The sequence below is a fragment of the Nestor notabilis genome, unplaced genomic scaffold (assembly GCF_000696875.1).
Source record: "Nestor notabilis isolate BGI_N333 unplaced genomic scaffold, ASM69687v1 scaffold7140, whole genome shotgun sequence".
In the NCBI taxonomy this organism is placed as follows: domain Eukaryota; kingdom Metazoa; phylum Chordata; class Aves; order Psittaciformes; family Psittacidae; genus Nestor; species Nestor notabilis.
The window spans coordinates 1-50,698 of NW_009911492.1; the positions used below are offsets into that span (position 1 = coordinate 1).

General features: G+C 38.8%; 1 protein-coding gene across 1 annotated transcript; it reads left to right on the forward strand.

Moving 5' to 3' along the window:
• Positions 1 to 1,111: 1,111 nt before the first annotated feature.
• On the forward strand, positions 1,112 to 38,168 carry CD109 (CD109 molecule; the record flags this gene model as incomplete). Its single annotated transcript, XM_010015051.1, has 20 exons — positions 1,112 to 1,288; positions 4,069 to 4,221; positions 4,959 to 5,033; positions 5,459 to 5,519; positions 6,077 to 6,212; positions 6,967 to 7,084; positions 9,748 to 9,861; positions 10,068 to 10,286; positions 12,247 to 12,391; positions 13,182 to 13,358; positions 17,863 to 17,944; positions 19,253 to 19,481; positions 20,011 to 20,176; positions 21,282 to 21,472; positions 23,479 to 23,634; positions 23,719 to 23,784; positions 30,629 to 30,765; positions 34,892 to 35,048; positions 35,461 to 35,563; positions 37,978 to 38,168. Coding segments are annotated over 20 exons (2,853 nt in total), but the record flags the coding sequence as incomplete, so codon positions are not given.
• Positions 38,169 to 50,698: the final 12,530 nt, after the last annotated feature.

A 50,698-nucleotide genomic window follows, 5' to 3' on the forward strand; every position in this document is an offset into this window, starting at 1 on the left:
TTCACCTGACTGCCATGAGCTCTCAAATATGTTGGACAGTGGCCGAGCAACGTCATTTGCCACCTCCTTCAGGACCCATGCATGGATTTCATCAGGTCCCATGGACTTGTGCACGTTCAGGTTCTTAAGGTGGTCTTGAACCTGATCCTCTCCTGCAGTGGGCCTAAGGTCTTCATTCTCACAGTCCCTGTGTTTGCCTTCCAAGACTTGGGTGGTGTGGTGTGAGCATTTGCTAGTGAAGACAGAGGCAAAGAAGTCATCGAGAACCACAGCCTTCTCCAAATCCAGGGTAGCCAGTTCTCCCGATAGCTTCCGGAGAGGGTCCACCTTGTCCCTAGTCTGTCTTTTATTTGATCATGATAACTACAGTTCTTTTTCTTTCAGAGACTTTTTAATAGAAAACTGAATAAGGAAAACTGTGTGACAGTATACATGTGGGCATTCAGGTGTATTTTCTAAAATAGAAACACTCTCTAGAAAATTTAAAAAGAATCAGGTCCATGCAGTCAAGGGCAGGGAACTGCCGTTCATAGCTCTGTCTTCACTGGTAAGTGGAATGGCCCAGTAGGAACAGATTTAGCGTTAAAAAAGTTGATGCTGTGGGCCTGAACTCCAGGTGTTTTGAGGTTCCTTCAGACTAGCTCTAATCTGATAAATGCCTGTTTTTAACTGGAACACGTTAGTGGGCCCTAGTTCACACTCTCCTTGGTGTAAAGTATAGGAAGTGTGGGAGTTCGGGAGATTTTCTTTTACTATGTCTTCCTGATCCAAATTCAAATCTATTATAGATGACCCAGATGACCCAGTCCTATTACTGTTGTATTTTTATGCTCTCATAGCATATGTTATACTGTGCACTCATCGTTGTAGTTCTTTACTTGTCCATAGTGATACAAAATTAAAGCACAGAAAAAAGCTATGTCTAATATTTAAATATTACATTACTAGCCTGTTCCATACCCAGTCTCACAGAACTGGTCAACAATTTAATAAAAAAAATAAAAATTACAGCTATATGCTGCTTCTTTTAACAGCTATTTGTATAAGGAATTGCAAAGTTTACTACATATTGAGATATCAACAGATTGTGTGTTTAATTTTTCCCTTTAAGGTGTTATCTAAGGAACAAATTATGGCTTTTGGCACAAAGGCTGCAAACACATTCACTTTAACAGCAGAGAATTCCTGGGCTCCTTCGGCATGTATACTTGTATTCTACGTTGATGAGCTTGGAGTGGTTGTAAATGATGCACTCACTGTCCCCATTCAGCCTGTGTTGGATGACAAGGTAACTATGTGGAACTTGAGTCTAAGACCATGTTTTTGTCTATCTGTTGCATGATAAATGGTATTTTAGATCATAGGCTTGTAAATGTAAAAACTTCCTCATAGAGGATCTAATCTGAGGTTTGTGTAAGTCCTTGGAAAGACTTGATAATTTCTGAAAGAAATATCTACTAGCCCTGTGTTTTCCACATAAACAGATGCACAGCATCTCCTTTTATTTTAATAGTTTGGTCAGTTACTGAGCTGTAGGTTGCTCTGGCAGATAATACTGGAAAGGTACTTGTAAGTCTTCTAAGTGTGGAACTATGAACGCTGATGAAGACTTTGTTTTCTAGCCAGGCAGTGGTCACACTGTATGTGGTGTGTCATCAGTGGATGTGATCAGTGTTTGTGTTTCATGTGACTGTGCGTACTTTAACTCAAAAATGCATGAAGAAGAGTGGGAAAACAGCAATGAATTGATTTTTTGAGCTTACATACCAGGGTGAGATTTGGTCCTTTGTGCAAATAGAAGCCTCACTGTGACATTTTACAGGTGAGACCACCGAAAGGCTCTTCATGGGTTCAAATTCTTCCTCCCCATTGAAACTTTAATGCTTCTAAGCAGACATTGGAAGGGAGGCTGTTTGTCTTACTCCTGCATGAAAAATTTATCCATTCACTTCATGATTTATCCAAACTCAGGTTATGAGCATTGGTATCACAGGATAAGGAAGTGGAAAGGCAGGATGGTGAGAGTGCTGCAGGCATACTTTTGTTGATTATGGTTATTATGTACCACTGTCTGAAGAATCTGAACAAACAGAAAACAAATAAGAATTCAGTTGAGACTTGGGAGTTTTAGGGTAGCTATAGGAAGGTACTGCTAATGAGGAAGGTGTAACAATTTGGTTCAGCCTTCTGGACACAAATTGAAATCTCTCCACTAATTGCGGTGTCCACAGGTAAGATTGCATTATGTTTTTAGAAATGAGGTAAGGTCTGATACCAGTTTGTTTAAATGTAGTTTTTGGATGAAAAACATGATCCTACTGTATATACAGAGAAGATGAACAATTGAGACAATAAATCATGAGAATTTAATGTTAACCCTACTGTATTTTCTGTATTTCACTGAATAGAGAAAAAAAGTAAGATAAAGCTACTTTCTCAAAGGCTTTCCAATTTTAAGCTATCTACATTTTGCCATTTCGACACTGAAATAAACTCAGGACTGTGGAAAACTACTTTCTCTGTAATTTGTAGCCTTGCCAAGCATTTAATTTCTGCAAATGAGTTGGTAAAATCAAATATACAGATCTGCAGTGCCACAGTTTACCTAGAAACAAACCATTTTTTCTGTGTGAATCAGTCTGTTGACCATTTACACTGAAGCACATGGAGCGAATCTCATTTATGTTGGCAACATTAGCGTGTTTGCTGTTGCTCTGTGATTTTGATACTGAATGTGCTTGGAAGATACCGCAGATTTATCAGAGGAAGGGTATGATGGGGCTGTAGATTCAGACATCTAAATTCATGTATTTACATGTAGAGGCAGGATTCAATTGCTTAAGCACAGAAATCTAGTGTCCTCCAAAGAGGCCACTGGGTATTCAAGATGTCATCATGGGATAAGCGGGTATTACAAAGGTCCTGTCGCAGACCTATCCCTTTCTGGAATGGGAGCTTAGGGTCAGACAGTGTGCTGTGGGACATCCCAACTGTACCTTGAAGTGACTGAGTCTTTTGTCTCTGTATCTGAGTTGGGTGTCTGAACTCAGTTTACAGAAATTCAGTTGCCCAAAAAGAGTGTGGTTTTAAGTTACTCTTCCTGGACTCCTGATGCCTGCTCCAGAAGGGTAAGTTGTGTGTCCTGTCTGGCAGCACCACTGGACATGTCTTGGATACCTTTGAACGTCTCAAATGGCACTAAGTGTCATTGTTTATGTAACTGAATCCCACCCACGACCAGTAGAGTCAGTGGAGCCTGCAGGACTGTTTTTTTCACCACTGCTTGGATTTATGCTTTGTGATGAGCCAAAGTGCTCTCTAGTCTTCATTATTTCTTTTAACTGTGTGATGGGAGCTTAAACACTGAAATGAAACGTGGACAGCTAAATGTAAGTAACTTAAGTGTGGAGTTGAATTCCACCTCAAGACTTTGTAGTAGGCGTGTTTTGATGAATGAAGAGAATAAAACTGTTAATTTTAAACAGAAATGCTGCATTGTCATCTGGTGCAGTGGAGAAGGGAGTACTAGAAATACTTTAAGTATATCCCTGTTCCTCTCTTGAGTACCCAGGAGAAGGCAGGTGCTGTATTATCCTATTTATTTCCTTCTTCATTACCCATTCACCTATTACTTTTACCCCTTTTCTGTTTTGATTTCACTGCGGAATGCTTAGTTGTAATCTTTGAGGCCTGAATAAGCCTCCACAAATAATCTTTCAAAAATACAGTGTTGTGCACTGGTAAGCTGCGATTGTGTTTCTTTTACTGCCCTCAACTGTAGAAACTGGTGTATTCTTGTGCCTCAAGAGATTGCTGCTTGTATTCTAAAAGCTGGTTGAAATGATGATTGCTCCTGATGCTAATTTCCCACCAGTCTAAGGAACTGATGAGTTAAGAGAGCAAGAGAGCAAAATGAATGCTGTAGTGTTTTCCTAAAGGTCCTAGGAAAAGCAAATCCAAAGTCTTAATTGTAGCGAATTAAGCTAAGAAAATGCTTCCTCAGAGTTGTTAGTGGCTGTAAATATCAGTGTATAACTTAAACCAGTGCTGTTTTTTACTTTTTTCTAGATTAAAATCTCTTGGAGCAAGCATAAGGTCAAGCCATCTGAGAAAGTCTCCCTTAAAATCAGTATGAAAGAACCAGGATCAGTAATTGGACTTGCAGTTGTTGATAAAAGTACAAAGCTTCTAGGAGAAACTAGTGACATAACGGAAGATTCTGTAAGTGAATGAAAGAAAAGGTTTTCATTATTGTGTGTATGAAAGATGTATGTTTATGGAAGAGTTTCAGTTTATATGATGAATGAGTAATATTCTTTGGGCAGTATTTTTAGCAAGTATTTTTTACTTTTGCAAGTAGTTTACCAACACAAGTGGAAAAGACAGTAAGGCATACAAAGTAATAGCACCAGCATTTCTAATTCCAATTAATACTTCATTGTTCTTATGTTGAGAAACTGCTCTGTTAACACTTGGCAGTTTCTTCATTCAGGAAAGGCAAAAAAGCCAGAAAAACTCCCTAATGATTTGTTCTTTGTGCTCTTTAAAATCAGCAATAAAAAATAAAGAACGAACTTTATTTTTTGAAGAGCAGAATAAATTATTCATCTTTTTGAGTTCCCTTTACTTGCAGAAGCTCTAGTGCATCAACCATTTGGGAGAGCTTGCAATATACATCATTCCTAAAGTGCTCAAATGACATGGCCTAGGTGCCATAGAATATCAGTGGGCTGTAGGCTCCTATTTTAGGCTTAGTCTTGGTCACTCTTCCATTAATCATGAAACCTTTGCAGGCAAATCCCCTTCATCCTGTCACGGATTCTTTTCTATTTGCCAAAGAGAGCTAAGCAAGCTGCTGCTTGAGGCATAGGTCTGTGAATTAGCATCTACAACAGTAAAAGTACTGAAAAATGTGAGTTTACATTCAGTCTGGATGATTTTGGGTTTTTTTGTCTTAGGTGTTCCATGAGCTCAATTTATACAGCACAGTGCAATATTTCCCCCTGGTCAGAGGTTCTTTTGGTGTCTTTCAGGTACTTTTTTGAATTGATTTTTTTTTTTTTTTAATTCTAAGCTGGGGGGTTTTACTGCTTAGTAATTTGCTTCCTAGAAGAAAATGCCCTTTTTAAAGTTTGAGACTGTAGACAATATACTGTTTTCATGGCTTATATGGGTTTTAAATTGAGAAATTTATCAATATATAAATACTCTGAATGCAAAGAAATATGTTTATACTTTCATAAATATGGATTGCTTTATGCTTGATATTGCCTTCCCTTTGAAAAGTTTTCAGTTATTAAGGCAATATTCAGATGATCTCAGTTTTGTTGGTTCCTTGCTTTAGTTCTGTGATTGCTTTATGACTTTATTTTCTTAAAAAGAAAGAAAAGAAAGTAGATAAGAACTGTTGATGTCCTGGATGTCCTGTATTGAGATATACCATATAAATTTTATCCAGAAATGCAGCCTTTGGGTATCAACTGATGCAATTCTTGAAGAGGATAAAGAGCATTTTCTTTGTAAGTAATAAAAATAAATGTAGCCAAATCTAATTTACTGAGGGGGGAAGGAGGGCCCCTATTAGGTCTTCTTGCAGTACTGCGTACAGGCTGCATCCAGCCTTACAAACTATTACCATTTCCAAGGCTCAAGACATACAAAATGCATATGACTACTATTTTAAAAACTTCCTTTCTAGTCCTGTCCTGAGCAACACTACTCCTTAAAGGCCTGAGGGTGAATGGAGTTTTTATTTGCAGTTCCAGTTGATATACGCTGCAGTGGTTTGTCATGTATAGGCATATTACACCAGTTCCATAAGAACTCCAGGGAGGCCATGTAAAAATTTAAGCTTGTGTGAAACTTTTTCTTTTCTTCAAAAAAACCAACCAAGCAAGAAAAGATAAGTAGTTCCTAACGTGACGGGAATAGTGTTACGATGTGTAACAAAGGTATAGATTATACTCCGAACACTGTATTAATTTGACTTTTCTTAACTCTACCGATTTGTTTGTTTGTTTGTTTGTTTTTTTAACCTAGATACTTGTTGGTAGGACAATAATTTTTTATTTTGCAGATGGTGGAATGATACCTATAGAGGATGGTTTTGGTGATGATATGCCAGTATCTAAAAATGGACCTCCTGGTTTCAGCAATCTGTATGTGAGGACTCATTTTCCAGAGACTTGGCTTTGGATCGACACTAAAACTAGGTGAGATTGGAAGCAAATGGAAACTGCTTTACGTTTGTTGTTACTTTGTAGGTTCTAGTAGCGTTCTGCGCTAGTGCTGAAGAACACCGCTTTAAAATGTAGTATTACTTATATTCTGCTACCACCTAGAGGCCACAAGTGAGATTGGAGACCCACCAAATCAGGCGTTATACAACTGCACGAAATAGGGCAATGCCTAACGGAAGGCCTTGTAGTTTCAATAGAAACTAGATAAAAACGCTGTCGACAAAAGAAACTCTCATCCCTTTACAGATGGGCAGATAACAGATAGGGAGACCCAGTCTTTTTCTCTTCACATGAGAAGATGGTGATTAGCCCAGAAAAGGAAACCTGTTCCTGTCTGCACCTAATTCAGTAAGCAGTTCAAATTGTCAAATGACGGTGAAATCTGACCTGTGCTGTGCAGCACAAGTCTTGTATTCTTTCACAGCTGAGACATTCAGGAAGCAACCTTCATCTGGGATTGTTTTAAAGGAAAAACGAAGTAAAAGTTGATTACATGTAATATGATTAATTACCTTCAATTCATGTAATTTAAAATAGTTTAATTTTTTTTTATCATTTTGAACCCATCACAAACTTTTTGAAATGATTAGAAAAACAAGAACCGTTAATCAGCAGCTTTTCCTGCCAAGAGTTTGTACTTATTTTTTGATGCATTTTAAACATTTGTGTCCACTTACTGATGTCTGTAAATGGATGCTTTTGAAAGTCTCTACCCTTCTGCCATCAGATCTGACACGGACACCACAATGGAAGTCACTGTACCTGATACCATCACATCCTGGGTAGCCAGTGCTTTTGTGATGTCTGAAAACAGCGGGCTTGGAGTGACGACTGCTCCAGTGGAGGTACCATGGCACTAGACAGTTCTCCTTTAAATGCTGGTTACACAATAGGTTATTACTGGATGCTCTATTTTAGTTCTAACAGCAGCTATCTCCCTATACTAGTAATGTGATTGAGAGGCCATGTGTTTCAAACTGTAAAGAAAACATCATCACTGAAGACAGTTGATACTGTGTCTGCCTCCCCTTCCTGCTCATGTAAATATCTCAGACATTACGCAGATACTTGGGTGCCTATTTCTGTTGGAGCAGCTGTTTTGTTAGAGCACTCTCAGGATATGCCATTTGCATATGTAGAAGCAGGGATGACTGCCTGAGGATAGCGTGTTTCCATGTTTTCTTGGCTCTGCCAAGAGGGCTTTCCATGAGTTGATAGTGCATGCAGGGGGGTTTGCACAGACTAGCTGGGAGGAGGTGGCTGGGATGGGAGAGGCATGTTGTCTGCTGGAAAGATCATGCCACTGCGCTGCTCTGCTAACACTTAGGAGGGAGGATGGGAGAACTGCTTGATTCTGCTAGATTCTGCTCTTGCTTTCATTTATCTGCCAAAACCAGTCTTGGACTAAACACAAGTGTTATTTTTTTGGGTGACTTAACTTGAGGATCACAGTGGACACTGAGAGCCAGTGGTGGGATGAGATGCTTCTTGCTGCCAAGTTCCTGTCTCCCGAGGCTCTTGTGTTTCCAAGTGTCAAGGAGTTTAGTGATTTAAGCTAAATTCAACACTCATCAGGTTAGATCTCTAACCTGAGATTCCCAATGTACATGTGCAGTTGTCCTAGAATCACTCTATATTTATGGAAACAGCTACTTAAGAGTTATTTAGCCTGTTCAAAATGGGAATTACTTATTAAAGTCTCATTTAGCTAGTATTTTATATATGTTGCATGATTGTCTGAAGGTGATCTCCTTCTATTCATTACGTAAAGATCCTAGAGAAACTATATTCCTGAGACAACTCCCCTTGAGTGCCTAATGTTAGAAAGGTTGAAACTGTGCAGTACCAGGTCATAGATTACCAACTTGATACCAGGACTAGTGCAGGCATAGCCTGGAGACAGCCATTTACCCATTTAAGTTCTCATACCCTCAAATTCTAGGGGAGAGGCAACTTTTGGGATCCAAACTGAGATCTAGATCCAGATTTCAGAGTTGGCTCATACACCAGACATAGAACATACGCTTTGAACATCCTGATCATAACTCCACCACAGAATTTGGAGCCTGACCTGGATTTTGCGGCTAAGGCTCCTTTGAGACTGGAATCATGATTCTCATTTCTTTCACTCGGCTTGGCAGAGATGGGACAGAAAGAGGAATAGTTTTCTGATTCAAACTGTATGAAAATGTATCCTTGGCATCTCATCCTCAAACTTGAGAAGACTGAAAGTAGAACAGATGTTGAGATTTTAAACTAGAATCACACACATGCACTGTTCAGTAATTCACCCTCATTGGGATGTTTAGATTGAGCTTGTAGTTCCATATGGCTGAAACATGTTAATCAGTACCATACAGAGAGGCAAATAAAAGAAATGCATAAAAACTGCAATAGGGAAATAAATAAGTGACATCTGCGTGCTTAATGTAATTTACCGCTTTGTGTCTTGTTTTTATTTAACTTCTACTACACAGTGTGTTAGTAATTTTACTCTATCATGTTTTGTTGTAATATACAGGAATATTCCTGAGTGTAAAACTTAAGTATTGCAAGAGTTTTAGAGATAAGCAAAACAAGCAAAAAAAAAAAAAAGGCAAAGAAAATAGCTACATAGGGAAAATCTTGACTAAGAACTAGCCAAAAATTTTCCATCAGAATTTCTCTTATGTCTTATATCTGTAGAAGTTTTTGACACTGAAAGCTTTAGCAAACAACTTTTCAAAGCTTTAAAAAGAAAACATTGGAATATTTGCTAGCTAGAAAGAAAGCTGAAGGGTTTCTGAATCTGAAACTCAAAACACTTGGAAGAATTTTTTTTAATGAAAAACAAATTAAAACCATGCTTAGTTGACATTTCAATAATAAAGGGTATCATGCTTCAGCCATTCTTATTTTACAGATGTTCATAAACAGTGAAACTCTGATACCATTGAGCTTGATGAGAGCTTACCACTGGCTTCTTAGAGCCAAGACTTAATCCAGAAATCTCTGTTCACAGATAAAAGTAACTGATCTCTGGTATATTTCTGCAGTTTTTCTTTTCATTAAGAAAAGATGTATTTTTAGAAATATAACTAAAGAACTAAAGAAAAATTAGTCTTACAAAATAACACATGATTCTAAAGTGTTGGTGTATTACCGAATTTAGAAGAGTTAGTGATTTTGTATTCCAGGATGTATTGACATGGAGATAGGGCAGCTGACAGATTCTTGATCATCCATTACTTTAGCAAACAAAACAGTTCACAGTAAATTTTAATGAGGTCTCAGGACAGATCACAGCTTCCAAATTTGCTAGCAGCTCTCACCTGAATGGCACCCACAGAGGTGCAAATGGCCAGAAGCATCTTCTGCTTCAGCTCTGCAGTAATACATTTTTTTAACTGTAGCATAACAGTAAACATGCTCTGTTATCTGAATTTGAAAGTGATCAGAAGACAAGCTGTCCAGTCATTTTCTTGCTAGTATCTGACTGTAGGATTTCACTGCTGATTTTGTTTTGCAGCTAGAAGCTTTTCAACCTTTCTTCGTTTTCCTGAACCTTCCATACTCTGTCATCAGAGGAGAGCAGTTCATTTTGGAAGTGAACATCTTTAATTATTTGAAAGAGGAAGCTGAGGTAAAATAACTGTCTTTTTGTACTTGAATGTTACTAGACACTGCAGGGTTTTCATCACTGGTGAAGACCATGTCTTTCTTTTGTGAGATGATATTTTCTTCACTGTGCAGATCATAAAACTATTTCTCTATACACAAAAAAAGTTGGCAGCTTATGAAAGCAGTTTTTCAAAATTAATGCTTTGTATTGCAAATATGTATTTGCAGGTTACTGTGATCCTGGATATGAATGATGCTTTTGAAATCATTCTAACATCCAATGAAATAAATGCAACAGAAAATCAACAGTTTGTATCTGTACCAAGTGAAGATGGGAAAACTGTTCAATTCCCGATCAAGCCAAAACAGCTGGGAGAGATTCCCATCAAAGTGACAGCAATATCATCTGCTGCTTCTGATGCCATTATCCAGAAAGTTTTAGTAAAGGTAAACAGTCTGCAGCTTGGCTTGTTCCTGAAATAAATTGTTTCCTAAAATAAACAACATAGTGCAGAAAAAAGGCTGCGCTTGTCTGCCTCTGCTTGTCTGCAGTTTACATGTCTGCCTCTTGCTCTGTAAGGTTGGTTTCAGGTCAGGTGGCTTTAAGTAGAAAACGCTACTTTTAAAATAATTTCTCCTTTAAATTTCTTTAGATCCCCTTCCAGGAATGAACACATAGATCAGTTCTGCAACAGAGAGTCTGTCAAATGCTTCTGAAAGCAAGGTGAAACTTATTTGTGCATCAGTGAACTCCTGGTACTACAGCTAGCTTAATAATCTATGGAGAGGGGACCAGATAACTGTGTTGTAGATAAGTGCAATCAATTTTGCCATATACCTGGCTTTAATTCGAAGCCTATTTTATATGAATGTTTTTTTATTTTTCTATTGAGGGAAATACAGTCCACAGACTTTCTCATAAACCAGAAACTGGTAAGACTTGCCTAACTTTAGACATCTGATTCGTGTTAGACTCCATTTCAGTGGAAGGTGGTAGACATTTGTATATCCCATCCTTAAAATAAATGCTTAAGACCATAGAATTGGAGAATGGTTGAGGTTGAAAGGGAGTAGACCAACCTTCCTGCTCATGGCAGGATGAGATACAGCAGAAATCTTAGAACTATGCACAGTTAGGTTTTTAATGTCCCCAAGAACAGGGCCTTCACAGCCTCCCCGGGCAGCTTGTTGTTTCAACACCCTCACAGTTAAAAAAGTGTCCCTTTATTTGTGTGTATTGCCTTCTATTCTGCTACTGGGCACCACAGGGAAGAGCCTAGCTCCATCTTCTTTACACTCTCCCTTCAGGTATTTATACACATTGATGATATTCCCCTGAGCTGTCTCTTCTCCAGGCTGAACAGGGACAGCTCTCTCAGCCTCTCCTTAGACCACTTACAACCACTAACCTGCAGGGTTGTGAGCTGTTTTCAGGTGGAGCCTGAAACCCATTTATTTTCTCTGCGTCAAGGACAATTTTTCTCAAGGGAACATCGTAGAATCACAGAATGGTCTGGGTTGGAAGGGACCTTAAAGGTCATCTAGTTCCAACCCCCCTGCCATGCGCAGGGACACCTTCCACTAGAAGGTGCTCACTCGGTTGCTCGAAGCCCTCTCCAACCAAGCTGTCCTTGTACACTTCCAGGGATAGGGCAGCCACAATTTCTCCAGGAAACCTGTTCTAGTGTGTCACCACCCTTACAGTGAAGAATTTTTTCCTATCAAATCTAAACCTACCCTATTTCAGTTAAAAGCCATTCCTCTTCGTCCTGTCACTACATGCCCTTGTAAAAAGTCCCTCTCCAGATTTCTTCTTGGCCCCTTTAGATACTGGAAGCTGCTCTGAGGTCTCCTCTGAGCCTTCTCTTCCCTAGGCTGAGCAAGCTCAACTCTTTAAGCCTGTCTTCACAGGAGAGGTGCTCCATTCCTCTGATCATCTCTGTGACCTTCCTCTGGACTTGCTCAAGCAAGTCCACATCCTTCTTATGGTAGGGACCCCACACCTGAACGCAGTACACTAGGATTTTGCATGCATGAGGAAATGAAACCTTTATGGTCATGTACCTAACTTCAGTTTTAAGTCCTCCCTTTGTATGACAGGCTGTAGAATTGCAAACAGTGTGAAAAGTACCACCTCCAGCCTTGACATGTACTTGGTCATGGAGCCAAGCATGGAGCTCACTGGAATCAGAGATGCTCTCATTGACTTTGCAGGTGCATTTTTGTTATTGACACATGGTGTCGAGAAGCAAATAGTGAAGGTAGGTCTTTAATTGTGCGGGCCAATAGCTTAGGTTCTGGATGTGTTAGCAAGCAGCACAAAATACCTGACATTGTTTTAGATCCCTCAGTATGGTAAGCACACAACTCCTGTCCTAATACAATAATCTTGTCTTTATTTTAATAGGCTGAAGGATTGGAACAGACATATTCTCAGACAGTCCTTTTGGATTTGACTGGGAATAAGCCACGATCAGTGTCAAAAACTTTGGATTTCACTTTTCCTTCTGATGTTGTAAGTGGCAGTGAGAGAGTGCAGGTCACTGCTGTTGGTAAGGATTACCTTATTCTGTTTTCATCTTTATTATTTACTGGTCAGCTATTTTTTTTAATAGTTTTTTACACACTGGGCTTTTGTTGAACTCAGTATCTAACATATATGTGTCCATAATCCAGCTGCTGGCATCTTCTGCATTGCAGGCATAGGTGGTTTTTAAAGAACAGAGCAGTTGCTAGTAGTAACTAGAAGTAAACTCTGTCAAGTATAGCAGGGAGGCTGGTGTGTAATAACCTGAGCTACCCTTGCAGGATTTGCTAGAGCTTCTAGAGACCCTTGCAAGATTTTGCTCAGCAAGGCTGTTGCTTTATAGGTTTTTAGGGAACTACATTTCTTTTTATTTAATTGATGTATTAATAGGTTGAATCATTAATTAAAAATAATTTAACATCATGCATTAGACTAAGCATCGGAAGACCTTATGGATGGAGTGTGTTATTCCTTTATTTAATCCACAATATTATGGTATTGCTATCCATTTTCAGAGTTAGAGAGGGAGTCGGAGCTTAATAAGGAAGATCCTGCAAAGCTTGCTTAGTATCCTGCTTTAATTCTGCTTGTCTTATTGGTGGCTGTTTCAAGTTACTCCGTAGTTGGAATGTGTCAGTAGGCACAAAGCTGACCAGAAGATGAAGTATCTTTTCTACCTGTTTGGTGGTGTTTAGTACAAAAGTCCTTAGTGTGTCATATTTTCTCCCAGTTTAGATGATACCACCCTTTATGTGCGAGGTATGCATTTATTTGCAATAAACTTTAATTTATTTTCATGAAATTTTATATTTCAGGTGATTTACTTGGGCCTTCTATCAACGGTTTGTCGTCATTGATTAAGATGCCTTATGGCTGTGGTGAACAGAATATGATCAATTTTGCTCCAAATGTTTATGTTTTGCAATACCTGACTAAAACCAGGCAGCTGAGAGAGGATATTAAATCAAAAGCTGTATCATTTATGAGAAAAGGTCTGTATGCTTAAAAGAAAGATGTTAGATTTTTAAGAACTTTTGCTAGGAAAAAGATATCTGTGACTCTGTATTTGGTATTTGAAATACTGCTCTGTTAGTGTCATGAGAACTAGAAGAAAAGCCCATCTTCTCTTAATTTTCCTCTTCTGAGCTGACAGAATTAAAGAGCAAATACTTTTGTTTACAAGGACAAGTCTGCTCAGAGAAAACACGTTGTTTTTGTATAGTTACATTTTTCCAGAGGAAAAATGTTTAGTACATTTCCAGAGGAAAAATGTGTATTAGAAGCTTTTGGAGTAAGTCCAGAGGAGGGCCACGAAAATGATCGGGGGGTAGAGCACCTCCCGTATGAAGACGGGCTGAGAAAATTGGGACTGTTCAGCCTGGAGGAGGCTGCGTGGAGACCTCATAGCAGCCTTCCAATATCTGAAGTAGGCCTACAAGGATGTTGGGGAGGAACTCTTCGTTAGGGACTGTAGTGGTAGGACAAGGGGTAACGGGTTCAAACTTCAACAGGGGAATTTTAGATTAGATATAAGGAAGAAGTTCTTTACAGTGAGGGTGGTGAGGCGCTGGAATGGATTGCCCAAGGAAGTTGTGAATGCTCCATCCCTTGCAGTGTTCAAGGCCAGGCTTGACAGAGCCTTGGGTGACATAGTGTAGTGTGTGGTGTCCCTGCTCATGGCAGGGGGGTTGGAACTAGATGATCTTAAGGTTCTTTCTAACCCTTACTTTTCTATGATTCTGAGGTGATTCATATGGATTTCCTAGGTGGTTGTTATTTCTCCTTTAGTAAAACCATGTGTGAGCAAACAATTGTGACCTCTGCTAGAGGCACAGAGGTTGAAAATTAGTCAGAGTGAACCGTATTCATCCTATGTGTGTATCTGCCTTCAGTGACACCATCCTATCCTGACATGGCCTTGCAGAGGTCAAGGAGTGTTGTTGGCTATTGTGGCAGGCTTTTTCCCACCCAAGTTTTAGATTTGGTCAGAAGTAAACTCAGTGTTGGAAATCAAAAGCTGGAAAATTTTAGTTGAAAATTGTTGAATCTTTTAATTGTGAAATACTCCTGGGCATCACAGAGTGTGGAGAATATAGTTGAACTATGCTTTTCTCTGCCTTTTGGATCAGTGTCTGGCTCCAGTGTAATCACTCACCCCATGTCATTCTGCATGCCAAGAGCCTGGTTCATAGAGAGGAATGAGACCATCATGTGAGCTACACCCCTACTAAGGCACCATGATGACATTTTCAAATTTTATTTATTCTCTTTAAGTCTTTGGCTTTTCTGTGTTTATTTCTTAAGTTGCTGACATTCCCCTTGGAAAAGACACAGCTCAAAAATAAGTTTTCCTTTCATCAAGATCCGAGTTTTCTGTCAAAAGCAGTTAAATGATATTTTTAAACCCTTCCTACTACATGGTCTGGTTGAAAAGTAAGGTGTTGGGGTAGAGATGTGCTGTGTAAGAAGCTACTCTGAAGTTTGCAAGCAATCTACCTGTCTTTGAAGCCTGAGTTTTGCTAACATGGAGTTCTGAAGTTTTCCCAGTAACAGATTTATTAGTTATATCAAAACAAGTGAAAATTATACAATTAAATGTCACGTATATACAAAGCATTGTGTTACTTAACTTGTTCCTGAGGCTTTGAATTTAGGTGCATGTTTTTAACACTGTAGTAGCCAAAACAGTAAGCCTTATTTGTAATCTGAAGAAAAGACCTGCAATCTAAAAAACACTGTTTGGGTTTTTTTTTTTCCTGCTTTATTTTAACAGTTGATTCCATTTGTTGCACTGATTTTTTAAAAAGGTTGAACTTTATCTGTAGTTTGAGATGTAACTTTTATAAGCTCAGTTTCTGAAAGAATTGTCATGAAGTTCAATTTAAAACAGACTTTATTTCACATGTCAGAATTCACTAAATATTTGAAAAAGGTACCTCAGAATCTGAAGTAAATATAATTAAGTTTAAGGCTAAATTCTTGTGAGAAGAAGGCATCATATAGCTAGCAGAGACTGCTGTATGTTCTTCTATCAGTTTTTATTTACCTAGAACAAAGGTAAAGCAAAAGAAAAGTTGCCTTTAAAAAAAAAACCCCTTCCATTGTGGGAATGACAGATCCCATCTTGAAATCACTTCTTTAGAAATAAAAAAAAATCCTGGTCAGTCTAAAAACTTTGGTGCTAGACCCAAAGCAAGCAATGAGTTTGAGCAGTATTTCCAAGGTGTTTGAAATGTGAGACCCTCTAGTCTTTCACATATTTCTGAAGTCCTTTCCATCCTGATGCACTCCTCTTTCAGCCTTGTTCAGCTGGGTTCCAGCCAGTCCTCTGGGACTACTAGTGTACATCTTCATAATAGGATCCTTCTTTTCCTCGCCTTTCCACTTGTATGTGTTGACATTTGAGGTATCATTTTTCATGTCTGATTGAGTGTCCACTGGAACAAACACGGTGGTTCACAGCCCCTTGGTCTCTTGTTCCAGCATTTCTACAGGCTCCCCTGTGGCAGATACATGAGTGTTTAGAGACTTTTGCATGACTGCAGTGGGGCTGGCATTGAGGAAAAGCCAACCAGACTGCAGGAAATAGCTGTGTGATCGCTCCATTCTCCCTCTGGTTCTGCTCATCTTTCTGATCTCTCCCAATCTTAATAAATTATGAGATAAATTTTTCACTATGTAAGGGCTGCTCAGCAGTCTTTGTTAAACAGGCTGATGGTCTTTGTTTAGTACTTTTACACTACCAACGGGGTGGTGATAATAATACTTATTGCTATGCATTGCACTTTCTGCTAAGAAGCAGAAAAAACTCAGTTTTCAGGCCATGCAGTCAGATATCTTTGAAGAGGAAGCAGTCCATTTGTATATATGCCTATATTCATGTTCCTCATAGCCCATTATTTTGAGGCTTAAATTTGACAGTGACTTTTGTTTTCCTTGGTGATGCCACTCATTTCTTCTTTATTCTTCCCACTCAAGAGTGCTTGATTCATCAAGATCGTTAACTGAGATGCCAGATTTGTCAGTATAGGAAAGATTCACCAGTTTTAATCATGTAATCAACAACTGTCATGATAAATACATTATAAAAAGCCTATACTTGAGTGGAAATTTTAATTTCAAACTCTTCTAAAGAGACAAAAACTAAATCTGACGCTACGGGTTAAGAGTTCTTATGAGGAGGTGCACTGCTATACTGTAGCAATTCGGATTTGTATCTTTATGTCTCTTCTATTTATAGAGAGATTCTGACTATGATTTCATCTTATGGTATAACTTAGATTGTGGGACCAAACCATTTGGTCCTCAGTTATTAAGGCTGTGGTTCACTCACTGTGTAGCTATATACAGAATAGTATGTAAGCAGGTGATTAATTCTTCATGTGTAAAAACAAGGAACATTTTGCAGGGGAACACTGCGAGTTGCATGGACCTTATGGAACATATTTGTAAATTCATTAATTTGTGTAGGACTTAATGGTTGCCTAAAGGCTTTCCTCTGCCTGGCTGATTCAGTATTGTGTCTGTATCTGCCAGGTGTTAAACTAATGAATGTACTTCCTTAATTATAAAAGGCAAAACAGCTAAGGGAAAAGACAGCGTAGGGGGAAAGAAATGCTATAAATAGATACAATTATTGTTATGGCTATACAAATGGCAAGCAAAATATAAGGGAAGGAAAGTTTTAGATTTTAGAAACTACAGGGAGTAGCATATCATAGGAAACTTTTCATTTCTAACACTAATGAACATTGGTTCTGCGCTGAAGTTGACTATTAAGGATGCTGCTGGTGGTTGTGAGCTGCTAGTGAGCCCTTGGGGCACTTTTATAGATGTTCAGCAGTCAGGAGAAAGCTGCACGTGTTCTGCATACTGAAAAATCTTTGCATACATTTTAAACAGATCCTTCTCAGGATTTCAGGATATTCAGGTCTTTTGACATTTTTCACTGGTTTCAGAGTAGCCTCTTTTAGCATGCTTGCTCAGATAACTAGTGCTTTGGTTTGGGAAAAGCAAGCTGCTGAAGGAGTCTGGTTTTGAGCAGCATTTGTAGCTTTGCTGTACACTTTGCCCTTCCAGTTGGACAATACTTCATTTTTGCTTGTCCTTCCTTCTGCTGGAAAGATAGAGCAGTTCTGTAGATGCACAGCTCCAGCTCCCCAAAGTGATGAAGCACTGAACTATAGCTGCTACTTTGTTCTGTGCTCTCTGCTGCTGTGCTCCTGGAACCACCGAGTTCTGTTGTGAGTGTGAGCTGGAGCTTCTGGTTCTGCTTTTGTAGATGGATCCTTCATGTTACTGCTGCTAGCTTTCTCATCATCTTCTGCATGGCTCTGTGTGTTCCTACATATTTAGGAGACTTTTTTATTAAATACTAGGTCAGGTTCTGCCCTTCTCAGCCTTAGAAAGTGCCTTGCTTCACGTCAGCAGGCAGTTTGTGCTGGAACCCACATGAGAGGAAAGTGTTCAATACTTGTCTCTGCTTTTCCACTTCAGGCTACCAGAGAGAGCTGCTTTTCCAGAGGGATGATGGCTCTTTTAGTGCCTTTGGAAATGACGATCCCTCTGGGAGCACATGGTAAGTAGTTCTGCCAGATTCACTGTGGAATTTAAGTATTTTAGATATTTTCCTCACAACTAAAAATTTTTTGAGAAGCTGGTAAAAATTTCCAGCTATATTAGCCTTCTGCCTGGTTTTCATTAGGGGTTTAGGCCAACTCTAAGGTCATTCTGCTGGATAACATGCTGTCAAAGATATTATTAGGGCAAGGCTCTTTAATTTTGCTGAAGAGGAATGATGAGTTATTTCAGCCAGAGAAATAGCTTGGTCTGAAAGCTTTTCTGTTGCTTTCCTCAAAGAAATGAAGAATAATAATTAAATGACTTGTTCTTCCAGTTGACTAAAACCATTTAGGGCTATGTGATCATTATTGCTTCAGATTTCAGTTCTCTCCATACTGGAGGCTAAAGACTGTCTGAGGCATTTCCTAGGGGTTGAACAGAGTTACTGGTGGTAAAAGTTTGCCCTACTTACCTCTCTCATACCTCCCTTTTTGAGACTATAAGTAGAGCTGAAAAGGCCTTTTCAGTGCTGAATTTCAGGCTGAGAAGCATAGTGAGCATGGTAGTGGGAGCGAGACAGATAGCAGAGACAAGTTCTAGCACTTCATTCAGCTAACCCATGTTCGATTAGTTTAAATATACTTACGTATATCAGTACACACTTCTGACTTTACATAGAATCATCCCAGTGACTGTGCCACTGGTTGAGTCACTCCTGGAGTCAGTGAGCATCTTGCATTGACAACAGCAGGATGTGCCTTCAAGTCAGTATTGGTGGATTGGAAAATGAATGTAATTTATCTAACCTGGCAACTCTGGTGCTTCAGTAGTACAGTGACAGGTTACATGAATGTATATTTGGCAAAGCAGGGAGTCAAAGCAGAATTTGGGATTATTAGTAAAACAACAAAGGTTGTTTCGATGATATAATTACAGGCATAATGGTCGTAATTAACATCATACTCATAACTGCAATACTTTGTAAACTATGATTTTTGCCATTTTAGCCCGGCAGCAGAAGGCAGGAGAGCAACATTTGAATAAATATATACATGTGTTGGCAGACTTGTTTCAAAAATATTTGTATTTATTTTTGAAACATAACAGCTGCAAAAAGAGGTGATCTTTAGGAACAAGGACATAGTTTCATTTTTTGGTGGCTTAAGCTTAGTCTACTTGCTTGTCTAGGTGAGGCATGTATTTTCCTCTGAGATTGGGAGGTGTGTGTAGAACACCTTATACATCAAAGTATTCATACATCTTAAACAGAAGAAGCTGTAATATGTTGCTAATTTTGTCATATTTGATTAACTTTTCCCCCAAGGTTATCAGCGTTTGTATTAAGATGTTTCCTTCAAGCTCGTCCATTCATAGATATTGACCAAGATGTACTCACGGATACAGCTAAATGGATCGTGCGGCATCAGAAGTTAAATGGAGAATTTCGTGAGCCTGGGAAAGTGTTACACAGTGATCTTCAAGGAGGCACCAATAATCCTGTCACTCTTACAGCTTACATCATGTCATCCCTGCTAGGGTTCCCAGATAAACAGGTATTGGAATTCATAAACAGAACTTACAGTTACTGGAACACTTCATAAATTGCCATAATACCTGGGCAAACACTTGTTAATTCAAGGCAATTGAGGAACATCTGATCAGAGACAAAATTTAACCTGATTTTATTGATTTCTCTTATCTACCCGAGACAATAAAAAGTTGTGCTGTTGGCTCTTCAGTTTTATGTGCCTTTGAAAAAACTGAAGGCAGTTGCTTTTAGTAAGAATATTGTCATGGTTTTAGTCCAAGAACTTGCAAAGAAATTTATGGGGGGAACTATCCTGAGAGATGTTAGGTCATTGCAATTGATTTTATTGCGATTACTCACGTTCATGAAAGACAGTGCCAGATCAAAATGCTTGCCTTTGAGGTTCGTGCCTGTGATTCTGAAAGAGATTTTTAGTGTTTTTTGGTTGTTATATGGCAATAGTAATGTTTCTGTACAAATTCTTCTTTTAAATTATAATGTTTCAATAAATATTTTACTTGCTGTACAATCTTCAATATAATCCTCATTTGCAGCATGCTTATGTCATCAAGAGTGCTACAAACTTTCTGGAAGATAAATTAGAAGAAGGCATTTCAGATAATTACACTTTGGCACTTGTGACATATGCATTGTCCTGGGCAAAAAGTATAAAAGCAAAGGAAGCGCTGAATATACTGAACCAGAGAGCCGAACACCAAGGTATTGCACAACTATCTTATACAGTTATATAGATGGACTTTTGTCAAATTTAAACATACTTATCATATATCTACAGTTGCATATGGAATAATGAAGAGAATCATTATTCCTAATTCAGATCTGTTTTGAGTATGGTATAGAGAATAAGCTAAGAACTTCCAAGACAGTCTTAGTGAAAAGCATCCAAAATAGAATGACAACTTACAACAAAGGTAGGCCTTTCAGTCTCAGTTACTATGTTCCTGATCACATGCCATGATGCTGCTGAAAAACATGAGTTGTCAGTTTTACCATGTTATTATGTGCACTTGTAAGATCAGGCTGGTTAAAGAGAGATGGATGAGGTTAGCTATTCCAAAGTGGTTTTGATCAGGAGGGTGTTGGGGGGCAATTAATTAACCTCACTATTGGATTGAAGAGTTGAGGAATTTTCTGTAACACAATGTCGAGGTCTGTTGCATTTTCTGTAGGGACCCATCATCTCATTGTGTTTAACCTCGTCCGAGTTCAGCATGACTGAATTTTATTCTTTGTTTTGTGGGAAGAACAGACCACATGGATGTAAGAAATGGAAGTTTTGGGCTTGAAATAGTAACTGTCTTCTTGAAAAATCTTAAGGAATTAATGTTGTAACCTAGCAACAGAGCCTCTGTACTTCTGTGTTTACTAGGTTAGGACTTTCTGATGGTCACTTTTGGGAAGGGAGAAAATCACTTTTTTCAAAAGCTTCACTCAGAAAGAGGCTATTTAGCAGCTGTGCTGCATAAGATGCCTTCTTCAGTCCTGATGAGAAAGGAGCACACCAGCAATGAGATGGCCTTTTCACAAAGGCTCCTTTATGTGAGCACTTTGGGCTGACAGTGAAAGCATCAATGTAAAGTTCACTGAAATCAATGGGAGTGACTATTTGGACTCTAGGGTTTTTGTGTCTAGATTCAGCCACTGCTGAGGAAGTGCTTAAGTCAGTCCTTTATGTGACACATGCCTAAACATTAGCACAATTTTAAAGAAAATGGCTAGGTGCCGTAACTAAGCATTAAGTCTTTCTGAGAAGTCCAAAGATGTCATCCTGTGGATCTGAGGTTATTATTGGTTCCTTCTGCAGGAGAATTTCGTTTCTGGGTAACACCTGCTTCTGAAATTTCTGATTCATGGCAGCCACGGTCCATTGATATTGAACTTGCAGCATATGCTCTGCTCTCGCACTTTCATCAAGACAGATTAGCAGAGGGGATCCCTATTATGAAATGGTTAAGTCAGCAAAGAAATCATCTTGGGGGATTTTCATCTACTCAGGTAATACCTTGTCTCAAGGGGCTTTGGTATACTTTCTAAGTGAGCACTGTATGTTTAAAAAAAAAAAATTAAAAAGGGACTTTTTTGTTTTTTTAAACATAATAATTACTGGATTTTGTTTTGCTGTAATAGCCTTGGCTATGTGCAGGCTTGCCTTCTTTGTGATATTGGCATCTTAAACCTGGACTACCACTTTCACTATTTTGGCAAGTGTAATAAAAAACAGAATTAGAGGGTCACCTTATTGTATAGAATATTAATAACAAAACATCTTAAATTAAGAAGTGATGCCCATGGAAAAAGAATAAATCATATTTTTCCAAATATCTGTGCTTGCTTTCTTTCCAAGGAGAGAAATCTTTCTTTCCATATGTGGCTCCTCAAGCTTCTGAAACTAAGATAAGAAATGGGAGTAGGTTTTAGAGAAACGTCCTAACCTAGTGCCTCTGTTGGCAGTTGGTCTTAATAATGTACTTTGTCCTTATTATTGCATGAATTTTTGATGGGCCATGAAATCTGGAATATCTTCATTATCTCCAGGAGGTTTCCATGTTATTGAAACCACATCTTGTATGCTGTGATGGCATCCAGAAAGTCTATATAGTAATTTGGATTGCATTAGTTTAACTAGCTTTTAAATTAATTGCAAATGCTGGTCACAGTAAAATGTCATATTTCATCATACTGCTTGGTACCAAGCTGTACAAGCTATCCTTCATTATTTTCCAATGTTTGTATTGATCTGAGAGAAATTCTACTAAACAAAATGCAACAACCAGCCTAGTTCCCCAGAGTTTATAATATTTTCCTAATGTGTTAATTCTTGCTTATTATTTGAAGAGGCTGATTGAAGCACTATATGAGTTTAAAAAAGCTTTTCTCTGTTCTCCAGAAACCATTTTTACTTGAAAGTTTGAAAGTCCATCAGTGTACCATTTACTCCTGAGTGTGAAGTTAAGAAATGTATTTAATCCTTTTGTTCTTCCATAGTCTAAACTGTTTTGTTTTCAAAATTACTGCAGTGTCTCTCAGGATGGCATTTTTATTTTGTGGAAATGACCCTATACTTTCTGTTAACTTCCAAGATTGCTTTAAAAGAATGTTGGGAATGTTGGGAATGTTTTATTACCTGAATTTATTACATTAGAAACGTAATGTATTGTTAAACAATAAGGAGGAAAGTAATCAGTTACATGTGTGATGTTTTGTAAGTTACGGTATCATAACTCTCTGCAATATGTATATGTGGTGTAGCTTACTATGAATTTGCAATCAGTAGATTTTGCTTTATAATGCTTTTAATGTTTGGACATAAAATGTGGATATTTAATACATACAGCAATACAAGTTGTACAAAAAATAGCATATATATGAAAGTAGATTTAAATCATAGGGAAGAGTAGCAAGTTCTGCAAAGCCTATGTTGCTGGGCAAGAGAGGCCTGTGACTATGGCTTGAGACCATATTTTGTAACTTTTTAGGCTGTGTATTGGGCACAGCATTGTCATGCTGAGCTGTGTAACTCATGTTTCAGCTGTGAATGTTTCCTAGTGAAAAGCCTTCTGCTTTAGAGCATAAAAATTATCTTCTCTTTAGGTGGCTCTTTGGCCTCTTGATTTTCACCTCTGTTTCTGAGAGTCATTTGAGCCTAGGATGTGGAAGAGCTCTGAAGTCACCTTCAGCAGTGGCAGATGATAGATTTTCTAGACATGTTGAACTCTTTTTGAATTCAGGGTGAGAAATACAAATGCGAGAAACGTAAACATGAGAATATAATTGTAAAGTTTTGGAAGAGGCACTTCAAATGTTCAACTTGTGTTGCCATCCCTCTTCTGTGCTGGTATCCTTTGTAGCAGTGGAATCCCAATGGAGATATGGAGGTGGCTGCCTGAAGACTCCAACATAATCAACAAATGGGACAATGCAGGGACCATGAACTCCCCAAGGCATGGCCTATACATACGTAGTTCACTGTTTATTACAGAAGGATTTGTTTCTCTAAACAGGACACAGTGGTGGCTCTGCAAGCCTTGAGTCTATTCGCAACTCTAACTACGGCAGGCAGAACAGAAATGGATTTAACAGTGACAGCACCTTCTTTGAAAATACCAGAAATATTTTCAATTGATACTCGAAACCGTTTTCTGCTTCAGACCAAGGAGGTACTGTAGAAAGTGAGGAATATTTCATAAAGTCTGCTAACTGAAAGTACTTTGAAAATACTGATTTACTCATCTTCCTTTCAGCTTGACCCTGTGCAACCAATGACAGTTACAGTGGCAGCAGACGGAACAGGATTTGCTGTCTTTCAGGTATGCAGTGCAGTTATTCTTGCTGAATTTTGAAACTTTATAAAACATGTTAGTAAGAACAGTCTTCTGAAATGTGTTAAATCAGTACCAAAGCATTTTACTAACTGATGAATGCTGTGTACCAAATATTGTCTGAATGGACGTATTAATGTGATTGTTTATGTCTGACAGCCTGGCCTTTTAAGAGCTGTTGGATGATTTTCAGTTTTGGGGCACTTCCATGGGCCAGGGCCATATCAAAGCAGCCCTGTCCTCCTATAGAAATGCAGCGTCCATTTGCAAGACGAAGGACTGCAGTGGTACGTCTGCAGGCACAAAGGTCAGAGTAAAAAAGGCATATGGATCAGGCAGAAATGCTTAATTGGAAACCTGAGGTAAACCATAATAAGGCACAGATCAATACAGAACTAGATTACACTACTAGTTATTAGACTTATTTTCGTTTTGGTGAAGCAGAATATAACCATAGTGCAAAACCTAAAACCAAGAGTATTATGGCCGGGTTCTCCAGCAATTTTTACACTGTTCTGAAATAGTGTGAAAGTCAAAGGATCCTGCAAACTGCCAACAGTAATAGATGCTTCACATCATCCAACAATGGGGCATGGCAGATAGTAGAAGGCAGTATAGTGATCCCTTCTCTGCTTGTCCTGGAGAAGACTGTGTTTCGGTAGTAGAGATTCAAACAACTTTACTTATATTTAAAGAAATTAATCTGGGATAAGCACATAGAGTATTTAGAACTAACAAAACATAAATAGCCTTTTCAGCTGCTTGCTCTTCTCCCATAAGAGATTATGTCTGAAGAAATTCCGCCTCGAAGATTTTTCATAACCCTATGAGAATTATTCTGTGTGAAGAAGACAGTATTGGAACTCATTTCATATGGCCATGAATGTTCTTTCGTCCCTGTTGTCCTGTCCATGACAGTGACTTAGAACCACACAGGTGAAAGAGAATACCTTTGAAAAGCTACAGATAATACAGAAATATTAGTCTCTGAGCATGACAGACAGATTGCTGAGTCTTACAGTAAAATCATACAGAGCTCCTACTAGAGTCCTTATAGTTGTACTTGAGAAAACTGAACTTAGGCTGACTTTAATCATCTTGACGTTTTGTGCCATGTCAAATTCCATCTCAAGTTCCTTTCAACCTGATCTTTACTTCAGTGTTCTTACACATTTGGGAAACAAGAAAGCACGGTGATGGTAAATATGCTTTTGGATAAAAGACTGTTTAAAAAGAACCTTCACAGATACCTGTCAGCAATGAACAGCAGTGAGAGATACCCCTCATTCATTCGGCATCAGTCTGGAAAACCCACAGTGCCATAAATCATGTCCCATGTTTATTAATTCCCAGAAGTGCCAACAAAGTTTACAGCAAAGTTCAAAAGTTTCAGAGGATACTGTAGATTCAGACCTGCAGGCCAAGACAGGCATGAACATCTCAGCAGGATTGCATTCACACGTCTGTGGTTTCAGTGTGTGAGCGTATGTGGAACATAACAAAGTGGGGCTCCAGAACAGTTAAACTACTTAACTTAATCACTGTTGAGAAATACTCCCTGATATTAAGTCAACCAATTTGTCAGATGAGCTGATCAAAAACTTTTCAGCAAATTGTTTCTTGCTGGAAGATGCTGATTTGTTGAAATGAATGCCTTTTGTGGAAGCGCATTGGTTCCAATTACATTTTTGCCAGCAGGAAAGTTTCACATCCAAACCAGCACACCCGATGAAGACTGAGCAGATGCCTTCCACCCGGAATAGCCAGTAGTTGACTCTGTGGGTAGAAGGCTTATTGGGGGTGTATAGCACTATAGGTTAAGTTCCTGGTTTGTTGTATGTACATGCAGATGTGCTCCCAAATAACTGGTGTTTGGGAACCAATGCCAGATTATCTTCTTCCATTGCCTTTTTTCCTGCAGCTTCCTGTGTCAGACATGCTGTGACTTGATTCAAAATGTTCTACTTAATACAGTGGAGTAGCTTCTTCAAACCTTTTCTTTGCTGGGATCAGTTCTTCTCTTTGCTTCCTTTGGGAGGTCTGGTGTTCTAAAAGACAGAGCACTGTTGCTGTTTGAATGAGATTTCTCTTTTTCCCAGATGCAAGCTAGATCTGGGCCGCATTTAGTAAATCAGATAGCATATGACAAGGCGATCACATTTCTTCAGCTGGGTTTCATTGTCTTAGGCCCGCCAAAGTACAGTGGTGAGATTCACTGTTCTGGGATTTGACTTTCTGGCCAAAGTAGCATGTCAAAACAGTAATTCATTTAAATATCACAAAACACAAGATTCGGTCCATTAATGGAAAAAGTTGCTTTCCCGACAGAATGGATTCTTAGAAAAAACACCTTATTTTTTGTGAAATCTCACTGTGTGTGCAAGTTGGCAGTGTATTCATACTTGACCCTGCAGGATCTTAGCAAATTTATTAGTTTTGGATAGTATAATTGGAAAAGCAGACATTTAATTATAGTTTTGTGGTCCTAGGGACAAAGTCCCCTGGTTCATCCCTTCATATGTGGGCATACACTGTGGATGACTTAAGACACCAGCTCTACAAGGGGAAAGAGAGGATGAGTGTACGGTTAAGGGTATATGAAAGGCACTCTCCAGAGAAAGGAGTCAAAGAAGCAATCTTCCCTTGTTGGCCTGCTGAAAGTCTTGGAAGACAGACCTCTCTGCTGTCTTGAATCACTGTGAAATGGGCTTGGCCTCAAATTGGCATGACCAGTGACTTCTGGAAGGAAGAATGCCACTGAAATCTAGGACTAACAAGGGAAGAGTGGGTAGGCTAAAGGAGCATTGGTATGGGCAAAGTGGATAGGTGAACAAGATCTCCTTGATCTCCTGGTCATGTCTAGAGAGGAAGCGAGGAAAAAAGTGGGAATCATTTGTTACTCTTTACTGAAAAGTACTGACTGTTTTTTTTTTCCACTTGGTGTATTTTTACTAGGCTTAGTAAAATGCAAGGGACTAAATGTTATTTGTTGTGGTAGTACTGAAAAAGGTACACTGCAATATAAAAGCACACATACTTGTCCATTACAGTTTGAGTAGATACTGAGTCAAAAAGGGAGAGAAAATTATTGGAGATTACTTCATTGAATTCATGTCCTCAATCAAGCACATTTGTGCTGCTAGTTGAAGAACAAAAAGAAAAGGATAAAGAGACATAGATTAAGGCATTATAAATGAGTGACATTTTTTAAACGTAGTGCAATTGATTGGGTCAGGTGCTGTTACAAGCATCTCTATTGTGCAGAAGATTAACTTTTAGTTTTCTCTTGGGCCTTTCACCAGAACAGGTTGCAGTATGACAAGACTGGATCAGTTCTGCCTGTAGCTTTAGCAGCTGCTTCTTAAAAGGGTTAAGAAGAAATGCAGTTGCCCATTTTGTTGACTTAATGCTAGTTTCTGTATAATAGCATTCTGTCCCCAAAGTAAGAGTGTATAATGAAGGAGGCTTTAATTATTTGTTATGAAAAAGATTTTTCCTTCATTGTCATGAGAAATCAGGAATGGAAAGTCAGACCGTAACAGAGAGAACTTATTCCATGAAAATACTAGCTGATTGACCTGTTCGGTATGTGGTTTCAGACATCCTGCATTGGCAGTAAATTCCCATTCATTAGCTTTTTGTGGCAAAAGTTAAAACAGCTTTGTTTCTGTGATGACAGATTGTTGAGGCACTGCCAGCTTGTCTTTACCAAACTTTCTGCATGTCTGTAACTGGCAGACTTTCTAGATTGGCTTAATCCTTGGTACTGCCTTCTCCTGCAGAGCAGTTGTACAGGATAAATCTTCCCTGTTGCACCACGGTTGTCCTAAGCGCCTGTACAGATTTGGCTCTGCACTAGTACAGCATGCTAAATTCAGCAATGCAGGGCAGAGCAAGGGGAATCATGCATGCAGGAGTGAGAGACATAGCAGCAAAAGCAAAAATCAGAAATTAAAGACTCTTCTGTTTGCAAAGGTTTGTTAGACTGTAACTGACTTGCTAACCTATAACTTTGAAAACCTTCTGTCGTATCTTTAAATTTGGATTGAGAGTTTTCCCTTTGCTGCCAGAAACTGTGTAAAAGGGACTGTGATTTTCCAGAAGCACTCTTCATTCCCTTTTCCTTAGCCCAGCAAAGTATATGTTGAAAGTATTTGAACCACTTTCTGATCATTTTTCTACCAAAATCAAAGAAGAAGACACCCCCCCCTCCCCCGCCTTGCCATGTGTTTTACCTTGATGACTAAGGGAAATAAGGATTATTTGTTCATATATTAAAACTGTATGCAAACTTACTGTTCTGATGGTAAAAATCACTATTTTTGCTAAATAATGTAAATTCTTCTTTGATAGTAAGCATTTTCTAAGTTTCTTGGGTTTGGTTTTGAAAGCTGAGCTTTCTGAGTCATTTCAGTGAAGTGCTGAGTCAGCATCCTCTTGTCCTCTCAGAGCTGGTGTCCCATTTGTGCCACAGCCAATGGATACAGCAGCTACCATCAACGTTGCCTTGGATGTTAATCAGCCTGAACCAACTTCATATGTTTTCTCAAAGTTAATTTTTTTTTTTGATGTCTGTTACTGGGTATAAGTACATGGGTATGTTAGAGCAGATGTAGCTGGGACAGCTGACACCGTTCATTGTCCTGTATCCCATACTGGGAGCAAAGAGATGACCAATGAAGGCTACTAGAACAGGGCAAACATGAAGTGATATCTCACTGGTATGCCCTCTTGATGCATGCAGGTACTACAGTTTCTTGCAGCACGTAGTTTTGCAGCTAACAGTATATTGTAAGAAGAAGCAGTACTTCTTTCTCCTCTTGAATCTGCTCCCCTAATTTTTGTATTTGGAGAAAAGGCGTAAAAGGGACTGTGCTGGGTCAGAGCAAAGCTCAGTCTAGCCCAACGTTCTGTTTTCCACAACAACCAGAGATGGATGCCCAGAAGAGAGTATAAGAATATATAATATAAGAATATATAATATATAATAATGTAATACATTATTTGACTGTCTTCTACCTCTTACCATATATATCAGTATCTGCAGCATCTTGTGGGAAGGAATTCCACAATATAATCTTGCATTGCATGAAAAATTATTTCCTATATGTCTTTCCCATGAAAATAATTCTGTGGTGTCTAACTTAGCTATTTGCAGCTGAATTTTCATGCGTTTTACCATTTGTTAAATGCTAAACCGATTTGGTGGTAAACAGTGCATAACCCATTATTACGTAAATAAAAATTCTTTCATTCTGCTACTCTTTGCAGTAATCCTAGTCTCTGCTACCTCAGATAAATTAGTATAATCAGCAAACTTTATGGCGTCAGGATTCACCCTTTTTAATATTTCATGTATGGATATGTTTAATGGTGGTCATCCAGAACAGATTCCCTTAGGACTCCACTCCTTTCATGTATGAACTTTTCCACTCTCTGTTCTTGTCTTTTAACAGCCCTTTATCCCTTGGCAGCTTCTTTTGTTTCGACTAGTACTCTTTGGCTAATGCTCTTCCTAATCAGCTACATGGCAGTGTAACATCCACGTAGCTTATACTAGACAAAGCTCCGTTCGTTGACTGAGTTTTCTCATTTGACTCAGGTAGCTGGTGGGTTTATATCAACAGCCTGTTCTCCAACATGTCATACTTACTCATTTGTCCACTAATTTGACTTTTTATTGTAGTTTTGATTGTGTTTTCTGGTACAAATACTGAGTTTACTTGATATCCATAGTTTTCTAGTCCCCTAGTACTCTTAAAAATTGCTGTCATCCTCCAGTCTGGTAGTAAGGCAGTTTTCAGCTGTTTCTTTACGTCATTATGTCATTAAGTTCAATTCTGTATGCAGTACAGACTGTTTTTTTACTGCATGATTTTCTGTGATGGCTGATAATGTAAAAGTACTCCTTGGTTGCTCAATTCCAGCTCCAGCATTTCTGCTTTTGCTGTTAGCATTGGTAATTTTATAGGATATTGAGATAATCAGGCTATCTTGTAATTATTCAGGCCTCATTTAAGGGCTTCTGGTTTTACCACTCATCTACCACTGTCTCAAGCATCTTACACATTTCTATGGTAGGAGAATTGGAAATTCTCAAACTGTGCCTAATATGTGAGTTTATTTTATATTAATGTTACTGTCCTGCACTGGAAATCCTATCATATGTCCTCACTTGGCTTACTCAGCAGAGCTTGGCAGTTGTTAAGCAGAAAGGGCAAGAACTTTGTCTCTGAGGCTGCCTGAAGACTGTAGCTTTGTCTTTGCACAGATGAACCAAATGATGAAACTGCTTACTTCACTGCAAGGAAACTGTGTTGTTCAGAGCTTAGGGTGACATGCTATTTCTCATCTCTTTTGAGTGTACGAATTCTGTGACATAAAGACTGAAGACAACTTCTGTACATATGCTATGTATTTGCTCTTGGTCTGCTTTCATATGCAGCCTGTCTCTTTTAACACAGTGGGTGTCAGTCTCTGAAGTTTGTCTTTATTCTTCTCATTTCACACTGTCAGGAAGTGAAATGACACACGTTATAAACCAGCAGACAACAAATATGGAGAACGTTGCTGGTTGTTCTAGAGCTCCCTTGTGTTTGCCTCCATTGCATCCCGCTAATTGCATTGGTTCTGCTGCATTACAAAGTGTTCAGAAAGGATATTTCTTTCAGAGAATTCCTGTGAATCTCATGTGTGCAAATGTCAGATACAAGGCCGTGTATCCTGTTTCATGTGAGCACTCCTCTGGCGTTACACTGTTAGAAACTTAGTGTTTTAACCACACAGATTTGCTTTACACGTATCATCTAATGTCTCCACTTGCAATCCACAGCTCAATGTTATTTACAACACAAAGCACGCTGATCAGAGGCTCAGATCTGTCCAAAACCAAGAAGCCTTTGACTTGAATGTTGATGTAAAGGATGACAAAGATGATAAAAACCATTTGACCTTGAATGTGTGCACAAGGTAGGTAATTAAATTGGAGCATCTCATACACCTTTTTCTCTGTACAGCTTTTAAGTTATTTAAAATGAGCTAACTTATCCATTTGTTTGTATGAGTTTTACTAGTGTATGGGATGTAAATGTATAACTAAAGAGAATAAAAGAATTATTTTGTAAAAATGGCTGTAGCTAAACTAAGTAGGAATTTGTAAGTACATAAATGGAGTTATAGATCTTTTGTGCAAAAATGTTGCTGGCCAGGTGATAATTTTTTACTGGTATGCATAAAGATGGTGGTACACTAAATGTTTGAGGTATATGGAAGAGTTTGTATGAAATACAAGAAAAAACTCAAAGGTTTGTCTGGTGCAAGTGCTTTTTAGCTATATGGAGAACTGTGGACAGACTTGAAAACTGAACCAATGTCTTCCACATTCTAAACTCTAGTAGCAGACTGTGACAACTGCCCATTACTCTTACCTTTCATGAACGGAATGCTTTGCTTTCTATCTAAATGTAGATGCTATTTTTTTATTTATTTATTTTTTAAGAGAGAATGAAGTTCTGAAGTGCTGAAAACACCATGAAATAGAAGCAATTGGCCTTTGGTCATCTCTGTTAATAAAATTTGCTCAGAACAGTTTTGGCAGGAGTCAAAATCCATGTTTACATAATGATAAATTCAACTGGGGTATTGTCTTATTATCAAGTGTCTTCGTGGTTTTCATTTACCAGTAAGTCTTATAGTTACGAATTTCATAATATAATATGTCAACATCATTCCAGATTTGAAAGAGGTGATGAGTTTTCCAGCCAGGCTAATTCTGTTCTTTCTGTGAATAAGCATGTGTGCGTATCTGAGATGATGTTAATTGTTCAGTAAACATCTACTAAGAACTGAGCTGAGGCTGCTGAAGTATCATCTCGGAGACCATGGAACAGCCACCATGCTGTAGCTGGATAGAATTTGGATCAGATGAGAACAGGTGACATTGAGCAGTCGTATTGCATACTCCTAGATCAGCCAGTCATTAAACTAGGTTGTTTCTTTGACTGATTTGATGCCTTACTTTTACTTGCTGTGAAAGGGTTTATATATGTATTTAAAAGAAATACATGAGGATGTTTGTTCTCTGGCAGTTTCTTCAGTATGCACTTTTATTGTAGTTAGAGAGCACTGCATATTTTACAGAAAATCCCATAGGACACTGTATCTCTCTACAGATATTTATCTTTTATCTGGAAGGATTTTGAGATGACTACATTCTTTGTATTTGGGATTCATCTGTTTGTGCATACTTCTAGAAACAGTTTTCTTCTGTGACATTCTGATGGACTTCTTTTACTGCCTGATCTACCATGATTACTCTTACATTCCTTTCCTCCACATGCTCTTTTTGATATTTATTTAAAATTTAAACACTATTTTTATACTCTGCCTCACACAAAGGAGCTGTGACTGGAGATGGAGCCTCTAGGTGACACCAACATACAAATAATCAGCTATAGTGAATATGATTTCAGTACAGGGAGGATTGATTTAATTTGGGAAATAGCCAGCAGGCACAAAGCCAGAGCCCTGTTTTTATGTGTTTCTGGTAACCAGTTTAGTGACACAGATGGTGGGCAGGGACACTAGAATACATGAGAGCTCTTGAAATAGAATGGGTTTGTTCTCTTTTAGAGTTTTCTATGAAGTGTCAACAGCTTTCCAAAGTCTAGCACAAACTCCTGACATGCAAAATGCTTACATAATGCGTCTAGGATAAGTCTTGGCTGGGCATTCTGATTTTCCTGACCTTTGGCTCAGGAATACATGCAGGAAGGTTTCCATCTCTCTGAGAAGGCTTTAGGGTGATGATGTTTTAATTGCAAAGTGTTCAAAGGATAGGGGAAAATCTAGGGGCATTATAAAACTTCCCTAGGAGAATATTTGGAACATTCAGATCCATCAATTCTTATTATGGAAAGTGGACTGGTATAAGTTCTAGTAAGTATATGTTTTTGTTCTTTAGTCTGAGACTCTGGTTTCTTGGCTTGATAAATTAGTCATCCTCTCCTTTTGCCTCCCTCTATATATCGTATATAATATATGTGTTACCTGTATTAAATTCCTGAATTAGTTTAAAGTTGGTCTACTTATAATCTTCACAACATGATGTGGCTTTCTGGTAGAAAAAACGAAGTAGGAATACAGAAAGACTGCTGAAATCTCAATCAAGTTTAGCCAGCTGCTGGCATGCATAGCCAGATAACAGAGGCTGTAGCTTTGCAATTTTTTTCTTTCTCTAATCTGCAGAATATTCCACTATCTTTCAGCCAGCTTGGTAGTGATTGGCCATGCTCATCTCAACTGGGTATCATTTGTGACACTGGAACAGATGATGTTTCTTTCACATTAAACTGATTCTTGGTTAGAGGAGCTAACTTACCATCTGGGAGGCAAATACACAGGGCTGTCAGTTTCTTCTCCAGTCAGTCTTGTTGCCTGCATACTATTTCCAGGCATGGGAAACTGATTGCTGATGGTCCTACTCGATCTCTTGTTTACACTTTCTGCCTACACTAGCTTGGTGTTGTTTTCTCCTCTTTACAGCACCTGTGAGAGGGTCTCATACAAATCTCCTATTGATGAAGAACTGAAACATAAAATTCAGCTCAAAACATTCTCAGTTCTCTTCAGGTGCAAGTTTCAAGTCTTCATTCTTGCATGATGATTTTTAATTTTTTTTTACACTTTTAAGAGACCATGGAGTAGAAGAGATGATACCAGGAGCCACCCCCAAGGCTGTCTCTCTCTTCTTTGTTAAGAGAGGCAGATCCTCATAACTTCTAGGGATACATCTTACTCACTTTCTGACGGTATGAAGCTGGTTTGGTTACCTGTTGGTATTTTGGTAGCACCCCAGGCTGGCTAGACAGCTTGAGTATTTTCCTCTCCTCTTACTGGTAATTATGCAGAAATAATTACATCCAGTTCCAATTCAGTTACTTGTTTTCAATAGCAGCTACTTTGGCACGGGACATCATCCAACAGATGGTTTCATTTGTTTCTAATCTCATGAGCCAACTGAAGTCAGCAGTCGTGCAGTATTTCTTTCAAAGTCATATCTGGGTTCAATCAGACATGCTGCCAGGCTTAACAGCATTGCTTTGAAAGCAAGTCTTCCCTTTTTTAAAACCACCTAGCTCTACAAATAAATAGTTTTATTCAATTACTTTCAACTACTATCAGGACTTCAAAATGAGAATTGGAGGCACTTCTATTCTAGTATAAAAATTATAATTTACCCTCCATGCCATGGCAGAGAGAAACTCTTCTGCCACCTTGTTTATTAATGCAATACAATTGTTAGCAGGTCATTTAGGTATCATCTGTGGCACAGAACTCCATACATATATTTTGATAGTTTTGTTGTGCACCATAGTATATAAGGCTTGCTCAGTAGAGCAAAGCATTTTAGTCCAGCATCTGATTCTTGCATGGGAAGAAGATGTAATAATATGTATTATTTAGGAAAAAAGAAAGAGCTCAATATCTTAAATCTTTTTCCAAAACTGGATGATAACATGTATCTGAATTTTAAAACTGGAACTTTGAGAAATAATAATAATGATGATTTTGTCAATGGAACTATCAATCTCTATGAAGGAAACATGAAAAGGTTTGGGAGACATTTTTGGTCTATACTTTTATCTCAACCTCCAAAAATGAATAAAAGCAAAACAGTGCATCTATAGGAAGAAATACATATATTTCAGTTCAAGAATTCCTATAGTGGTTTCTTAATTACTTCTTTGGAAGGATGTGTTTAGTTGCAGTATTTCCTGCATATTTGTGATATAAACCTGCACTTACAGATGCCAGTGGAAAGCTCCTAGTGGTGTCAGTGTTGTCTCTCATTTATGTACTGTAGTTTTCTTAGTGTTAAACCTGCTTTTGCATATGTAATTGAAATTATCCAGGGGAATAATAGAGAAATCAATTATTACCTCTTTATTGGTAGAAATTTTCTGTTGGCATTTTGTTCTGTTTGTTTCTTAAGTGTTCTTAAGCAATATTGCTTCCACAGTTGGGATTTAATGATCAGTTTCCTTGAAGAGTGTCTACTGTATTCCTACTAAAAGTTTCTTTGTGTTTTGAAAAGGTACTTGGGTTCTGGCGCAGCTCCCAGGAGCGGTATGGTCCTCATGGAGGTTGGCTTACTCAGTGGTTTCTCTGTGTCACCAGATTTCATTCCATTAGACAATACAGTTAAGAAGATGGAAAAGGACAATGGAAAAGTCAACCTATACTTAGACTCAGTAAGTTGAAAATAACAAAGAAATGTGTTTGTAGGGATGTTAATCTTGACTCTACCATTGTTTGGTTTAAATTTGGAAAAACATTATGATTGTATTCTTTGGGGAAATCAACGTCTGCTATTCACATTGAATTAATAGTTCCACTGTTCTTTAGTGAGACTGACTGGATAGGTACAACTCAGTTATATTTGTAAGGGGTTGGTAGATTAAGCCTCTTAAAAATCATATATAAGACATTTCAAGAAGTCTGTAATGTGGCCAAAATAATTACAAATGAGATAAGCATCTTTATATGCATCTTGAATCCAAGTCTTCAGAAATGAAGTGGACTGCTGCTGGGCTAGAAGTCCTTACCTTTTCCATGAAACCACCAGCACCGGGGTTCTCAGATGTTTCTCTTCTGTTCTTCTAGCTAAACGAAACACACATTTGTGTGGATATTCCAGCTGTGAGAGACTTCAAAGTGGCAAATATCCAAGATGCTTCAGTGACCATAGTGGATTACTATGAACCTAGTAAGTGTCAGTCATTCCAAATGGATCTTAGTGATTCAGAAGTTTAAAAGAATGTTTCTTTTTGTGGAAATAAAACAAATTGTAGTGAATAGTTTTTATTTAACTGCAGCCTTTTTGGACACTGACATGCCAAATTTTCTCACAAATAGTAGTGTTTTCCCATATATACGTTTATTTGTCTTAATGGTTTGGTTCCTCAGCTGGTGTGAATTGTCATAACTTAATTGTCAGCTGGTATAAATTGGCTTCAATCTGGCCTAGTGTGTTCCCAAAACTACCAAAATGAAGCAGGAACTTCACTGTGGTTCACTTACTAAGTTAATGATTATCTTTCAAGTAGCTTTTCCATCTGTTTCTTGTTTAAACTAAGAGTCCTTCACTGGAGAAAATGCCAGTGTTTTCATTTCTAGAGTTATGTAAAAAGATGCATATGGGAAAAACAGTTTTGAAGGTTTGTGGGTTTTTTTGGGTTTGTTGTTGTTGTTATTGTTTGTTTCTTTTTTGGTGTAAAGTTTGTTTTAGAGAAAGATAGCAATGTACAAAGCTCTTGGGCAAAATGAAAAAGAAGGAAAGATTACAAGCTTCTAGAGAAGGTATTAGAGAGGTTTTTGTTACTCCAGCCAGCTGAAACATTATTAATGATTTGGACTTGGTTTGAGATAAGGCGTAAAAAGATTGCATAGGCAATTTTCTTCATGTTGGTTTCTTTTAGCACAAGGAAAAAGACAACCAAATATGCTATGATGTGCATTACTTTAGCTAGATGAAGATCACATTTACTTTGTGTAGGCTGAAATGTTTTTTAATCACAGAATTTTAAACTAAAATAGGAAATCAGCAGAGGTACCTATACTGTCCATTAACCTAGAGCGTGTTTTAAGGCCTAGTGGCTTAACAAATTAGAGCAATTTTTATTTGAGATAAATATATAACATTTGTATGGCCAAAATGGATTTCTGCATACTTCATTTCCTAGGATAAGAGGTCAGGACCTAGTCTTTTATAAGAATGCTGTTGGATAGGCTAATATGTATTAAAAAGTCACATATAAATGCACATATGTAAATGTTTTCATTATATTTAAATACATTTAGTATTCATAAATTCATATCTTTATTAAAGATATGAATTAATATCCTTCAGGTCTAAAATTTGTATGGCATAATCAGTCATCAGCTGCAATAGAAAGCTTTGGCTTTAAGAAAAAAAATAGCTTCAAATATTCCTTTACAAGACACCATTCCTATTACTATGTAGATAGACATGTTATTGGTCAACAAATATACCATGCCATGACTCTCAGCTCTCCTGAGAGAACTCCTTCCTATCTAATGCCAGAATATGCTTTTATTTGAATCTGTTCTTTTTCATCACTCTCACAGTTGGTGACCCAAGCTGCAGGTGTATATTTTATGTGATGGTGTCAGTCTGATTCATGAGTTAGGAGATGTCTAAGGAGTCCTTATGTCTGTGTGGCAGATATTACAGCTGGCATAGGCATAAAGAACTGGCTTGGATGCCAATACAGCAGTGCCAGCAAGGAGATCTGCCAGGATTAAAATGCACAGCTACTAAGCACATTGAAATGACTGTTGCTTCTCTTACCTGATTTTGTTCAGAGCAAGTTGGGTGTCACTGTTGGGTAAGCATTTTGGCTTGTAAAAGTATGCATTTTATTTTTTTTTTATTTTTATATCTTGAAACTGAATATAATTTAAATTAAAAAATGCCAATAATAAAAGAAATTTCAGTGTCCCTAGTTGGAATGAAAACCTTCAAACCAAAATTAAGCCCACTGTGGGAATGAAACTTTGCAAAAGCTTGTTCTGTGAGCATGTACCATGCATTGACGTTTTTGAAATGAATATGTCTTTCCAGGCTTCTAGTGTGTTAGGCTCTGTAGCAACCCTTCAGGTAATGGGGGCGCAAAATACAGGAGCAGGATCTCCCGCAGGAAAGCGGACTGTCCCACATTCAGGAAGCTTATGCTTCCAAAAATAATTGTGAGAGAAAGCATCAATTATAAGAGACCTAGCTCTTAAATGTCATAGTCTGTAACTTGCCAGGTAAAGCATCTGATTTCCTTTGTCATGAGGATTGCTGTGTAAGCAGGGCAAAATTCCTTTTTAAAATGTTTAAGGTTTGTGAACAGATTGGGTCTAACAGCTGAGGTTAAGTCTATGAACGTGTGCCTTTCACTAAGCATTTGCCTGAATATATTGAGAACATTTTGATGTTTTGGGAGAACAAAGATTAATGCCTAGGCTTAAGCATCCACTCTGGAAGTATTTTGCAACATATGATGAGGTCTGCATTAGAGTTTAGTGCATCCATTAAAAATGCTTTCTTTGTGAAGCTGATTTGTTGGTCAGTTCTGAGTTCATTAACTAATGTTAACTAACTTTTCTGAACAGGGAGAAGAGCGGCGAGAAGCTACAATTCAGAAGTAATGCGGAGTATAACCTCTTGTGACTTCTGTGAAAGGGGTTGCGGTCTTTGCCACCGAGATGGTTCTGCAGCCTTGCTTCAGCACTCTTCATTGGACTCCTTGTTCTGTCTGCTGTTTGTCCTTCATGTAAACTTGCTGTGCAGTTGGGTGCTGTAAAAAGGAAACAGATCATGTTACACATCCAAGGTTTCCATAAATTATCCAAAGAAAATTTTACATTCAGATATCAGCCCATCTTTAGTGATTACAGTGACCAAACTCCTGCTGTGTTCAGGGAGAGCTGGGCTGGCCCATATAGTAAATTTCTGGCTGTGCCAGAAAACTTTGTTAAGTGTCTGCTGGAAAAACTTTCCAAGTGTTAGTTTCATACTGAAGTTATTTTCTGAAGAAGCACAGAGTTACTGAGAAAGCAGTCTGAGAAAATACAAACCTAGCTCCATGCTTCCACTCCCTTTTCACCCCAGCTTTCCATGCTTTTCTTTTTTTTTTAGGGATGTATGTAAGTTTACCGTGCTGAGACACTTTGCTTCTTCATTGGGTGTTGGTAAGCAGGGTGCTAGGAGCTTGGTATCAGAGCTTACTTTGTTCTCTTCTGCAGACATGACGCTTAGCATGAATATTGAGTTTTGCCATATGCTCTCATGGGGAATAATACAAAAAGTAAAGGAAGCTGGCTTTCAGAGCTGACGCAAGAGCCAAAAAGTGCTGCATTCACAACCTGCTGAATGCCCCAAATAATTGTCAGCCTTTTTTTATCATTACAGAGAAGTGGGGTGGATTTTTTACCAATTCATAAGCTGATCATGTTTGAAAATAAGGCCTCAGGATGTTCTCATGCATTTTACTCTGAAAGGCTTTTACTGTAAATGTATCAAGCATGGAGTCTATGTTTGAGACTTCATTTTTTCCGGGGTATTCAGAAACAAACCTAATTCTCTTTCCATGTGAGAATGCTGGTATCTGCTGGCATACTTATGGCCAGCAGGATGAAGGTTGCTTGGATCCTTTTCTGATTTTTGAAAGTCTTCTAGAAATGTCACTCTGGGACATCATGTATGTCTTGAGTTTGCAGTGTCATCTTGTCAATGATTTAAGTGCTATAACCCTAAACAGCTGTTTACTGCTCTCTGTGTCATGTTAGCTGGTTGTCCCTGGATGCCATCTGTGCATGCAACTCCACTTGTTGGTTGGTGGAGGAGGTTTTTAGGAGGCATGGGCTTCACATGCATTCAGCTCAGCAAAAGAATTTACATGCTTGCTTAATTTTAAGCACATCCTTGTATGCTTTAGCATTTTGCTGAAGTGGGGTGGATGAGAGTGCTGGTGAAGAGCAGCGGCCACTTCTACACCCAAACCAGCTTTTTGCATGTGGGGAGAATTACAGGTCTCTGTGAATATGGAAATATACGAGTTTGGAGCTTTTCTCCTGAGCGAGTGCATGAATGTCTTCTCTGTCTGGCAGCTGACTTACTCTTCTTCAACACTGCCTGTGATAGCTAATGCTTCCTTCTTTTTGACAAAGAAGCCAAGCTGATAACATTCCTAGTTACTCAAATGAAGTTATAGCTGTAAAGCCAACTAACAGAGGTAGAAATTTTAAGGCTAATGATTCCCTTTCTTTCTTAACTTTCTGAGACGGAGTGTGTATGTGTGCACATGTAATAATACGGCATTCACTTTTTTGAGCAGTTTCTAATTTTTATCTACATTTTGCTACTGCTTAAAATGTATATTTTTGTATTTTATGCTCATCTATACTTTTGTTCACAAAGGAAATTAGTGCATGGTAGCATGAGAGAGGCCTGAACTTCCTGAACTTGGGTGCCTTCTAATACTGAGGTATAGGTTTTTAACTACAAAACTAGTTTAGGTGGGGTTATTTGTTTTATTTTAGCTGTATTTAGAATTTCAAATGTTTTTCACAAACATGAGGTTCTGTTCTGACTCTCTGGCAGAGCTTAGGCCTGTTTCTTTGTAATCAGTTTACGCTTTTTACTTGTCTTTGATGCACTTTTCGTCTAGTCCCTTGGATAGTTGATTAGTGCCTTAACATGAGTGCCTGTGCTCTTTTGACCTACATGAAGTAATATTATATTTATTGAAATCCAAAGCACTCCTTAGTCAGCAGGATGCAGGATCTGACCCTCTGTAAGTCATGGCCTTGGTTACATAGATCCAGAGCAAATAGAAACTAAGATACAAACTGAAACACATGTTTGTGTTTAAAATCCTTTACTCATATATGGGAGCATAGATTGAACTGTGCCAAGTGTAAGATCTGGAAAACACTTTAAGCTGGGTTGTATTTTGCTGTGGGTTTGATTTCTTGGTGACCTATGACAGCAGGTCTGTTGCCTTTGGGCACCTTGACATGTCATTTGCGTCCATTTAATATGATTTCAAGAACCCAAAGCTCACATACTTTTTTTTTTTACTATACGTAAAGCTTCTCAAAGAGACATTAATACCTGATTAATGTTGGGACAAAAAGGCTTATTTTCTAGACAAGATGTACTGGAGATAAACTGCTCCTTTGCAGTAGATAGTAGGGATAAACTGGTTTTATTTTGCAGGCAATCCCAGCTTCCTGAATATCTTCCAGAAAAATGGATTTAAACTGCTCAGCCTAATTTAAGACAGTGCAGCTTTTATTAGTATTCTGCTATATTTGTTTTTGAGACAAACCACGCATTTTTAAATGATTTTTGGCTGCCTTGCACACCCTGCTGAGAAGCATCAGTCATAATGCACCATGTCATGTAAATTGTTGGAGTCAGTGAACAAATATCCTCTTTTATTTTACTTTTTTCTATAAAGCAGGCATATTATTATAGACATCAAAATCTGCCTCTGTACTAAGCTATTTTTAAGGAACAGTTCTACACTGTGTGACTTTAACTAAATGTTTACACCAGGTGGCCTTTCATATTGCTATACTGATGCCTTCAGTCACTTTGCAGTTGTGGCTAGTGCTTTGAATGGGTTGCAGAGGACAAATTTTGTATTGTGTGTTGGCAGTGAATGGAACCGAGGAAAGAGAATATTATGTGGCATAATGACTTTTTTCCCCCTCATCATTATGTAGGAATCTTTAGAGAAAAGCTCAGCATATATATTTTCCCCATTACTCTGTAAAGTCAATTTTTGATGTTAGAGGGGCCATGCTCCCACTGAAGTTATCAGGAAATCTTTTAGCAGAAATTCTTTAGGAAGTTTTTAGGAACAAGGTCTTTAAGGAGCTTTAAGGAGTGGGAAGGAGCAGCCAGGAAAACATATTTTGTGATGTAGCCATCATGTTGAGTTGCCTAAACATTTCTATGTGGTTGCTGTTTCCTTGAAATCTGAGTATGCTCTTTTGCATCCCATGCCCCTATTAGCCACGTGCTGTCAATGGACATGGTCTGTGCCGTGCCATTAATATGTTGTTAAATCAGTAAGAAATAGTCATTTATTTAGAATTGAGTTTAAAACAAAAACATAATGAATTTTAAAGGATCTACCCCCCAACTTCTACCTTTGCTGCCACCCATGATCTTAGCAGAGATTTCCTCCACAGGTTTCCCTGTGTGTGTCATCTAGAAACCTTCCATACCAAATGCTGTTGTACAGAACAGGGAACAAGTGCTGCCTAATAGGTTTACAGCACCTTGGAGCCTGCATGCTGGGCCAGCTGGGCCAGCTCGATGGTATGACACTGCCATGCTCTCAAGGACTTCACAAGCAGGAGCTTGTGGCTTGTGCACGTCAATGGCATGTGGTGAAAGGGGTGGTGGCCACACTAGTGCAGGAGAAACAGGACAGCCAAGTTTGGTTTAAGCAGATTCCTGTAGAAAACATATGTATATACGTAGCCATTGTATAGGCTCCAGTCTGCTACAGTGCCTTTAAAAACATACATGTTCTGTTTTTCAAAATATACAGTTAGGTTTTTAGGAAAAATTACATTTGGAAAGCAACTGGTGCCTAATGGCATAAATGTTCTATCTCAAACACTAACAAGGAGTATTTAATTTTAATTCTAATGGGCGATAATATTTCTGTTACAGCCTTTCTTCTACTGTAAATCTTTATTCAGCAAACCATCTTTATGTGTTTAGTCCTCTAAATACATAGAAAAATTTTGAAATTAAATGTTTTCACTAGTAATTTATCCATAAAATACAACAGCAGTTAAGTGGTCAGGTCTTCTGAGTTTTATTGTTTTCTCCTTTTCCCCATGTGAAAATATTTGACTGCAGTGTTATTTCTTATTCTATATATTGTATTTTTATGTGCCTCTTGGAAATATCATTGCACTAATGCTATTCTATGCAATAAAGTCTGACAGTGTGCTGTATTAGATCAATCTGGTGATTTTTTTTCCAATGGATAGCTTCTTATTTTCAGATGTGAGCAAGTGTTGATTGCTTATGTGCTATGTTTGAGTCACCAGAACTCGAATTCTCTTTAATTTCAAATCATACAAAAAAAAAGAAGTATTTTCAGTGGTTACCCAAAAGCTTCATTGGCCTGGTTCAGATCTTATGATGTTATATTATGAACTGACTTTTTTGTTGTGGTTTTTAGTAATGTTAGGTTGGGTGGGATACTAATCTGAGGAAGAAAATACAAATCATGCTGGCTCAAAGGAACCGTCATATAAGCAGGTGTAAAGTACCACACATTAGCTGTCTTACTGGCTATTGCATCTCTTCTTTCCCGTATCAGGCCTTAAGCAATTTGAACTAAAATTCTTGGCTGCCTTGAAATGTTGTCATATACCCACTTTGATCTAGTTTAGGACAATCATATGCATTTCCACTTTTGATAAAATCAGAAATGGTAGAAAAGGAATGCTTTTATGAACTGTTTTGAGCATGGGAACTAACATGCCAGCAGTACAAATTGCTTCTGTCTTTTCAAGTAATAAAACAAATGTTAAAGAACTAGGCTGTTTCACAGGATTTTGGAAGATTGTTATTGATTTATTTTTCTTCAAATAAAGTTTGCAATAGCTATTTTTAAATTCTATTAAAGATATCTTTTATTAATATATGTCTAACATTTGCTTGTTTAACAATACAGCTACCTGTGGTAGATCACAGTTTCTATACACAGTTGACTACTGCCCGCACTGAACACATCTTAGAGGCTCCTCACCTGTGTTTTAAAGCTTATAATCTGAAGTGGTTGCAGTGGTGGTTTCCATGGTCAGACTGCTGACTGTGACCCTGCAGATCATTGTCTGGGACTTTCCTGACTAGAGGTCACCTTATTTTAGAAGCATATTGTTTTATTCAACATGAAGTGATTGGAAGCTTTGCTGTTACCTTTAACAAAAGTAGTATAAGTAGCCCTATGTGATGAAGTCACTTCAGGTAGGCCCGTTCTGTTCATGGAGAACCTTGGGACCTGTACTGTTTCTGTGAACAGGAGCAGCCCTTTCAGATACAGAGCCTGTTGCTGTCTGGAGTCTGAAGTGGCAGTAAAAGAGCTCCAAGGAATCTCTGTGCCAAAGTGTTTTATAAAAACCCCAGTTGAATTCATGTGCAGAGTATTTTTTTCAAGTTAACTTTTATTTTCACTGTCATTTTCCATGCTCTAGAAGTTTGGCCTGCAGGACCCTACCTTTTCCTAATTCTCGTATTTCTCTCACCCTTCCATCTGCCTGCCCTTTGAAGAGCTTCCTGGCTTGTTCCAGTTTCAAGGTCAGGATCCACTCAGCCTTGCTCACCTCTTTTGCTGTGACCTCTCAGTGGTTTCTTCCATGAGGTCAGCAACCATCCCTGTGCTGATGTCTCACAGATCTATCCTTTCCATCAGAGCTTTTGTTGCCTGGCAAGACTAAAATCTTTTTCAGTCTTGCTTACGGATAAATAGCTAGCTATCTACTCAAACTCGGTGGATAAGGACACTCAGGATTGTCAGCACAGACTTAGGAAGCTGAAATAATGTTTAACCAACCTGATAGCTTTCTGTGATGAGAGGATTGGCTGCATGAATGAGGAGAAACAGTGGATGTTTATGTAGACTTCAGAAAGGCATTCTCTCATAACATCCTCATAGATAAAGTGATGAAGTATGGGCTAAATGAGTTGGTGCTCAGGTGGACTGGAAACTGGCTGAACAGCTGGAGTGAAAGGATTGTGATCAGCAGGGCAAAGCCCAGCTGCAGAGCAGTCACTGGTGGCGTACCCCAGGGGTTGAGACATGCATGAAGCTTTGTATGCTCTTATATGCTCTTATAAAGCTGTATCGCTGCTTTCGTGTCTTGCCAGCCAGCAACTAAGTACCCACAAACTTCTCATTCACTGCCCACCCACAGCAGGATGGGGGAGAGAACTGGAGGGTAAAGAGAGAAAAACACTCATGAGTAGAGTTAAATGCAGTTTAATGGGGGAAGGGAAAACTAAGAAAAAGAAAAAGCAAGTGGTGCAGAGGCAATCACTGACCCACCAGCACACTGCTGCCAGGCCTGTGTCTGAACAGCAGCTCCTTCAGAAAGTACCTGCAGTTTTACTGCTGAGCGTGTGGCTATATGGTATTGAACATCCCTCCCGTCAGTGTGGGTCAACCGTCTCAGCTGTGTCCTCTCCCAGCCTCTTGCTCACCCCCAGCCCACTTGCTAGGGCTGTGTGAATGGTGAAGGCCTTGGTGCAGCTAAAACATCGGTGTATTGTTTCCCGTGTTTTGTTCATAAATCCGAAACACAGTGCCATGTGGGCTACTATGAAGAAACTGCAGGCAGATCAGTACTGGCAAACCCCACCAGCAGGTCGTCTTTGCTGTGATTTTTCATGTGATGGTGTGCATGAGCACTGACTGACCAGCCTTGTGCTCCCATGGAGCTGAGAGCCACTGCGATGACCAACATCTTGCTGTTCGTTGCGTCCTCTGACTGTGTGTAACTGCTGTTGTTCCTTTCCTTCTGGTGAGATTGCGAGCCTTTTGCTGTGTAGGTAAAGCCTGCCTTTTCCTGCACTGCTACAAGTTTGTTGCGAAAGTGTCTCTCCTTTTATAGGGAAGTACAGTAAAGCCTAGGAGTATAAATTTGGAAATATTTTAGTTTGCTAGAACTTAAAATACCTTAGTTGTACAGATCAATAATCCTGTGAAGTAAAATTACTGTATTTGCTTTGAACAAAATCCGATCCTATAATTTGTTTTGCTCATCCAGAGCACTCCCCACAATCCTCAGCTGTTGTAGAAAATACACGTATTTTCAGATGGCAGCAGATAACAAATGATACAGAATGTTTCAGTCTTGTTTCTTGCTTTTTCTCTTCCATATGTGTAGCTGCTTTAAGAGCTGCAGGTTTGTGGGTTTATATTTTTTTCGCCCAGTTTGAGAAGATAATAAAGCAATAAAAATACTCTGCTTATTGCCATATGTTTTAGTTGTGTGTTCTTATCCTTAACACATAACTTATGCTGATGTTCCTTTAATAGAAAAGCAATTCCCAAAGTGGAAGATGGTTTCACGGTTTTTCTGGTTTCTAAAAATGTTTTTCGTTACTCTCAAGACGTTTGCCTGATGTCTGCCATTTGTTCTTGCTTCCTTTCTGTCTCCTTTCTCCCCATCAGGGAGAGGGGACCAAGGGACTGGGGAGTTGTAGTCTTTAATGGCAATGAGAACAGCAGCAGTCTTTGACCACTGAATGTGGAGAATATAAATTTCTAATAATATAAAATGGTGAATGCTGTTTGAAGGCTCTCCATGCTCTGCAAATCATCCTTTTCTTGTTCTCCCTTTGATTCCTTTCATTTGAGTTTGCTGCTTGTCATTAGCATTTTGCTGCAGTCCCAGTGAACACAGCACAGTCCTGAGGGGTGACAGGACTGTGACCTTCGGAGAGTAACTGAGGAGGTAAATCTTGCTATACTGTCTAAATGATTGATGGGAGGAGATGAGTTCTGGAAAGAGTAAGTCAGAGCACCTAAATTATATCCTGATTTATTTATTTATTGATCGTGCTTCTGCTGTCGAGGGAGCCTAAGGAGTGTGATATCCTAGTGAAAATATCTCAAAAATCATCAAGCTCTGTAAGTTTGAGGGAGAGATGAGCTATACCTGTAAGGGGAAGAAAGGGTTAGTTATGAACCAGCAGCGCACTCTTTGGCTTCTCTTGGGAATGACCATATATATATAAAGAAAGTCCTGTGACTCTGCCAGAGGTAGAGCAGCCCCTGAGCAGGATGTGCCATGTGAGACATGGAGCTGCTTCATACAGTGGCCTTCTTTTTTTCACATGGAAGATTTTTTCCATGTGAAAAACCCCTACAATGTAGCCAGACATGACTTCCAGGCCTGATCTTACCTCCGGGCGTACCTTGACTGAGTACAGCTGTGCTTACCTGGGCAAAGGAGAAGTTAAAACCTCATGCATCAGAGTTTAAGCTAGCCCTGAACTGTGAGAGATTAGGAACAAATTTAATGAAAAAAGAGTATTGTGCAGCTGAATCTTCATACTTTTCTTTGGAAGGATCCTCTGCTGGTTTCTTGATGGGGCTGGATGTGTTTCTGCTTTTAGCTGCTGTAATGCAATCCCTAAGTCCTTCTGGTGCAAGGATCCCTGGATGGAACTGCCACTTGGTTATCATCTCCCTTTGGGCTATGAAAGCCTCAAAACAGCTGTTTGTTGCAGTGGAGGAAGGATAATCTTCTGAAGCCCCAGAAGGGAAATTTACATTTAGTCAAGTTTCATAATAGCTTGTTGGGGTCTTGTTTGGAAAGCTAGAAGAGTCTTCTTAAATTTTCAAGCAGCAGTAGACTGAGAGACTTCCAGAACTCCAGAGACCAGAACTCAAACTGATCTTGACAAAATGCAGAAACGGTCTAAAAACAGGAGTTCCACTTTAACAGAGGTAAGAGCAAAGCCCTGTGCTCAGGAAAGACAGTGCCAGCCTCCACAGATGTAGGCTGGGGAATGACTAACAAGGTAGAAATTCTGCTGAAGAAAAACCAGGATGCAAATGGATCATTCACTGAACACAGGCCAAGCTATTGCAAAAGAAATAAACATGCTGGGTTGTGTAAACAGGAGTGTTGTCTGAAAAGCAGTGCTTTCCCCATCCAGAGTGGCTGAATCTCAGCTGGAGGAAGTACTCCTGCATGGGCACAATGCTCCAGGAACAAGGGGCTACTGATAGAAACAGCAGCCAAAATAATCAGGAACCTTACGGATGAGATGTGTGAGGTTAAAGAAAGCAGTGGTATAAACTATAGATGAGGCAGCAGAGGTTAATGCAATAACAGTTATTGTAGACATTATGATAATAGTAAAAATAGTAAAGAGATTTAAGTAGCAGCAAGGGGCAGTTAGTGCAGGTATTAACAAAAAAAGTCAAAGGATCTTGGATACTTAAGTTTCTGAAAATAGCTTGTAGGTTAAATAGTATCATGGATCCAGCTGTTCTAGCTGGACAACTGAGAGTGCAAAACCTGATATTGGGGCTTTTTAGCAGTAAGGTATAAATGAACTAGAAATGCCTCTTTTGCACTAGGAGACTGACGAAGACCAATGTAAGAAAGTGTACGAGTTCACAGAGGAGCTGTAGTAAGTCCTGCCTGAGGAATGGACATAATTTATCAGTGTCGCTGACACTCCTATTTATCTGGCTCTACTTCCTAATGCCATAGCAAGCATTTGAATAAACAGTTGCATAGCAAAATAGGCTTATTCAGATGCAAAACTTGCTTTGTAGCAATTTACATTTAGTTTTTATCTTGTATTTTAGGTAGTTTGTTGCTTTTGGTATCTTGCTTTATTTTCTTCATTTGCCTTCAGTTATAGGTCCTTTATGAAATCCATACTGCTGATTCCTTCCAAGCTGACTACAAGGACTGCTTTGTAGTTTTACCTTATATCATATTTTATGTGGTTTTATGCACTATTGTCTGCCATAATCTCCCAGTTGATATATAAACTGATTAATAAACCTAGAAGTGTGTCTTCTAGGCCAACACTTTTGTTACAGTCATTGACAATGAAATAAAACTGATTTGCTGTTCATGAAATCATGTAAGAAAAGGGAAACTCACTGAGTTTATTACAGTGCCATTCAATATATTTTATTATTAGAATAAATTCATATACAGCTTAATTTTCAAATGGTTTAAAATTTTCAGGGTGATAGATAATTTTGCAGTCTGATGGGAAGTAGTTGTTACTGTGGTGTCTATATTTCACTTATATGGAAAAGTTAATTTCAATTTTGTCAATAATTGTGTAGTTTTAAAAGATTTTTGTATTACATACTAACAAAAAGAGATTGTATAAATGTTACATGGAATGGCTTAAATCAAATTTCACTGTGAATCAAACCATTATGTTAATTTTTTGTTTCAATATTGATATTAGTCTAAATAAAGCAAATTGGGAAGATGAGATATTTAGACTATGGACCCATTCCTAGAAAGATGGTTTTGGTACAGGCTAGGTAAAATGTAGGATCAACCAGAGCTTGAGTTTAAGTGTAAATATACTGTCTTCTCCTACATGAGCAGTGCTGGAAGTGTCAGGCAGATGCATGTGTAAATGATGCAGGATTGTTGACTCCGTTCTTTTTTTCTGACCCATGGACACCTTTAAAATACCTGTGACCACTTGCAGAGGAAATGCAAGTTGGTGGTGCCTGCTTTCGGACCTCAGCATCCTCTTCCCCATGCTGTGGTAGCACACATCTGTCCAGCACTAGCAGTGTGTTCATGTCTTGAAACCAGCCAAGATGTTAGGCGCTGCTACTTAAGCAAGAGGGGATTTTAATATGTCTGGAGCAAAGAATGAGAAATTGTATCCCTAATAAAGAGGAATAAAATTGTATAAAAAAGAGCCTCGTGATCTGATTCACAACAGCCGCCTACCAGGGAGACTCTATGCATTTCACTGGGGAGTATTCTGGCTCACGCTGATGGAAAGCGAGGACTGGGACGAGGGATACCTTAGGTAAGTGGATAGACATTTCTTTATGTTTTTATTTTAGAGATGAATGCTTATAAAAATACTGGATCAAGGGGCAGGGATAGTAATATAAGCACATGTGGAAATAATGTACTAAGAAAGCTCTGTGGTTTCATATGGAGAAAAAAGATAGCAGCCAACTCTAGCTGAGTGGGCAACTAATTAAGCCAGAGATCTCTCTGTATGTTGTATTCTAAGTTCAGTACAAGAGCATGTATCAGCGAGGTGCCATATGATTTTTCCTTTAAAATTTGCAGTTTGATTTCAGAAATGAACTATGCGTCATCACTTTAGTGATCATCTGGATGTTGGATGAGAGCCAATATGATTAATGTGTCTTGTTCCTGTGCATTATCATTTTCCATGGTCAGTTGTTCACATGCAGCTTAGGTCTGTTGTTTCTCCCTCCCTGATTTTGATTGTATTGTAGTTACTATAATAAAAATATGAACACTTTTAATGTTTAACAACATTAGATTATATTGGTACAGTTGTGAGGAATGATTTTACCATTGCTACATATTCTGCTTGCTCCATTTGAATGGGGTGCTACACCCTTCATGGTTCCTTCCCAACTCCACCCACCATTTTTCCAATACACGGAGACCAACCACAGTCTAGAGAACTTTTATTACAGGATACAGGAAAAGCAAAACCCAATTCACACCAAAAAAGGTGTGAATTCTTTGTGAGAAACCACAGCGTGTGGTCTCAAAATGGTACCTCTTACCAAAGGAGTATGAGAAATTTAACAGTGCATTACATAGAAAACAAAGCCCAGCATGACCTATCCAGCTCTGCCTCAGGGCTTCTCTAGTTTCATTCTTTTTCCGCTCGTTCATAATGACTTTATTCTTCTGCGTTTGCAATAAGTAGGACTGGGATAATGCTGCACAAGGGCAAATACAGGAACAATCTCAAACACAAACCTAGTCTCTCCAGATTAGCACATTTCACCTGGCAATTGGTGGGGCACATCTGGCTTGTAGGGGGTTGGTACCTAACACTTTTCCCTGGTGGTTATTGTAAACAAGTTATATGAACTGCAAGCAAAGCCATGTGCCCCCCATGCTTCCCCAGCCTGGGCAGCTGCAGGCACTGGGTGACAAGGAGAGGGGCAGTGAGCTGGAGTGAGCTGCAGTGTTTCACCACCTGGTGCAAGAGCAGCCTGGCAGGCAGTGCTTGCTGTTCGCACTGTCCTGCCCCAACACCCAGGCACAAAAGTGGCCATCTCCTACCTGGGAGCAGCCGCTGTGCCTGCTTGCCCACCTTAAGTACCTTTGGCAATGGGATGTGAGTCTGTCTGAGACACAGAAAAAGCTGGCTGTGTGGAAGAAGGAAAACAAGAGAGGGAGAAGGAGAAAAACTTCAATCAGGTTGATGTTGGATTGTTGGTGCTAGATCGTTGTATAAATCAGGGTTTAGTCTGTGCTAGTGGCAGCAAAACTGACTTTTCAGACTGACATTACGTGACCTGTTTTACAGGTCCCAAAACACATTCCTGCATGTTTCCAAGATACATTTCATTGGCCTGAACATGAATCTCTGGCTCTACATCACATGTAGTGTACGTGTAACGTAGATGACTCTGTGAAGGATGTCAAGGAACAGGACATGCTAGTGTAAACAAACCCAGCAAAAGTCAACAACGTCAAGCTGCAGTGGAAAAAGGCAAACAACAATCTGATGTATAAATAAGAGTACACTTGGGAGAGACGTGGCGCCCTTCCACTTCTCAGCTACCAG